This window comes from Watersipora subatra, chromosome 4, assembly GCF_963576615.1.
Source record: "Watersipora subatra chromosome 4, tzWatSuba1.1, whole genome shotgun sequence".
NCBI lineage: Eukaryota > Metazoa > Bryozoa > Gymnolaemata > Cheilostomatida > Watersiporidae > Watersipora > Watersipora subatra.
This window is the reverse complement of record NC_088711.1, coordinates 15,370,813-15,442,901: the sequence shown is the minus strand read 5'-3', so window position 1 is coordinate 15,442,901 and position 72,089 is coordinate 15,370,813. Positions and strand designations below refer to the sequence as shown.

Sequence of the window (72,089 nt, the reverse complement as noted above, 5' to 3'; positions counted from 1 at the left end):
ATTGAAGCAGTTACTAGAACTTACTACTTTCTATGTTATTTTAGCCCAAGACTTCATGATATACTGGTTTGTTTTATCGGTGTAGACAGAAAGCCTCCAGAAGGTTTGGTAGACTGAGATTCCTGTCTATGGTATGAAAAGCAGCAATAAGTTTGTTGATCGAATATCTTATGCTGACAGCTACTTGAAGCATGCCAAAGCTACCTTAGTTTGGATTATAACTCGGATTGCCAGATTTGAAACCAATTGAATGTTTACTTTCTGCACAAGGTCGGACTACATGATCGGACTACAAAGTCGAATTACAAGGTCAGATTACTAAGTTAAACTAGCAATACTTGGGTATCAAAACTGCCGTGGTCCCTCTAGTGGCCCTCTACTACTAGGCAGACATGATAATTTATTGCAAGCATAGAATTATCTGCACCATATATGAAGAAGTTATCATAGCTTGAATAATATTGTAATATTTTTCTCAAACTATTTTGCTTTTGCAATCTGTACTATAATATGAGCAGTGTCTGTCCATCCCCCTTCATCTGTAGCCGTGATGAGAGCCTTAGGAAAAGGATTGCCACACACACAAGAATAGAACTTCAATACTCCTTTTAACAGACCAACGCGCTAATCACTACACCACTCTAACGCCATAATTATGCCAAGGAGAAATTATGCAACTACTGATTACTCATGGTGATCTCTCATGGTACACAGGACTGCCACAGTATTAGTATATATAAACGTGAACATGTTGTATAACTCTATTATCTTAAGATGATGATAAACTCACAAACATAAACATAACATCAACATACTATATATATATATATATATATATATATATATATATATATATATATATATATATATATATATATATATATATATATATATATATATATATATATATAGACAAAGTAGATGCTGCACAGTTCGTTACAGAGTGCTCAATGATAAATCAGAGCTAAATTATAAAATATGTATAAGTGGAACTTCACTCTATAAGTTAAACATTTTATTACTAATAGTTTCATGTGGTACAATAAGTATCACACTCTTCAGATAAAATGTCTAAAATGAATTTTCTACACCAGTAATAAATATGCTGCTATGCAGAGTTAGATAAGCTGATAATTGGATGAGTGTACAGAAGCCAAAAGCCAAATAGTTAAGTGATACAATTACGTAGCAAGAACTTATATATATATATATATATTTGTTGCAGGTGGCCTATGTGACTATTCATTAAAACAGAATAGTATTTCTTGTAAGCAATGAAGCATAAGCCATCAGAAACCACAATGTAAAAAACAGTATTCATGCACCACCTTAAGAATTAAGCCGCAATTAATGAAGATAATCTTAGAATAAGCTGATATCTAAAGACTCGACAATAGAGAAACGACATATTGACCTTACCCTTTATACAAACCCAGTATACCCTCGTCTCTTGCCACCTGAACTGCACCTCTGATTGGTCCTTTGTAATACCTCTCCTTGAATATGTTCATCTTACCAGATAGCTCATTGTCCAGCTGCAGTCTGGTCTTCATTAGGTCCATTGGATGCATGGCTACGTCAAACAAGATATGATAGTTGGTAAGCCCAATCGCAAAATCTGTCTTGTTGACACCCAAAACTAATGGAGAGTTTGGAGTCTGATACCCTGGTGACAAAGCCACCTTTCAGAGTTTTACTTCTGGGCAGAGTCTGAGAATTTAGGACTAATTGTGGTTGGATGCCCTTCCTAGGACTACCAATGTAACTTCAGTGACTCGAATTTAGTTCATTGGTTACTTGAACCGCTAGTCTATTGATCATAAATACTCACCCAAACACTGAACCTGGGTTGCTGTCTTGTTTACAAATATAATTACTAAGTTAAATGATTTAGCTAAATATTTACAACACATTTACTATAATAAGATATGGAAAGGAAACTGCCAGTTCTCTTTATTCTCCACAAGGCAGTCAAACAACACCACCGAGCCGTTAAGTGCCAACTAAATATATATTTACTGAATAAATATAAGTATGCACGCATGAAAGGAATCTACCAAGAACATACATGCAGAGAGCGTGTGCGCAGTACGACTTTGCTTCAACAAACGATTCCTCCTCCTTTTATATTTATATTTACAGTCTAGGCTATGCTTCTATTTTTGTTCTATACATGATTTCTTTTTGGTTCCTCGGCTTTCCTCTCGATAGTCCAAGTTTTTACCGTTGGCCAGGCCTTTCTCGGTATCTCAAAGGTTCAGTCCTACGACCGTGGTGGCCGAGAGGTCTATCGCTACGGCCCTGATCACAGCACTCTGCTGTTACAGATATACTACTTATACTAAATTTAAGCATAATTATTCTGCTCATTGTTAATAACCAATCAAATATCAGCGTTTATTACATGAATCTATCACTGGTTTACGCCTTAAATTCCAAGTCATTCAAAACTGTGATTATCGAGAATGGAATGTGTGGTCTGTCTGTAAACAACCAGAAAAGAAACATTAAAGATTTTAATGATCCTTTTAATATCCATTTTTGCTACAAATATGATAATAGGTAAGGATTTAATATCACCTCGATAGAATTTATATAACGTATTAAATTATATATATAATTTAGTATAATGATATTAATGATCTAATATCAGTACGCATTTTCCAATAATAAATAGTCTTGAAATTAGAGCTTATATCTATTGCAGACAATAATTACACTAACAAGCAAAACCTTGCTGTCAATAAAAATGCTGTCATATCAAAAGAAATTTTAATTAAATTAAAAGTAATTAGAGGGTAATAGTTTGAGTTCTGAATATAGACACTGAAGTAAAGCGAGAGAGAGAGAGCAACTCTTACTATTGCTGTGACAGAATAGAACTATAGAAGATGGTCAACTAGATTGATGAAGAACTAAAAGATTGATGAAAGATGTTATTATTATACATTATTATTATATTATCATATTCTTTCAACAATTAAGACTAAACATGGTACTTATAGCTGAGACTCGAAATGAATGAACAAACTCGCAAAGGGGAGACGAATGCTAACGAAGCTAAAAGCACCTAAGATAGAAGTTGCTACTTTAGGGGCAGAAAACAGAAACAAGAATAATTTTATTTTACATAATTGATGGATTAACAGACCAATGCAGTCACTTCCTGATCAAAGCACAAATGCTCAAACTTATTATGAAAATTGTTATTTTTTGTTCATAAACCAGTAAGACTAGTAAGCCAGTATTGTCAGGTTCAGTAAGACTGGTGGCTCCAGTAATCTATTGAGTCATGTGATCAGTAGATGCGGTGAAACTGCTAAGCATGCTTGCAATAAACACAAGTCAGGATGCTGGTTAGAGCCAGTTTATGAAAGTGTGTTTTTTTACATTTGCACCTGCGTGTCGTTCTTGCCGCATACTTACGTAAGCTAGAAATGAGTGAAAGGATAGAGGCTGGCTATGATAGTATTAATAAAATGATACAAAAAAACAATACAAGAACAAAAAAGTGCAAATAAGTTACTTCAGTTTTAAGTTCTCGTAGTCTAAATTAGACAAACTTTGTATTATTATTGTGAGTTTTATATATATGCCCCATTGTCTTCTACGTCCCCAAGGCTATATTTTAATTTGCCGTTCCTTAGCAACAATAAACAACTTTTATAATGATTATTACTTTATTTTATCTACCTTCTTACGTAAAGTTTAGCTCCTCATATAGTTTTATATAATAAATTTGTTTAGTTTCTAGATGTAAGCACCGTAAGCATTTATCGTTAGGTTTTTGGGCTATGGAATTAATCCACACAACTTGTTTCTATACACTCAAATGTACGATGATTTCAATATGCAAAGCAAAAATTAAAATAGATTAATTTCATGTTAAAGATTTGAGTGGACATGAAAACAACAGAACTTGGAGCAGAGTGTTAACTAAAACAAGTGTCTCTGATGTCTAAGTTATACATACATGGCCTTAGTTTGCGTCAACAAGCTTTTTTGGTAGAAATCATAGGCTCAATATTTGACTCGCATCAGTCAGCTCAGGGTTGACAATATATTTTCTCAAATATAAAACTACACTGTCAGAATCAAACAGCCAATCATTTTTTGTAAATTTTTTTTGAAAAAAGATAGTTTTTGTAAAAAGATATTTGAAAAAAAAACATGGTATTTGAGAAATCAACATAAAGCGAGCTTTGGGCACTGGCTGCCTTGTCAGTGTTTCCTGGAAGTGTGACATACAGTCTTTTGGCAAGTAGAAAAGGTTTCACTGACCAGTTAGCTCACATGAAGTATATAATCAGTAAATATACTCGTTTCTTGTAAAAATCAAATCATTCTCATTCAGGTTAATTTGTTTGGTGCTGCTATTTGACTATTGACAAAATATTATCTTGCTAACAGCTTACAATGCAAACAGAAATTCTAATGTTCATTCATTTTTTATTTTAAACAAGTTAAAATTTTGTTGGTAATTAAACTTCATTTGGTAAATGTGCTCTGCAGCATATTTAACAATATTAGTTGAAACTTTTAAATGTGAATTTATAGGTCTGTTAATAATTGTTAGGCAAACTTAACTTGGAGATGTAAAAAAGTATCAAACAACTCAATTTTATAACCAACTGCTACCCTGGAAGTCTAGTGTGCCATGAGAGATCATCAGGCACGCCAATAACGCGAGTGAAAAGCTACCAGCGTAGTGTATGTACAATAATTGTAGTGGTAGAGTGTCAGGTCGCTAAGCTGAATGTAGAGGGTTCAAATCTCATATGAAGCAATATTTTTTCAAAATTTCAACCTTGGCTTCAGACAGATGCATAGAAACAGCTCCTATTATAGTAAAGAATTACAACTAATTTGTAAACTAAAAATCAACACAGATAGGATTTGCCTTCTCAATGACCCATGAAGCCTGCATGTAGTAAGAGTTCCCTCATTTGACTCTCAATAAAGTGAATGCTGAGACATTTTATAATTCTATAGCTATAAAAATAACCCAATGATTCTACAGAGCTATAAAACACATTGAAGCTTACGATAATCATCAGAACTTTGGACAAATCTGCAGTCTTTTATAACAAACACGTGATTTAGATGAGATAATCGCATCAACCACAACCGGGCTTTAAGCAAGTCTGTCCCAATGACTTGTAGGCATTAGTGAATTATGGTAAACATTATATCCATAAATGGAATCAATTATAAATAAAACAAATAAATCAATACTATAATGTAAAATATATAGAGTACGGAGCTGTTAGCCAATCACCATAAATTTGCTTTAAACATATATAAATCTGCTCCTATCAGTTGGTGTCTTAAAAAAAAAAAAAAAAAAAAAATATATATATATATATACATGTACTATAATATACATCATAGTATATATAACATAATAAATATAATATATACTATGTATATTATAGTATATATTTTACTTCAAAAATATTTAACTATATACAAAAACAAAAAATTAGAACCAAAAGTATTTTAAACAAAGGCACATGACACTGCGAGACAGATTTGTAGTGAAGAAAGACTTTCCAGATAAGTTTTAGACCAAATATACGTAATTAAACATTCCCAAAGCTATTTAAACAGTTTAAATACAGCTGATTAGCTAAAATAAATATAAGAAATAAAAGGTTTGCTGGCAGATTTATATCAAAAACTCTTTGCACGAATGTAATTCATGTTGCAACTATCTAATAATAGTCTCAGAAATTCTCCCATTCACCAAAAGGCCAGGAATACATTGGAAATAGTAAATATATTACCTAACGTCTACAATTCACCAGCTACTGTCATTTTTATAATTAGCTTAGTTATATTTGTTTCACCAGACTGCAGGTGGTTAAAGTAGGCTGTGATCATAGATATGCTAATCACCTGCAACCTCCAATCAGTCTATCAACTTATATCAGCTCTAGTGCTAACACAATTCTGATTTTAAGCTAAAGAAGCTCCATTCATCCAGCACCAACACTTGACTAGCTGCAAATGATAAGGTGCATTACAACGAGAAACTGTTTTTGATCAATAATGTTTTGCGAAATGATTTCTATGAACTAGATTTCTGTTCTAAACATTTTGGTAATTTCAGGACGTAAACTGTGCTGATTGGCTGATTATAAACCTGTAAGGCTGCTGCAGGCATTTTAAACTTTATGGCAGCAGTAACAAAAATGTCTTTCATACCACCATAAACCAGTTTTGTTGACCGAGAGTATGATATAATCTGTCTACAGTGTTGGTCTGAGGAAGGAACAAACAGTAATGAGGTAATACAGTGTACATTTCCTTTAGGAAAACGTATCAAGCTTTACTTATTACTAACTGACTAATCAGCCTCTACTTGTAATATAAAGTTCGAAGCAATTAAACTCATCGCTCCGGATACATAAAAAGATCTGTAATGGATTGACTGACTCTGAGAGAGAACAACTGAGGATATGGAGCTTCCTGCCATGCAACAGTTTCTAAACAAAAGACCAGATGGTTACAACTAAAGGTTTTTGACAAACATTGAGAAGGGTTGATGTCGTGAGCAGGAAATTTCACATGTTTTGAGTGACAAGCAATCCATCACATACCTCCAGCTGCGCATTATAAACAGACAGATCAATCTGCTTGGTGCAAGCAATCACATGTCAAAACAAGCATCACTTACTTGCTGATCCAACGCAGTTTGAAATACCTCCAAGAGCAAATCTGAGAAATGCTTCTTTTTTACCAGACTCTATACTGCCTTCTGATGGCATGTTACAAACCTTTGCACTGCTTATAACAAGTTGATAAAATCAAAACGTTTGCAGGTAACCGAAACTCATATGCAAGAGGGCAGTAGATGACAAGAAATCCTCTGAGTTAGTACTTATCTAGCTACGAATATCAGTGAAAGATAAGATATTGAGACTTCACATTCGCGTCCTCTTGAGATATCCCTCGCCGTCTCCCAAATCATTATGCATGCGCTTCACACTTTCTCGACCGCCATTCTTCCTCCAAATTTACATTGTTTTCTATGAGGCCAAAAAACCTGCCATCATGACAATGGTTTAATATCATTATGAACAAAACATAATTCTTAATTACAAAATATTTTTATGTTTAATCTTTTTATGGATTCATAGCTTGAGGTATGTAGTAGAAGAGAGAAACTGCAGAAAAAAGACAACAAAACATGAATATAGGGGGTATGTCAGATAGTAAAGGATGAGTATAGAGGGTATGTCAGATAGTAAAGGATGAGTATAGAGGGTATGTCAGATAGGAAAAGATGAATATAGAGGGTATGTCAGATAGTAAAGGATGAATATAGAGGGTATGTCAGATAGTAAAGGATGAATATAGAGGGTATGTCAGATAGTAAAGGATGAATATAAAGGGTATGTCAGATAGTAAAGGATGAATATAGAGGGTATGTCAGATAGTAAAGGATGAAGTAACAGCTGAATGTCTGAAAAGTTCATCAAGCAAAGTCTAATTATTTGTTGTCAAGTTTGTTTAAAACTTTTGATTAGCCTTGAGCGAGCCTGTCGTATCTGAAATACATCATTTATTAAATATAAATAGAACTAAGGAGATAAGATTGAGAAGTTTTAGTAAAAATTAAAAACAAGTAATTAAACTGATACGTGACTTTCTTTCGATATTTTATAATTTTTCTGCTTTCCGAGTTTTGCTATATATAATAATATTAGGGCTAATTAAACTGATGTTATAAGATTTTTATGAAAAGAATTTTCTAGTTTTTTTTCAATGGTTTTGATTTCTTTCATTGAAAATTTAATTTTTGCTTTTGCAAAACTCTGCCAAAGGTGTATTTGGTGATTTAAACATTATTCCATTTTATAGATCTATGACACAAATTTAAGTAACTTTCCATTCAACATCTTTTATCTTTGTTCTCTTATAGCGAAGGATTTCTGCATGCATATGAGCTGGTGAGAGCTCATATTCATGAATCATACTACAGTGCAACCCTGGGTTACTATGCCCCTTGATTCATACTACAGTGCGACCCCGGGTTACTACGTCTCTTGAATCATGCTACGGAGCAACCCTGGGTTACTACGCCTCTTGAATCATACAACAGCGCAACCTTGGGTTACTACGCCCCTTGAATCATACTACAGCGCAACCTTGGGTTACTACGCCCCTTGAATCATACGACAGTGCAACCCCGAGTTACTATGCCCAACAAGTTTTTTCCTTATTATGTATAACACGATGTTTTTTCGTCCCCTTATTATGGCATTTTTTTCGCCATATGATATCAACCAAAATGCTTCTCAAAATTGAAATTTGGCAGTCGGTGTGCTGCATACTCAGAATAACGAAGATGCCGATGTGCTATTTGCTAAAATCCCTCCCACAACTTCTAAAAGAGATACGATGCTCTCTCTATCTGCCTTTTCCTTCTCTCCTTTTCTCCCTCTCTCCTTTTCTCCCTCTCTCCTTTTCTCCCTCTCTCCTTTTCTCCCTCTCTCCTTTTCTCCCTCTCTCCCTCTCTCCCTCTCTCCCTCTCTCCCTCTCTCTCTCTCTCCCTCTCTCCCTCTCTCCCTCTCTCACTCTCTCCCTCTCTCCCTCTCTCCCTCTTTCACTCTCTCCCTCTCTCCCTCTCTCCCTCTCTCCCTCTCTCCCTCTCTCACTCTCTCACTCTCTCCCTCTCTCCCTCTCTCACTCTCTCCCTCTCTCCCTCTCTCCCTCTCTCCCTCTCTCCCTCTCCCCCTCTCCCCCTCTCTCCCTCTCTCCCTCTCTCCCTCTCTCCCTCTCTCCCTCTCTCCCTCTTTCCCCCTCTCCCCCTCTCCCCCTCTTCCCCTCTCCCCCTCTCTCCCTCTCTCCCTCTCTCCCTCTCTCCCTCTCTCCCTCTTTCCCCCTCTCCCCCTCTCCCCCTCTCCCCCTCTCCCCCTCTCCCCCTCTCTCCCTCTCTCCCTCTCTTCCTCTCTCCCTCTCTCCCTCTCTCCCTCTTTCCCTCTCTCCCTCTTTCCCCCTCTCTCCCTCTCTCCCTCTCTCCCTCTCTCCCTCTCTCCCTCTTTCCCCCTCTCTCACTCTCTCCCTCTCTCCCTCTCTCCCTCTCTCCCTCTCTCCCTCTCTCCCTCTCTCCCTCTCTCAGCTCAGTTTTCTTCGTGTTTCGTAAATGCTTGATATTAAAAATGCTTGAGTGAAATAAAAATTAGTCATAAGTGAAAGTGACAATTTATTGTGTATTTTAGCGTTTAATCATTTGGGTGCCATTTTCCCATTTTGACACAAACGCATAAATGACCAGAGTGCCAATTTCGCCTTTCTGCGAATCTGCAGTGGCTCAAAATTGATGGAACTTGACAATTGGTGAATGGACATAATATGATTACAAAGTATTTGCAAACCTGATATATTCACAGGAGAAATATATTTAGCTTGCCTATGAAGCAGTTTTAAACAGTTAGGATGAGTACTGAATTAATAGTGGTAAAAGAAATGTATGACGGCAAAATAGCATCAATTTGATTGCGATGTTGCAAACACTTTTAAAATTTTTCGACACTTTCAGAACTTCGTCACAGCTTTTTTATTCTGATTTTCAATACAGTATAAAGCTCTATACATTTATGAAATGTTTAGACAAACGCTATTTTGTTTGGTAGTTGTTTTTCTCATCAATAGGAAAAATAATGTTTTTTTAAAAGTCAATAACCCGAAACCATTCACTTCTATAAAAAACATACGTTTTTGTAAGTTGTTTTATGTTTGACGTTGTTACAATGTCTTTTAGTTTAAATTCAAAACATTTCTTTGTTTGAAGGCTCATTGTCTTAAATTTTAAGAAATTTCTGCTTCTAATAATCATATTTTGAATGATACAAATTCCTTTTTTAGACGATGTTACATTTTTTAAAAGTTTTATTTCCAGTTTGCTATATATTCATATTACATTGTGCAACTCTGCATTAATTTATTCGATTTAATTTAATTTATGTCCAAACTGTTTTCAAATTATCTTAAACACTTCTAGCAGGAAAATTAAATGGTTAGCATTTATGAAATATGAACTTGAGCTCAAACATTTGTATTATTCTAATAAAACAGGCTTTATTGTATTCGACATCATGTGGTTTGCTATAAGGTCACCCGAGACAAGTACTATTGGTCATATTTTGTTGTTGAAAGGGTTTTATTAATGTATTGTTTGTTTTGGGCTAAATAGACCAAGTAATAACAGTGTAAGAACCAATATTACATGCCAAGTTTTGAGTGAAAAAAATATGAAGCTGAAACACTTGGCACAATGAATAGAGCGCAGTTAAAGGGTTAATATATAATATAATATTTACTATAAACTTAAACTCATTATACGTATATAATTATATAACTACATATATAACTTTAATTCATTAGCCGTGTGTCCTGAGATTGGTAGCGACATTAAAGGAAGAAGTAGGAATCATAAACATAATCATAAGCAGCTCATAAATACTAAATACACCAAAGTTACTCTATTTAACTATACGTAATTACTCAGGTTAATATACTATTTTGTTACTAATTTTTAATATGTACAACACACATATAAAAATTTAATGTTTTTTTCTCAGGGTGTTTGCTTTAGATAATTACCATGGGTTTCTGTACTCCTCTATACGACATTTTCGTTTTACAATACTAACACTTGAACGAATTGGTGTCGTACAGTGGGGTCCACTCTATCTCATCTGTTTTATTGTTTGCGCGTTAGGAGCAGAGAGTTGGGCACGAGCTGAGGCTACTGATGTACTGTGCTAAAACTGCAGAGGCACTGAAAAAGTGTTTGAAAAAATTAAACAAACATCACCCTGTTGACGTGTAGTTGCGCTCTCTGCTTTTCACTGTACATGTATATGGTAATTGATGCACTTTTGGAAGGAATCAGAGGAATCTGTGTCGCAGATGACTGGGTTTGTACCTTAGCCCTAAAATATGCCAGCTAGTTGAGGACAGGTAATTTCTATGTAATACAAGGCTTAAGATGACAGCTAAAAAATCAGGATATGACAAAGCTAAGATGAGAAATCGTAAAGCTGCTGAGGTTAGCCATAGAAGGAGTTGTCTGCTCAACATGATGATGCTAGTAACTAGATTTGCCACAATTTTTATGCATTTCTGTAATAATGGGAGCTGATGCGTATCATATTTTGATTTGAGTTTGTTTTGCTTTTTTTTTAAGCCTTTTAAACTTATGCATTTTAAATATTTTAATGTCAGTAATGTATTATTCATTGAGGTTCCATAACCATCGTCTGCTATGGTTTGTTCAGCCGAATCATAACTTGCTACTATTTTTAATGATCTCATATGAGGAATCCCTTTGGATTAAAATTATCTAAAGTGAACATTTTTCCTTTATAAGGATTTTATGTATAGAGAATGCATGATGTCTTTCCTAGTTACACCCTGCAAATATGAGCAAAAACAGAATAACTAATTTGTGTTAACTACTTTAAAAGTACCTTGACAAAACAATGAATTTTACAAAGATACTGTCAAACATCAACTTGTGTTTTGCTCAACAAACCAATTGTATGTAACATTACGTTAAATTAAAAAAAAATTTGCTTCACCAACAAAAATATTTTTCAACTCACAAAAGGCAAAGTTTCTCAAAACAACGCAGTTCTATAAATCAGTGTGTACCGTATGTTAGCAGTTCTCCTTCACATAGCTTAGTTCTACCATGTTCAAATATTATGTTCAAACATGTTCAAATATGTTAACAAATAATGTTCAAACAGCGTTTCACTTGTTTTATAGCTTTAAAACTGTTGAAACCAACAGGACTAGTACGAGCGATATCATTTAAAAATAATGAGAAAAGGATGCGGATTTTAAAGAATTCAAGCAAGAAATCATATAAAACATGATCAAACATCTTCAGGTAAATTCCTTAAAAGATCTAGAAATCTGTGTAGAAGTTATCATAAGGAAGTGAAAGTAAGGTATAGTGAAAGGAAGCCTGGAGCTACTGAAAGAAAAAAGGCCAGACATGATAAGAGGAAGAGTATGAACAAGTCACGTTAATTTAAAATTCTTCTAGCCTAAAGTAGCTTCATACATGCACCTACTCCCCTCATGTCTCCTGTATCACTCAAGCTAAACGGTATAAATCTCTCTTTTATTAGTTTCTACCATATTAATCCAAGTTCTTTTGTATACCGTAAATTCTCTAATTGAACGCCACCTCTATTTGAACGCCGCCTCTATTTGACTGCCACTACGGGGGCAGGGTTGAAAAATAGAGCGCCACCATCTATTTGAATGCCACCTCCATTTGACCGCCACCTTGACTATCTTTGATCTTTATAAACCCATAATGTCAAGTGATCAGTAGACAAATGTTCACAAAATCATATTAATAATGAATCGTTTACATTAATAACAATCAATTCTCTCGTTGTCCAACTCTAAAGCTTTTCAACTTTTTTTGAAAGCAACACATTAGAAATAATCAATAACCTCTCTAGGCTAATAGTAGTTCCTTGTTTAACGCGGTCTTGATACTTCGAAGTACGTGTACCTACAGTATATAAAACGGTTTAAACTTACGTTGGTAGATGAACTTTGAAAACAGCATCATAGTGAAAATTAATATATGTCTCAGGCTAATAGTAGTTCCTTGTTTAACGCAGTCTTTTTACATTGAATTAGCCTACATACATGTATATAACAAAATGGTTTAAATTTATGATGGTAGATGAACTTTCAAAGCAATGCCATAGAAATAATTACTGTCTCAGGCTAATAGTGGTTCCTTGTTTAACGTGGTCAAACAACATGCACATAAAAACGGTTTGCAAGTTTCGGGCCAGAGAATATGTTTAGCAATCAAACTTTTACGTGTTGCATTTGGGCTAATTGCAGCGCGTAAAAGCTTTGGATTGATGCTAGTAACTCTACACTTCTACTGCACATAAAAAGCTAGTTTTGGCAGTAAACTGTAGCAAACATATCAAAGAGTGCAATAAGATTTTATGCGACACTGTTAAATATAAGTATGAAATAAAAATATGTCTTCAAATTGAGAAGAAAATAAAAATTGCAAATACCAACAAATTGCAAACAAGGACACAGGCTATAATAACAATGCAGATTAATTGCAAGCGTTAGATATCAACTGGTAGAAATATTTCTCGGTATCTCAAAGCATATTTATTGAGATATATTTGACAAGTTAGAGGTACATGTAAGTTAGCAGATTTATTGTACAATGATCTCTCGCTATATCGCACTTCACCTATCGCGGCCTCGCTGCTTTGCGGAATTTTTTACAGCGCTTTATTTTTTACAGTGAATCCTGATTGGCTCAGGGGCGTTACTGTTGTCTAGAAGTGAAAAAGGTTTATATTGGTTTTTCATTACATCATGCCAACAGTTTTTGTTTCTGTACATTCTGCTAAATTTACATTCACAATTTTTCTGTCGTTCTCAATGTTCTTCTCTCGGAGAAAGACCCCTGCGCAGCCTTCAGTAGAAAAAGACGCTACAGCGCAGCGGAGTCAAGACGAAGAGGTGCAGCTGGAGGGACTGTGAAATATGTGAGTGACAATATTTTCTACGTTGTATTCATTACTATATAAAATACAACACCGTTCTTTAAACCATTATAGTTATTTGTAAGAAAATGTTAATATTTCTATTTCTTTAACACATGTTGGGCCTGAAAAGAGGTTTTATTTTTTGGTTCATTTTGCAGTTCAGTATTGCATTGTAAAATCACAGTAAAAAATAAAGCTGACTACTTTGCGGATTTCACCTATTGCGGGTTATTTTTAGAACGTATACCACGCGATAAACAAGGGTTCACCGTATTCAAAAGGTTTAATATGGCTCCACCGGAAAAAGATAGCAAAATACAGGCGGCATTCGCTTCGCCCTTAAAATGGCTAAATTTATCTTTCCCAAATTCTGACAAGCCATTTAAAAAAAAACACCGCCAACCTCTATTTGAACGTCCCCTCCAATCGACCGCCACTATAGAAGGAGGATTGAAAAATAGAGTGCCATGACGTTCAATTAGAGGTTTTACAGTAATTTAGTTTTCACTTAGTTATTCATATAGTCTTTTTAATGAAATTTAATGCCATAGATAATCTCATGCATAATTTTCAATAAGTATTTGATCTGAGGAACAGATTAAACAAAATACGGTGAATGGGTATAAGAATATTTGTTCTAACATACACCTATTTTGATATTCAAAAACTAATTTGGAAATTACAACTTTGTAAACTGCAGGTCATACGGGAAGGTTATGTTAAGTGTAAGTAATAATCACCAACCTGGTTGCAGTATTTGACACATCGCGTCCAGGTCAACGTGGCAGCTTGCCAAGATGCTTCATCCTTTCTCCAGTGGCCTGAATAATATCACCCACTGCATGCAGACTTGAACAGGAGAATTTAGACTAAATGCTTTACCAATCACTTTAAACACTGGCCAGATATAATTAGCATTCGGTTGTTTTTAAAAAGGTGGTTTAGTTGTTTACGGAATGTCAGTGACAAAAACCTTATTATTTCATAAACAAAGGACCGTTACTAGAACATTCCGGAAAGAACAAGACATGCTGTGACACCGCTTCAACTAGTTTGGTAATATTGGTAGCACAAAGTGTCCTTTTCACCACAGCAATGAACTTGAGTAACCACAGACTGCCCATGAAATTACAAGGTAAACATGGATTTCAAACAAAGCGCTGTGTTTCTGACCAAGTCAGAATAAAACATGCTTTTCAAAATTTGGTTTTTATTTTAGTTAATTCTAAAAGGTCTCAGTTAAAAATGACGCGTAGCATCTAGAAAACAAAAAAACTACTCATTAGCTTTTTACATGCCGTGAACCCCTCTATACGACATTAATTCGTTTCGGCGTTGGCATCGAAAGACGAAAATGTTGCATAGAGAGGTATAGAAACCCATAGTAATTATCTAACGCAAACACCCATTGGTAAAAACATCACAAATTTATATACCTACTTTACATATTAAAAACTAGTAACTAAATAGCATATTAACCTGAGTAATTATAATTAAATAGAGTGACTTTAGTGTATTTAGTGGTTATGATATGCTTATGATTATGGTTATGATTCCTACTTCTTCCTTTAGCATCGTTATCAATCTTAGGACCCATGGTATGGCTAATGAATTAAAGTTATATATGTTTTTGTAATTGTATAGCTATATAAGCATAATTAACTAAAGTTTATACTAAATGTTACAATAAATGCTAAAATACAAAATAATAATTTACTTTCACTGGCTATTAATTTTTGTTTCACTCATGCAATATCAAGCATTTACAAAACATAAAGCTGAAATGAGAGAGTGTGAGCATCTCTTTCAGGCGTTGTGGGAGATATTTCGGTGAGTAGCATATCGTATGGCATCTTCATCATTCTGACATATGCAGCACAATGACCACCTAATCTGAATTTAAAGACATTTTTATTGATATCAAATGGCAAAAAAATGCTGCAGAGAGGGGATGAAAGAACATTGTGTTCCATATCGTCAGGCAATAAAACCGTAAAGTAGAGACGTTAAAACTTGAGGATGCACTGTTATACTCACATAGAGTTGCACTCGCATAGAGTTCTACTCACATAGAGTTGCACTCGCATGGAGTTATACTCACATAGAGTAGCACATCACTTGCATAGTGTTATACTCACATAGAGTTGCACTCGCATAGAGTTCTACTTACATAGAGTTGCACTTCACTTGCATAGAGTTATGTTCACATAAAGTTGCACTCGCATGGAGTTATACTCACATAGAGTAGCACTTCACTTGCATAGTGTTATACTCACATAGAGTTGCCCTCACATAGAGTGATACTCACAGAGAGTTATACTTACATAGAGTTACTTTCACATAGAGTTATACTCACACAGAGTTATACCCACATAGAGATATACTCACATAGAGTTCTACTTACATAGAGTTGCACTTCACTTGCATAGAGTTATGTTCACATAAAGTTGCACTCGCAATGGAGTTATACTCACATAGAGTAGCACTTCACTTGCATAGTGTTATACTCACATAGAGTTGCCCTCACATAGAGTGATACTCACAGAGAGTTATATTTACATAGAGTTACTTTCACATAGAGTTATACTCACACAGAGTTATACCCACATAGAGATATACTCACATAGAGTTCTACTTACATAGAGTTGCACTTCACTTGCATAGAGTTATGTTCACATAAAGTTGCACTCGCATGGAGTTATACTCACATAGAGTAGCACTTCACTTGCATAGTGTTATACTCACATAGAGTTGCCCTCACATAGAGTGATACTCACAGAGAGTTATACTTACATAGAGTTACTTTCACATAGAGTTATACTCACACAGAGTTATACCCACATAGAGATATACTCACATAGAGTTCTACTTACATAGAGTTGCACTTCACTTGCATAGAGTTATGTTCACATAAAGTTGCACTCGCAATGGAGTTATACTCACATAGAGTAGCACTTCACTTGCATAGTGTTATACTCACATAGAGTTGCCCTCACATAGAGTGATACTCACAGAGAGTTATACTTACATAGAGCTACTTTCACATAGAGTTATACTCACACAGAGTTAAACTCACATAGAGTTATACTCACATAGAGTTATACTCACATAGAATTATACTCACATAGAGTTATACTCACATAGAGTTATACTCACATAGAGTTATACTCACATAGAGTTATACTCACATAGAGTTATACTCACATAGAGTTATACTCACATAGAGTTGCACTTGCATAGAATAAACCCACATAGATTTGCACTCACATAAATTTCACTTATGTAGATATGTAATCACATAAACTCAGAGAGTTTTAAAGTTATGCCAAAACATGCTTGCCCTCAAGGGACCAATGTTGGCTAATAACGCATGTATTTGTTACACAAAAAGATAGTGACCAAACAAAGCCGAACCAAGACACGAATTAATGCAACCAATATTGCAGTGCAGGGGTCAGCAACCCGCGGCTCCAAAGCAGCATGCGGCTCTTTCATCCCTTGACTGCGGCTCCCTCTGAGTTTGGATTCATTTCCTTTTTTTTCTTTTTTTACCATATGCCAAGTAAGTCACAAAAATGTAGAAGTTTTATCACTAGATTTTGTAATATAATTTAAAAATTTGTAATTATGGTGATAAATCAAACATTGTCACTTGTTGTGCGTCATTATTTATGCGCAACTTAAACCGCCAAAGTTACACCAGCCAGCATGACACTTCTTGATTTTTTCACACCAGGTAGGTAAACTATATGTGTGTGTGCAACATATGTGTGTGAGCCAGTCTTCTCCAACATGAACTTTATTAAAAACAAGCAATGCATGCGCTTCACAGATGACAGCTTGGGATCCTGTGTAAAGGTGAAGGTGATGTCATACAGCCCCGAAGTACAGACACTGTAAGATGTAGTTCAGAAGCAGAAATCACATTAACCAATTATAATTGGCTATTTTGCGTATATTCATACTTTGTCATTGTTTGAATAAATTGTTTTTCATTATTTCGGTTGACAGCTTACTCACCGTACTCGCCAAATGACAGCCGACAGAAGAAACATAGCACAATTACTGCACTTAAAATTTAAGTTCGGCATTTTGTTAAAAGAAGGACTGAATTAAACATGAAGTTGCAATTTTTCTTGAAAGGAACCTTAAAACATCCTAATATTTTCAAGTTACGTTCAAGTTATTATCAGCTATTTTATTGTTCTTTGCAAAAGTGTAATTTTCTTTTACCAGCAGTTAAATCATAATACATGCCATACCTTTTCGTTTTGTGATGTAAACATAGTATAAAAGCACTAAAAGCTAAGCATAAACGTTACTGGTACATGTACTAATTTTTAATAAATTTCAAATATCAAAAGGGTTTTGTGGTTCCCACTGCATTTTTTTCTGGAGAAATCGGGTTCAAAATGGCTCTTTGAACAGAAAAGGTTGCAGACCCCTGGTCTAGTGCAACATGTACACAGAATGATTCATGGAACAGTATATCAGGCAAGTACCTGTCACAGTATATCAGGCAAGTACCTGTCATAGCTCTTTGTCACTATAATATTGATGTCTCTCACCATTAAAGCAATTCATAGGTACATAAATTTACTTGAACGCATTCTATTTCCGCTACTTGACTCGCGTATTTAATTGACTGTTTGGTAGTTTTGACTCGAGATGGCTTGGCAAGTTGGCTTGAGAATTGCCTACCAAGACCTCTTAGAGAATAATTCAAAGCTTTGTTTATAGATGAAATGTTATGTTTTAAAATATCAAGCAAGGTTTGTTCGTTGTGGATTATAATAACAAATTATCATCATCACAAAAATGAAAATTTAACACAAAAAAAACAGTGAATATTTTAGCTTTGGCTTACAGAATATTAAAGCCGAGCTTACGTCGTATGTATCTGGGAGGCAAGTCTTACTGGATGCAATTTCTCAACAAGCAGTAGCCTATATTTTACTCATATAGTTATCTGAGTGTTACTAACTTCTATGATAATATCACTGTATAATACCTCTATATAATTGGCTAGCATTTTCTGTCAACAAAATTAGTTACTTTGATAAAATCAAACATATTTCCTTAGTTAATTTTTTGTGTTCTTTTTATTAATTATTATTTTATTAGTTCATTTTTTTATAAATAATTTCGTTTTTTACTTATTTATATAGTATATATAATAAATTATAATGCTACATATAATCGCTTGCATAGTTATCAACAACTATTTGAGTGTGAAATAAATTAACCAATATATAGTGCATTTAACAGTTTAACTATACATGATACTAGAATTCATGTAGCCTACTACTGAAGCCCTGAACTCAAGGTATCACAAATAAACTTTAACTATTTATATGTAGACATTTTTGTAGAAATTATTGTTTCAGATTTGCTACAATCAGTGCTATTGTTCCATCATTATACTAACGACGTTAGCTTTTTAGGTTCATTACAAGCATTGCTTTTATTCATCATTATAATGACTTTAGCTTTTAAAGCTGGTCACTAGTTGGTTTGCAAGGCCACCTTCAAGGATTATTTTAAAGTGTGCAAGTCTTTCAAACTTTTATGTACACACATCATAAGGAACATCTGATTATATAGTAAGTTTATTTTTCTCTACTTGTACTACATGTGTTTTGGAGCATGTTCATCATGTACTTTTGCACTTCTATTAATATCTTTTTACACATGTATTAAGATGGACATAACTGTTTTATTCCAGGATGCAATCTTTACTGGCCAACCGATCCACACGTAAAAGCTGGTCTATATTATATCTCACCTACTTTAACTGGGGCACATAACAGTCTTACTAGTGTTACTAGTTAGACTTAGTTCTTACTAGTGTTTGGAGAATATCTCCTAACTATTGTAAGCTTTAATAACATACCGCATGTTCAATTCAATGGATGCATTTGCCTGTTTTTTACTAACCACCTTGTATATTTTGTTAATATTTGTGCACATTCTTTTTGTGTTCATATGCATGGTTGTTATGGTTTGTTGTATACAGGGTACAATTAAATGAATTAAAGAAACCAACTGACAAAAACATTTATCTGTTTGTTGCTATGCATATATCCTACCCAGACATTAACCTAACTATGAATTTTGACAGCATTTTACTGGTAGCGGCATCAATTAATAAACTGCCATCTAGTTTTTGATTAGAGAGACATGAAGTTCCTTTGCCCTGTACATCTCTGTACTGCACGCAAAAAACACTTTTAAATTCCTTGAAATTGGAAGTTTTTTTATATACAAACTGCGATGTCAGCATAACTTATATATATGCTGGAGAAGCAATCCAGTCAAAACAAAGTAAAAGCAATTTACACAGAGTAAGACAACTCCGCTGCAATACTTCCTCTTCAGATGGTACTTTACAACATGCAAACCCAGACAACAAATGCTAGTAATATATCTAACAGAGTTGCTTGAGTGACAGCTACTGCTGTAAGTGAGAGAACACTGTATACGCTATAAAAGATGGAATGTTTAGTGATCATTGCCAATCAAGCTGGTAGGACGCAAGTTCTGACATGTTAACATCCTAAAAGGCATTTATCTCATGATATTACATGTATCTAGGTGTAATTAATTTGTGAACGTAAATGCTAATGGCTAAGTAAAATATAACACACCCCAAACAGTGAATCATTAGTGAAAAGGCTAGCGATAACTTTCTACTCCTTCAGTATCCCTGACATCAGAGAGCTATGGTAAGATGTTTTTTTTTATAGAGTAAAAGGAGCTACGGAAAAGCTCAGTTTTTGTAGAAAATAATTATATTCTCAAATAGTCTATTATTTAAAAAATAATTTTTGACAACACACAGAATCAAGATTTGAAGGTCGTTCTAAGAAATAATAGGAAAAAACTAAAGTTAAATATTTATAGATTGCTTGGTTTAGTTAAAACTCTATTTTTGTTTTGTTAAAATGACACTCAAACGACCTTCGCACACACTATTCTTGCTAGTTAATGTATTAGTAGGTCCGTACTGGAACAGTGCCTCATCTCACAACTTGTTAGTTATCAAATTTGTGAGGAAATGTTGAGGCAGAGTAAAAATCTTCAGTGATCGCCATTTTATAGAACCCTCTCAAATTGCTCTGAGGGTTTATGAACTTCAGATGAAATCTTTGTACATAACTGACCAGGGGTTTCAGTCATTACTAACGCTATAGTTTATGGTGCTGCTCAGTGTCTGAATTCACCACACGCAGGAGCGTTGACTCGTTAGTGGGCGGAGCCTAAACACGCAAAACCCGTAGGTGAGCCAGTAACCAATCAATTGATGCAATGATACTGTGAGTTGTTCAGCTACTATGCTGGGGGCCAAAAGAGCACATGTCATATCTCCTATCATCTGCGAATGTTTAATCATACGTGTTGAAACATTTAGGGAGTAGATTGAGAGCAGCCTTACTCAAGTGAATGATTAAGCTAAAAGTGTTTAATATCCAAATAGAGACTGTCGTGACAGCTTGTCTGTTAGACACACTGCCTGGACTGCTGCAATACTTTCCCTATTACGCAACTATCAGGTAAGGGTACTTCAGTATTAATTGTAATAGAATTGAATGAAATGATGCATTGCATTATGATAGATAGTCGACTATTATATAATACTCATCTGCTCAATAGATCATAAGTAGCGTATCTTCGAGTTTACTTACAGATATTAATACAGACTGCATTCATCTTTTATTAGTCTGAATTCTAAAAGTCCAAGATTAGCTAGATAGGTTTCTCTTGTAACGTTGAAGCTAAGGATATGCTTCATTATTTAAAAAAATAGAAGCAGATAGGTAAGTCGATAAATTTACCTTTAATTTTAATAACTTCAATGGCATCAAAATATGAGTGAGAATGCTGACAAACTATACAATTAACTGCTGCCACTCTAAATTGGTTAATGTATGTTCAGTAGTCATTTGGAAAAAGAGCTATTTGCTATCCATATGCGTGACAGAATGTTACTCGTGAAAAGAAGAGCATTACTACATCTATATAAGCAAACTCCTCTTTGTCCTTATGTCTGTCTGTTAGTCCTCATGAAGGTTGCGCATTTACACACTTTTAACTGATTTCATCCAAACTTCAAACATATGGTCTGCGCCTTCTGCCAGGTCATTCAATATTTGGTTTCAAAACTCCATCAGGTTCCTAATAACCTGAGTTCCTGGTAACCAGCCTCTTGAACAGCCTTCTTTGGGCTGACTGATTGAAGATAAAAGAAATCCTGGCTATCGCAGAGCTTACTCCTAATTTACCAATAAAATCCCTAAATATTTTACCAAGAAACTCTCACTAGAACTTGTTTAGACACCTTTCATCTTATGCTATTATATCCGACCCACAATCACTTAAAGACGCAAAGCTATTGTCACATCGGGCTAATTAAACCATAACAATAAATACTGATAACTAATGTGGTCAATTAGCCTTACCAACCTCTCATCAAATACTGATAAAACCCTTGTTTTCTCTGCGCACTGAGTTGTCATTTGACAGAGATGTGCTAACGGCAAGTTATTTTGGTTGTGTGTCATCCTCACTGCATGACAGGCTTATCTCACATTTTCAATAGGGTTGGACAAACATGAAATACTGTTATCTTTCAGGGTGGATTGCATTGACATAAACACAGACTCATAGACCAGTCTTATCAGCCATCTACTACCAGTGGGCATTTCTCTAACTAGTCCATTCCACTGTCTGATACTGAGAGCGACGCGTCCAGTTTGATTTTTGTTTTCATAATTTCGCGACAGATCAACAGAAACACTTGGATTCTATCATCAGCATGGATCTCTTTCTTTACACAGTTATTGCCTTACTAATTGTACAAATAACTACTGGAGATATCGTTGAAGGACCGAGAGATGCTGTTTATAGAAACAATGTAGATGCTAATGCAACCCTAACATGCAGAGTAGAGACATCAGATAATAGCAATAACGTTCTCATATATTGGAGCATTAATGGCTCAGTAGTCTACAACACTCTACTCCCTGCACCAACAGCATCACCAAAATACTACTATTCCAATAATGGAGGAGAGTTTTACATGACTATCTTCAATTTGAAGCGAGAGGACAATGCTGACTACGGCTGTCAATATGGTTACAATCCTAGAGTTTTCACTGCAAGGCTGATCGTTGCTGGTGAGTACGCCTACTGTGAGCTTAATTAATATAATATAATATAACATATCTAATCAATTGTATATTATGTCGAGAAAATTTAAAGCAGCTGATATTCTCCTGTCAGCTACATTGCTTGCACGTGACAACAAAAAATTGGAATTATACTAACTTAATTGACACACAATTTTTATCTATTTTATTGGGTTTCTTGACAGTTTATATTTTGCTTAGAACCCCGAAGGAACTGCTTGATGCTTAACTGAATGATCTGGATCTGCGTTTCTTTTTGACACTTTCCTTTGGATAAATGCTGCTGCAAACATCCCTATTGCAGGAAGACAAGAGTCCCGGTGTCTATATATAACCTAACAAAAGTTATATGACAATCTCTATCAAGATTATATTAGATAAAATCATTAATAACTCTAAATTTGAGTTCAATAGAACATAGAAGTCAGATACTCTCTTTCTGTGAATTGTTCAAAAATGCAGTTGTTGGTGATACAGCTGGATAATAAATAAAATACCAAATAAATATAAAAAGTTGATTTATAGATGTGTGAGATATAGTGTGATCACAGCTTAAAAAAGCACAATAGTTTTCTCTCGGTTTCACGATTTCATTTTATTAAAAAGTGACTGTCATGTGTTAAAATTAACTAAAGCATTCTAAAGATGATTATTGTTATAAGAAGACTAATTGGAGGGATTGGATCCTGTGCCAAGTGTTTCTTTATAGACAATCCAAATAGTTACCAGACTTCTAAGAGTTACCTAAAAATAAAGGAGAGCTCTATATTGGTTGTTATACAGTCATTTAATACTGACTATCACTATGTTGCCATGACGCAGTTAATACGCAAGTTTACATCAAAACCCAAGATGGAAACGGCATAAAACTGCAAGCCAAGCAAGTTTTGTTATTCGCAAACTTTTATCAAATGTTTCAAGCTTGCGAAAGATGAAAACGACACTTGCGAATGATGTACAAGGAAATTCCTCGCAAGCTTCTCCATTTTCAAACATTTCCCCACTTCAGTCTTTCCTATGTTGATTTGTCACGTGCTGCTTGTGTTCCGCTGTGACCTCGGGCATAGAATTCCTTATTTTTTTAATTAAGCATTAGCCCTAATCAGCAGCATGCGATTAAATCTATTGAAAAATTTATCGAATGGTAACTTCCAATTTTCCAAATCAGCATCATCAGCGCAATGAAAACAAAGTTAACACATCCTTGTCTGGCGTAAACGGGAAGGTGCTGCATCAAAAACCAGGTTTCACTAGTCTGTTTGAGAGTCCTCCATCCTTACCATCAGAGGGTCAGACAATTTATATTGTACGATCACTGGTTAAGATATTTAATAGGCGCAACCGAAATTCTTGACACTTTTACATCCCTTGAATTTCTACATAAAGTTGTGGTATGTGATGTGATCATCATCTGTAACTGAGCCAAATGGTCTAAACACATGAGTAATGTTGTTTACATAGGCTTGGCATAATGTAATCTTTGAAATAGTCCAAAAGAGCGCAACATGCATGACGCCGATGATTCAGTCTACTGAATTGTTATTGGACGAGCGAATAATGAGGCAGCACTGGGGAACAGTCTGAAACCTGCAATAATTAACTATTAGCTGTCGCTTGCTTGGCGTGTGTTCAGAAACACATTAAACCATTTGTTTGCCTTAATTACTGTTTATAATTTTTATTATATAGATTTGTACCTTTTAAGTGAGGCGTCTAAAACAACAGTGAAGATAATGAGAGTAATTGATCTTTTCTTACTAGAAAGCAGGTCATTTTTCCTAAAAATTTCCTACCTACGCAGCGTAAATCGTTTTTAATTATAGAATATGCCTGCCTACTACACTAAGAAAAGCAAACATCTTTTTAATCACAGTAACTATATGAGGTAGCAGGTCACAAATCACAAGCCATATTACTGAAATTTTAGTGAAATGCCCTCAACATATTTGTCTAATCGCCCTTGCATTCTAACAATAAGATGGACATAGTTTGATTACACACCAAAGGTTTGCGAAAAGACTGAACTAAGCCAATACAATATGAAAGCTAAGTGAAAGCACATTACATAATGGAAGAAAGGGCAGGTTACTAATTCATAGCAAACCAAGACATGCTATTCATTGAGTCATAATAAAAACCTTCATTAGATATCTTCAAATACGTATCCATTTATAAAATTATTGTTATTAGCTGATTATTCAGTGCAGCAGCGCTGCCTGTAGGAGTACGCTCCCAGACAGCCATTTGATCATCTATAACTCTCTAATCAATAAGGCATCGTGTGTCATCTCCAAAGAAAGGCTTGGGGAAGATTGAAACAACATCACGTAATGCAGCATGGGGTGGTCAGCATGATACTTCCTCGTGTACCAGCTGCTGACAAGATTTACTAGATATCGCTGCCAAATATCACTACGCTGTCGTGTTCTGTCTTTCTACCATTTCATTGCCATAGGTTTCATAAGCTATTTGTATATCATTGTTTAGTAAAGATATGAGAGGTCAAAATTTGATAACTAGCTCTGTACAGTCGCAGATCAGCGCTGCATGTCATGTAGTGCATAGCATTCTGCCTGTTTGTATATAGCCTAGTTTACTACGGAGATACGAATCTGATCAGTTGAAATGTTTACTCATGATGCAGTCAATGATTTTAATAATTTTCAAAGAAGTCTTTTAACTTATTGTAAAGAAACTGCAAAGACAATGATTTTTATAAAACAAATTAACTAGTTCCGTTTGATGATTTACGTACAATCAACTTTGAACAGGAAATTGAAAACAATAAATAAAAGCAAGCGAGTTCAGACCAACCAAGTGCAATACAGGCAAATACAATGTTGTCAATGACTAACTGTTGCTCGATGTTCACTCACTTCCAGTATTTTAATTAGATGCGTAGAAATATTCCTCAGCGGTTGATATGACCAAGTGATTTCCTATATCGTATGCTAATGATAATTGCTATTGCATATCAACCTTCCGCAGACTGTATAAGGTAAAAGCCCATCGATGTACTCACACCATCTGATTGACAAAGGGTGGAGACCACCTTCCCAGGCAGCCTGTAGGTACTTGATAATTTTCAGAGGCATACAAATTGGAAGATAATGACATGGGTTGACCATTTGACTAAACCATGGAGAGCAAAAGGGTGCCTGGTTATAGGCCAGGCGCTAAAATGCACATCAGTTTTATACAATCTTTTCATTAAGCAAATAAAATATTACTAAAGTGAGATTCACTTATAAAAAAGTGGTTTGTTAATAAATGCATTTTGAAGGAGTTATATCTCGATGTATCTGTGTGTAGTACATTTGACTAAAATTTACATAAACCAGGTACATCAGAGAATTGTTACCTTGTTTGCCTTTAGTTAACAAAATAAAGACAGCTGCACTAAGCTTCACCCGATATTTTAATTACGCTGAAACACGAGGACATGTCGGAGACCTTCTCAAGTACTTGATGTGAGGACGCTTCGTACTCCAACCACTTTACACTTTATCAGCTGCATACAGTGGACAGCGCGAGCCACGGGCAGGCTAATCCCAGGGCCAACAAGAACACAGTAGGCTTAAATCAAGCCTACTGTATTTGTCTAAAGTCACAAGCATTTCTGCATACAGGGTAGCGACTATACAGCGTTCTGACAGGAGTTTGAGTAAACATAGACATGCCAGCAGTCCATCATCCCTAGCAAACAATAACAAGAAAAGTCTCTTTCAAACTCTGCTGAAGCTATTACGAGTCAGCCAAATTTGTTCGCCGTTTGACAAAGGAGTGCTTGAAAGTAATTTGCCGTCTCACATTATCTATTACAGAATATCGCATAAAAATTAATTGCTGGTCATTAACTATCGGTGTTGCGTTGAAGCCTGTTAAACTATGTTGAAGTGGTTCCATACTCATTGTAATTTGTTACTTGTAATTTGACTTATTACGGCCGCCACATGACCATTTGTCTCGCAAACCTTTGCAACTTTCATAACCAAGTTACAAATGAAAATGTCTTTTGGTTGGCTTGTCGCTGTATTGTGATATGCCAAAGACATTATTTCCGTATATAGGAAGACTTGGCATTACTTTTGTATTCTGTTTGAGATATGGTACTCTTATTATTATGATTATGATTATTCAATATTGACAAATTTATTGTTCATCCATCAATATAATAGGATACTATAGTGATGATAGATGAAAGGTTGCCAGAGATGCTGTTTATATTAGCAAAAACATTAAATTGAAACTAACAAAATTGACTTACTGGCCAACTAGGATCCAACAATTGAGTCTTACAGAAACAAGATTTATCAAAATTATCTGTGAATAAACCTTAAAAATATGATTGCTCAGGAGAGCTAAGCTGACTTGGACTGATAAGAATCCAATGGATTGCGATAAATTGCAGAACCGGTACCATTTTTCCTAGCTCTCGAGCTTACACATGTGTAGCACTTGATTGTGTGACATTTGTATGGTATATCTTGCCGCTTGTTCACAGATTTACGCTTTGATTCCATCATTGCACAATACAATTGACTGAAGGACTCTTACAAAGATCGGTGAAACCGCACTGCTTGACCATAATTTGCTTAAATTTGGTAGTCGAGCACCGGTTTGTCTAAAAACTGAAACCCATTTTTTTATAACAAACAATTGTTAGTATTTTAATCTGTTTTTACCCCTAAGAAAAGGTTATGTATCTTTTTTGGATCTAGTATTAAGGGTTGAAGCAACACAAAAAAGTGAAAAAAAGGCAAAAAAATTGCTAATGAACTGCGTACGTCGCAACTCCACTGACGGCCTGCCTCCAATAGACACCTCATCAAATGGCCGAAAAGGGCCAGGTGGGTGCATTTGGCTCGACTAGACTCTTTTTGTTCTCACTCTGCATTCTCCGACTCGGCTAGTTCAGGCACCAAAAATATGTTCTAATTCAGATGCATTTTCTACTCGAATTTGTTGATTGAGTACCGAACTGTTCGAGTACAGAGGAGGCCCAAGCAACCAGGTTTCACTGTACTTAGAAAATCAGCTTTTGCATAAAGCATCTAAAAAAGTTGATTCACTTTTTTAAAATATGGCCCTGTAGTACAACAGGATTGTCTTAGCAGAGACTTCAAGAGCCCAAAACTAATGAAGCTAAAAAAAGCATTGTACAGTTTCTCTAATAATGCGGCACATTGTAGAGGACCACAGATACAATGATAAAGATCTATCTCTTTAGATGTTAGTTCATAGCTGTAGATATCTGGATCAGGTTCAACTTATTCACATCAAAAACTCTTTTGTTAGGCATGTTTTGTATGAAAAAGCATTCAACCTGAATGCGTGTCAAGTTGTAACAACTAAATGTTAAAAGCTGGTAAAAAGGCTGCCCCTGCTAGGACAATGTCTTTTATGGAGATGCTAAATGCTCTGTCAACATAACTGCAGTAACCCGCGAGACATCTGGGAAACTGGCCTGACAAGCGTAAACAATCGGTTGTTGCTTTCCATTAATCATACAAACAAATAGACAAAAGGTTAATAGATAAACATTGCTATCCAATCAACTCGACAACAGTGAGTCGACAAAAAGCGACTCAATTGCAAATTTAGGGTGTTTACAAGTCAATTAACTGAGTTGAATTGTAAAAGTCTGTTTGCGGATAAAAATCTTGATGGTTTGACCTAAAATATCTTCCAACCAATAATTTTTCATAAACTCACCCGTATAGCTGGGTACCAGAAGTTTAGCAGACCTAGTGGTTAGTCTAGCTCTAAAAGGTTGCAACTTCTAAGGCTTTTGACCGAGCCCAGGCTTGAGACTAATCCTTGGGCGAAGGGAGCGGCAATGGCAATATTGTAAAAAAGAAATCCATCCCAATTCATCCAACAGTTGAGAAGTAGTTAAAAGGTCTTTATATTATATACATGTATACTCTTACACTCTTATACTAAATAAATAAATAGGTGGTTCACAGTCACAATTGGTAGGCTGACAGACAGACATTGTGTAGACTGTCATTGGCTGTCGCTATGCCCATTGTTCTCTTGTTTCCTCTCACAAATGCAAATTCCACGGCTTGTACTATTAAAATAACCATAAAAGTCACATTTTAATAATCAAAGGGGCGTTTAAATTACAAAAAGATAAAAAGGTAGCAAAACATGGCTGAAGGTGAAATAAATGGTTTACCCTTGTACTTATCTTTTTACAGATCCACCAGGAGATGCAACTATAACAAGTACCGGGAACCTTGTGGAAAACGAACCCGCTAAATTCACATGCAGTTCATCAGGTGGCTATCCTGCTCCAACATTTGTCTGGACAAAAGATTCTGAAATCATACCAAATCCAAAAATAACTGGAGTAGACGGAGGAGAATCTACGAGTGAGATAACTGTTCAGCTTACTAAAGCAGATAACAATAAGGAGCTCAGATGTGAGGTTAAAAATGAGCTTGAAGAAGTGAAGAACACCACTTTGCAGTTGGATGTAGAGTGTAAGTCTAAATTTTGCAGTATATGACAGTTTGATGCCTTCAATCTAATGGTAGTCTAAATATTGCAGTATATGACAGATTGATGCCTTTAATTTAATGATAGTCTAAATATTGCAGTATATGACAGGTTGATGCCTTCAATTTAATGATAGTCTAAATATTGCAGTATATGACAGGTTGATGCCTTCAATTTAATGATAGTCTAAATATTGCAGTATATGACAGGTTGATGCCTTCAATTTAATGATAGTCTAAATATTGCAGTATATGACAGGTTGATGCCTTCAATTTAATGATAGTCTAAATATTGCAGTATATGACAGGTTGATGCCTTCAATTTAATGATAGTCTAAATATTGCAGTATATGACAGATTGATGCCTTCAATTTAATGATAGTCTAAATATTGCAGTATATGACAGTTTGATGCCTTCAATTTAATGATAGTCTAAATATTGCAGTATATGACAGATTGATGCCTTCAATTTAATGATAGTCTAAATATTGCAGTATATGACAGTTTGATGCCTTCAATTTAATTTGATAGTCTTGATAGTGACAGTTTGATAGTCTAAATATGACAAGATGTGACAGGTTGATGTCTTCAATCTAACGATAGTCTAAATAGGTTCTATGGCAGCTTGTGATAGTCGAACAATTCACTCTAACAATATTCTAATACCGCAGTATATGATAGTTCAATATCTTTGATCATGACTTCAAAATAGTTTAAACATATAGTATACAAGTCTGAAAGTGGTGCTAGCCTGAGTAGAACATAGAAGAGTATAGACGATCGTGTAAACATCGTTTTATATAAAGCCTCACTTTCAGTGGCTGCGTACGTTCAGAAAATTTGCATACACTTGCATTGAGCTGAATTTTTTTTTACAGGTTTTGTAGCTTAGAACTAGTGCTAAAAATAAATATTGACTGGAGGACTTTTATATTAGTCTAAACTAACAAATAAGTTTAAATTTTAATAATAATTAAAAAATTAATTATCATTCAAAAACAGATTTTACCAATTATTTGATATACAATTTTTAAAGTTTCTTTTTTAAACATCTAGGAAAGAAAAACTTCTAATATATGGAAATCACCAACAAAGTAAAAAATGGAGAAGTAAAATTGTAATGGTTAAGTGACCCTGGCTACTTTTTGAAATGGGTTTTTGGAAGGTGAAAGTTGGTGTCTCAGTAATATGTTATCAATTGGAGGCATGGCATTTCCGCCGCCAGGTCTAACCAGCTATGACGTCATTGTCTAAACTCTTATAATCTTAAACTCAGGTACTAGCCATAGTACTTTAGTTTATATAGCATTTTTGCGAATGTCTGCAGGCTAATGTTTGTTATTAATAATAATTGAAACATTGCATTTCTGGTAGCTAAAAACAATAGTAAAAATTACGATGCTACGTTACCACCGTAGAAACCAAAACTAGGCAGTGTCGACAGGTAATGCTTACCTTTCACAATATCCTTAACATAACCATTTAGTCGATCTTGTAAAATATGAACATTTTTAAAAGTCAAAGATGACATCTTTGTCAGTTGGCCATGATACTTCTCAATACCAATCCTTTTAATCCACTCAAAGGATTTACATTCTGTTCATTGATTAATGCCAAAGTAATAACTGTAGAGGTCATGCAAATGATGTGTCAAGGTCGGTAACAAAAACAAACAATTCAGCCTTGTGTGTTTGCAAATTTTCAGTTATATTGCTTTGTGATGCAAGGTTTCCTTTTTGGCACAATTGAGTCGATCTTTTAAGTCCTACTATTTTTTATAACCGATATGCTCTCGATAGTAACCATCCTTCATATTGCATCAATCAATTTTTTGTTGGTATTTGCTGTCACGATGTTGGTCCAGGGCTATGAGTCAGGGGAATATCTCAAAATTTTATAGTGGCTCAAGCCATGAAAGAGCCTTCAAATTATTGGAACAACCAGCAGCCTACCTGTTGGTTGGCTGATCCTAGTTGTTTCTTGTAAACACCATAGTTCTCTTCCTTCGCTAGTGCGATTACCAAGAGCAGTACAGGAAAGTGTACTGAGGAATGACGGTTGAGACGCCCAGCTAATGTTTTATCAGCCACCAGCTGGACATTCTTAGCTTGAATCCCGAGTAATCATGGCAGCTATCTGTCACCAGGACAGCCTTTCTTTGTTTATCAGTTGAAGATTTAATTGATATAAAAATATGTGTATAAGATAAGATGGTCGTATCTGCAAAAGCGGTCAAAAGTAATTCTTATGGCATCAACTAGATTGTGATTAGTTTAAAATCACAATTCCAATATAGATACAGAGTTGAAAGGAGTGTCTATTTTGGCAACTAAAACAGGTGCCAGCTGCCAGGACACGAGGAACAATTTCTAACCTATCCTCAGACCAGAGAGGAGCCAATACATTGAATAGTGACACAATGCTTCTACCACACCTTATGCATATTACGGTTACGAAAGATGTCATTTCACAATCTATTTTCAAAGTAGAAAGGGTGTAACTTATTACAATATATTACCAATTCTTCTCAGAGCCGTCTGACTTCTCATGGTAATATTAGTAATAAAGTGAAGACTCAACAACAGACATGTACCCAGAGAAGCTAAGAATATGCACATAATAAATCGTCTACTGCTTTTGCTGAAGAATTCCGCTAGCTTGTCATTTTGGCAGCAAATTATACAACAAAGACCATTTAAATATGATTCATTTTTGAAAAAAACTGGAGACAATCGAGCAACCTTAAAACAACCTTGCGGTTTGAAATGATTATTGAAGACGAAACCCAAACACTGCGCACGAATATTTAAGTCAGTAAACATTCCTGCACCACTCTTGGCAATCACACTAGCTAATAGTATTTACAAGGAACAACCAGGATCAACCTGACCATCCAATCGTTGGTTGTTCAATAGTTTGAAAAATCTTACATGGCTTGAGCTACTCTAAAAATTTAAGATATTCATCTGACTGACAGATATATTCTTAGTAAGCCACTGTCCATAACACAAAAAATGAAATAAAAACATAGCCTGGTACCAACATCATATTATTATTTATATAATGAAATCATTACTGATGACATGTATACAAGCCTCTCTCCCCTCTGACACCCTTGCTGCCTCTTACTACTGCTGACACTAATAAACATGTGTACCGCAACCGAGTAGTTGACACTAGATTACATAACCTGATAAAATACAAAAGACTTATTGATATCTTTGTGTTACAGTCAAACCCAGCATATCTCTGAGGGTTACAGGAAGAGAATCAGCGGTTGTGGAACGAGGAAAAGGGTTCACCTTGACCAGCAATGTCGAATCAAATCCAAATTGGACCAACATTGAATGGAAAAAAGGCAGCCAAACTTTGGCGAATAGCAATTTGCTCACCCTAGACCAGCCTGATGGAATCAAGGAAGACACGGAGTATACATGCATCGTAACGAATAGCCTGGGGAACACGTCAAGCTCTTTGAATGTCGCAGTTAACTGTAAGCATTTATGAGACAGCTGTCTAGTCATATCACTTAGCTCTATGGTTGTGATTGCCACTACGCAGATGGTTATGTTTGTTCTGGTTTAAAATTTCAAACAAAGTTGTTTTTGGATCATTTCTGTCGACTATAGAAATAGCCTTACATACATCTTCTCATTACAGTTATATTACGCATATAATACGCTGTTAGTAAAAGCAATTGCATAAATAACCAAATATTGGCCGAGCCAGAAGTCCCACGCATCAACAGCGCTGACGCTGACAAGATGACATGCGAATTGACACCAGAGCCATTAGCTCGAGAGTACAATAGAACCTCCACAAACCTCTTTTTCCCATCTCAAAACCCAACTCCCAATATCGGAGCAACAAAGCATTACACAATGGTGTATTGTGATTGTTGACATAGAATATGAACTCACATGTTATGCTAGAGCACCTGCTAGCGTTCTGTGAATTTGCTAATTGTCATGGTGACTCGACTATATCACTCATTATAAATTGCAATAGAGCAAAACTATAAAAGAATGATGCGAAAAGGGTAAAAGAAAATGGAGTAACGCTGTCTCCTCTACTTGCAGATGCCCCGAATGTAACGATTCAGGAAGGGAATGAGGTGACCGTGAACGAGGGAGATAGCCTCACTCTCACCTGTATGGCGGAAGCGGTGCCACCTCAGATAAACTTCAGGTGGACAAAAGGTAAAAGGGACTCGGTTGGCAGAGTAGAAAAAAACTATTTGCAGTATAATTGCAACTGCGACTTGAGCTTTTATGAAATCTATTTTAATTAAAAATATGTATATGGGGCTGTAATAATTATATCTATTACAACAGGCCAAGGTTAAAGGCTGTCAGGTTCTGTAGGCAGGAACTGTTTTTTCAAGTCATGAATATAATTTATATAGTATAAGATAATTTATATAATATAATTTGAATGATTCTATGGGATTATAGTCCTTGAAACAACTTAAGTTTTATGGTTTGTAAATTTAAGTCATGCGAGCACCCTCTTGTTTAGCTGATAATCTTTATGCTGCCAAAAAAACAACCAAATATATAGTGTAAGAAACTGGATGCTGTATTTCAGAGGAAGCAGTAAGCTGTGTATGAAAAAGAAAATGTGAAGAAAGAGCTGTTCAGTTTAAAGCAAGTAAGGGCAGCATGCTCGCTGACTGCAGCTGCCTAACTGAAAAAACTGAAAATAAGTTAAAAATTTGTTTTAAAAAGTCAGCCTCTCGCACAATAATTCAAGTATAAATATTTTCATTGCTGCATGTAGCATTCCAAACTAATGGCTATCATTGGTTCTCAGCAGCTCTCAACCACATGAAATATTTATTTAAATGCTACAATAACCTCTGCTTGTCTAAATACGATTAATAGTTCTCTAAAATGACCAATCAATAATCAATGATCCATCTGGGAATTTACCATCTCCTTGTTATATTATTTTTGTTCAAAACCAAAATGTTGGTTTTTGTGTATAAAGCTTTGACATGAAAAGAGAAGAATTCCAATAATTTTATTGCAATACCATGAGTAGCCTCAAGCATGACAACCACTTTAAACAGTTTTCCCAAAAACTAACCTTGTCAAATGTTTAACATATAAGCAATAGCAATTGTTAGTTATATCTGTGGTTTGCGAAAAGTGTACAGATTAATTCCTCTGGTATTAGACAATTAGATATCAGCCATACGTGGCTATATTTAAAACTGTCCAGTGCGTTTATTTTTATCTGAATATAAAATATAAAAAAACACTATAAATAGAATTCAACTAGCGAAACATAATACATAAAATTGGGCAATTGTCAAAAACTTTTTATTGCCTTTTACTATTTTATAAGAAAGGGCCATAGCTTAAAATGAGCCATCAACGTCAAACCAATTGACTCTCAACCCATTAAAAATCTTTTGAATTTCACAATATTTTGCCATTAGTTATCTTGTGATGTGAGAAGTTTTGCTTTATGGGTCTATTTCATAATTTCATGCATGAAAGCAGTTCGGCTTCTATGGTTGCTCTTATCTCTAAGCAGAAATGGCATCAAAAATCTCAATCGACAATCTCTTTCCCTTTCAAACATCGTTGATGTATAACATACAGTAGCTAGATTAGTTGCCAAGGTTACAAAGTCACCATATTGATATTCCAACGAGGACTTGCTGACTCATGTAATGAAGTCAATATTGGATGTCTATTGATTTCTAGACAATGATGTCTCCACCATCATCACGGTCTCAAACAGAATAGACATGCGCTTTGTCACAAAAGATCAAGCCGGGACGTATACATGTACAGCCTCAAATGAGTTGCTAGGTTCTAAGATTGGCTTTGGAAATGCTTCCATTGAGGTTCACGTCTACTGTAAGTATAAAAGGAACACGGCTAGAGAATTTACTGTAAATACAAACAACTCTATCGCAGAGCATCCACGAGTTGGCGTTATTTATACACAACTACTTCTGAGGTTTCACCATTCAGCGCCATCTGATAATGATCATCATCATCTAAGGCTTCAGAGTTTACGCCTGTGATTTGAAATCATTGAAAAACTAGAAAATTCTCAGCAGAGTGCATAGAAAATTTACATGTATATGTGTCATGTGTACTGGAGAGCGAATAAATACCATTTGGCAAGCAAAATGAAATTATATCTGATAGAGATCTGAGGAAAAGATGTACGGAGAGAGACTTTGATTTATCTATGAGTGGTTATCCATATCTGACGCGATCTATACAGTAGCTGGCAATAAATATTAAATTTATGTGTCAAAAGTGAGTTAAATCCTTTATATAGGGTTTTATAGGGTCTAAAGCCCAAAGTGGATAGCATTGATTGAATTCACAGTTTAATGCTATTTGGTTACTTGTTCCAGTGCCAAGGTTGCTTGTATAGACCTTAAAGATGAACCCATACAAAGTTTCAGTAGATTGTATCAGAAAGTGTCCGTATTTTTCTATTATTTGCAATTGTTTTTAATGTTTGAAGTGATCTGACTGCCGGGATGTTTCAAGATTAAAATCAACAAAGCATGATTTGTGATTTGTGAAAGAAAAAAAACATGTGCCGAAATGATGTCATTAGTTGTGCGGCTGCCTGTTTTCCCGTTGTTGATATTGACTATTGCGTTCGAGTTGCAGTGTTATGCGTTTCGATTCTGTTGGTTTCTTCTCCGAAGCGCAACTATAAACTTTATAATCGCACTTTCGCTTGAATCTGATCGTTTTAATCACAAATTAGTTTTGTTGATTTTAATCTTGAAACATCCTGGTAATCATATCACCTCAAACATCAAAAACAATTGCAAATGATAGAAAATGTCGATACTTTCTGATAAAGTCAACTAAAATTTTGTGTAAGTTTATCTATTATAAAATATTAGGTCTATGTTACCAGTAACTTGTGACATTTCACAACTATATTGATTTCTAATAGTATAAAAACTTTCGCAAAAAACGTTTTGCACTTTTGTAAGAGAATATGAGTCGGTACAGGAAACTAAACATATAGATCTGTAGAGTTGTCTGAATTGTTGTTTGTTCAGATTAAATTAAACCAGCATATACAGAAAAAATTGTGTAAGTGTAAATGCTTTACACTTACACATTGTGTGTATATATGCTCCAATGACGTTCTTTTAAAATATTGTGGAGATGTTTTAATAACTCTGCAACAATAATATGTTAAAATAGCATGACTATAGTTAACATAGCCAACTAGTTAATATAATCAACTAGTTAATATAGCTAACTAGTTAACATAGTTAACGCGACTATAGTTAACATAGTATGCTAACATAGTATGTTAATATATGTTAACGTATGTTTTAACATATAATATGTTTCAAATGTTTTGATGACTTTCATAAATTCAAATGTTGAGGCTGACAAATGATTAACCTGCTTAGCACTAGACTTGAGTAACAAATATTATGTTAATGATGCACGATGTCATATCTACAGCAGTAATATTTCTAAAGTTTGTTTGCATAGACTTCAGTTTTTGAGCTGTAGGTGACTACAAAGGGCGAACACTGAGTAGAAGTATAAGAACACTGAATATAAAATGGTTTCCTTTAGTCACGCTGTACTTGCTGACTTCAAAACAGTACTCAACAGTGATGAGAGTTGTGCTCTCCCATACAAATGTCAGCTAAAGCCTGCAGTAGCCTATACAATATACAGCTTAGTTCTTTGCAGTAGATATTTTATAAAATAAACCATTCAATACGCGTTGTCTTCATAATAAAATACTTTTTAATAATTTCCTTAAGCAAATTGAAACATTCATTTTATCTGGTCAGTATTCTTGTCCCCTCCATCAGTATTCCTTGACTCTTAAAACAAGTGTTACTATGCATTACCGACCATTACACACTCATGGCCCTATGCAATGCTGCAGTTTGTTAAACACTAAAAGTGAATGCAGAGCTAAGAACAAAGCAACAACTTAAACGTCCCTATCGGGTGTGTTGCCTGTCACTTCTCAAATGTAGAGGAATGCATAAATTATCACAAGTCAAGTGTCTTGAAACATTGTTTGAAGTCATAGCAATCGATTGGGTGATATTAATGCTTGTCATGTCCGCATTTTGTGACTTTCCCGTGTAGAGAGGTAAACCGTAAAACTTGTATTTGACAGATGCTCCGAACAAACCACTTGTGACAATCTCCCCTGCCTCTCCTTCAGGCCTTCACAAAGCTGGAAGCACAGCGACATTCTCGTGTTCAGGAGGTAAGATGTGCATGAATTAGAAACACAAAGAGAATATGTTGACATGTAAATGACAGGGCTGATAGTCAACACTGATTTACGCTGCTTCCCAACTGATAGCATATTTAAATCAAACAAACACTGCTTTTAATTAACTTGGAGTACCCTCGGGAGGATGTCACCTAAAAGTCAATCCAGATTGTAATTTTGCAGTTTCATTTATCTAAAATTAATGGAATCCCCAACAGACTCCAGCTGTTTGCAAAGCAAATAATGAAGCGTTATGCGCACTGTTACAGGTGAAGGCAACCCAGCCGCTAGCTACCTATGGTTCAGAAATGGTATCGACATCAATCACAATGGGAGTGTACTCGTTATCGATGTAACCACATACAATGACACCGGGCTGTATGAATGCGCAGCAAGTAATGCCATAGGAACGACAAGGTCCAAACCCCTTTATGCTGCATTTGAAGGTATGTATAGGCAATTTCTGTCATCTACTTGAACTCGTTCCCCATTTATTGCTCAGTTCAATATCTTGATAAAGCTGAAATGATCCAGAACCTCAAAAAGTGAGTGCTTCATGCTGCAGTGGATGACTGCTGTACGTCGATGAGTGATTTATTAGAAGCGTTTATGGTGCTGGTCAGATGAATCCAGGGAGTGTATCCCCAGTCTCGCTGACTCAGATTTAATAGCTAGATATTTGCCAAATCACTTCAATTCCACAGACAATGAGCCATGTAATTGCTAAAAAGAAACTGTCTTCAGTACAAAGGGACTACAGGTTGATTGGGGGGGGGGGGGGCTTTATCAACCACCTCAATGCATGGAGTACTCGTGCTTAAATAGAAAAGTCCTTAGAAATTTCATAAACACTCCTTTTTAAATTTCAGATGTACCTGAATTTATTTCTTCCTCTCCATCTGAGATGAACATGACGAAAGGAAACACGAGTTCCTTCTTGAGGTGTGAATATCGTGGATTGCCAGAGCCGATCATAGAGTGGTTTTACGAGGGAACACCGATTCAACAACTTGATCGATACATTGTGGAGCATACGATTCAACCAGATGCTTCAGCTGTCTATAAAACAGTCGTATCCATTTTGAAATTCCAAGGTAATGAATGCTCTGACTTGTGATTTGGTTCGATTTGTAAATTGGGTTGTAGCACTGTATCTATAACCATATCCTATGTTTAGTGGCACATCTTGTGAGCCAACCACACAAACCAAACTATAGGTAATTAAAAACATCATTGAAAACCTAAAAAAACCAATTCAACTTTAAAGGCAAATAGCTGTTCCTAATTAAACTTAGCGAATCAAATAAATGTATTTTTAAGGTGTAGATAGAGACCACGTGAATGAAGAGGATACAGGAGTGTACAGCTGTCGAGCATATTCGACTGTTGGCGAATCTCAAAGACAGCAAAACTTCACAGTGACTGTTTTGTGTAAGTTAAGCTTGTGATCAGATTCTAGAGAACCACTTGCCACTCATGCCACGAAAACCACCTGCCACCCATGCCACTTAATATTTCAAGATCTCTGACCAAGCCTGAACTGGCTGGTTTTAACTAATAATGAAAAGTTTGCCTTAAATCCTTAGGAATCGAATATTAATTCATATATTGTAGTTGGTCCAGAGTTTCAAGGATTTGGTAAAGTTGCGGCTGATCTCGGATCAGAAGCCATAATAGATTGTGAAGTATTGGGAAACCCGGCAGCTTCTTCAATAGCGCTACTTAAAAATGGTCAAGAAATTAATACAAATAATTTCTGGACGGTCTCTGATATAGAACTGATTGACCACATAAAATACTACAAACAAAAAAGAACTATTACTTTCCATGATGTGAAACAGACTGACTACACAACATTCACATGTAAGGCGACAAGTTCCTTAGCGGAGGAGGAACAACAGCTCATTCTCCAACCCCCAGGTATACTTTCAGCTAAAAATATTCCCCAATATCTCGCTACTAACCACAACTGTGTATGATCTAAACTTCTCAAGTCAGACTACAGCAACTGCTGCTAGCATCTAAACTATTTGCATATATATTATTATGTATATTGTTATATATTATATATATGTCGTTATATATATTATTATATACGTTAGTATTTTATTATATAGAAAAATACGTTCCTTTTATTGGCTCTTGCTAATACATAATGTGACGTTGCGCTGGAACGGAGAGCTGTAGCGTATTTACACCCACATAGCGACATATATCGCCTGGTAAATCCATCAATCTTGTGTAGCTAAATTAGTAAGGCATTCGCCTGACAGACAATAATACCAAGATCAACTCGTCTGCCATATGGATTCTTCATTGCATTATTTTAATAGCTATAGCCGGACAAGCTGAACTACATACACATGGACTTTGAGATTTATTTATATAGACAAGTTCCTTTTGTTGGCTGTGATGATGATTGTGTACAAGCTGCTCATCAAGGTTTCGAACTACAGGTCAACCTGACAGTCCAACTGGTCTGCAGTTAGTGGATAAATCTTGGGACTCTTTATCAATCAAGTGGATTCCAGGATTTGATGGAGGGAGACCTCAGAGCTTCATAATCACAGCCAATGGAATTACAGCAGAGACGAGGAACACTTCCATCGTTCTAAAAGGTAGGATCACAGGCTTAACACTTTTATAACAGATCTTCACGGTAATAAAAACTGTAATTGTCTGTCCATCCGAAACCATGCTAAGAGCGTTAAGAAAAAAGACTGCACCGCACGGGAATCAAACCCAGATATTCAGATTCGCAGCCAAACGCACTTCGCTCTACAACACTCGGCCACCTTTCTATGACTAAAAATAATGCTGTGTATAGTTATTAAACATGATGATCTCTCACAGCGCACAAACTGCCAGGGTAGTAGTAACTATAAGTGTAGGTGACATTCAATTATTATTTTATTAATTTATTTCATAAATTTTATCATTATCAATTTTGCCAAAGTTTCTTAGCAATTTAGAGTTGACGCAAGAAACTAAGCATATCTGTAGAAAGTGCTTTGTTCTGCACAAATTAACTCGACCGAGTAGATACAATGGGAATGTTTAAACTTGTCTGTCACTAGGTACAAGTAAATTATTCATCAAATTGATCGTCATTAAAATGGACTGGCTAGGATAGTTAATGTCAAGTTTTGGGAGAACAAAGCTAAAATAAAACGAACTAGTAAAAGATAAAAGTTGGATACGGAGAAGTTAGTTTGACAATAAAAGCTGTGCATTCAGCAAACTTTCAATTGAAATTGGGGAGAGACACCTCTGGTGGAGTGAATTTATTTAAAGTTAATACAGAATTTGGCTACAATCATTACGGTAGTACCCATCGCCATATTTATCACCAAAATTGATTAGCATTGCTAATAGACAGAAGTGATTGCTTATAAATAGGAGCGATCGCTTATAGACAGACGCGATCGCTTAAAGATAGGAGCGATCGCTTATAGACAGGAGTGATCGCTTATAGACAGAAACGATCGCTTATAGACAGGAACGATCGCTTATAGACAGAAGCGATCGCTTATAGACAGGAGCGATCGCTTATAGACAGGAGCGATCGCTTATAGAAAGGAGCGATCGCTTATAGACAGGAGCGATCGCTTATAGACAGGAGCGATCGCTTATAGACAGTAGCGATCGCTTATAGACAGTAGCGATCGCTTATAGACAGGAGCGATCGCTTATAGACAGGAGCGATCGCTTATAGACAGGAGCGATCGCTTATAGACAGGAGCGATCGCTTATAGACAGTAGCGATCGCTTATAGACAGGAGCGATCGCTTATAGACAGGAGCGATCGCTTATAGACAGGAGCGATCGCTTATAGACAGGAGCGATCGCTTATAGACAGGAGCGATCGCTTATAGACAGTAGCGATCGCTTATAGACAGGAGCGATCGCTTGTAGACAGGAGTGATTGCTTATTTAATAAAATTTGTAAATAAGTAGTATAAAATAAGCCAATCTTTTACAAATTGAATCGAGCAATGGCTGATACGGTTGAATACTTTGTTTGGCTTTAACATCCTCATCTACTTTTAGAACTACTTCCTGAAACTGACTATTCTGTGGAAGTCACTGGAAAAAATGAATTTGGCCATAGTGAGTCAATGGCAACTATAGATGTTCACACCGACTTCCTTGCCATACCTACACCAGTGGTTACGTATAACAAGGAGGACAACAGCTTAACTGTGGCTCTGAACTCAACCGACTTCTGCGCAGTCATTTTGGTAAGATCTAGTTCTAATGAATACTATATCCTTTACACTGCCCTGACCATCTTGGCCTGCTGTTACACAGGTAAATGGAACAAATGATAAAATCTACCGTACTGTGATGAAAGAGTAGACAATTTACAAATTCATGCTAACCAAACTTGATACAATATGGTAGTAAAGTATACAATTCACGTCATCACTTTCAGGCAAAAGATGATGGTGATTCTATAGAGCTATTCAATGGAGAATGTCATGTTGTTACACGAGAGAGGAAATTTCAGCTGACAGCACCATTCCACAATTATTATATGGCCAAAGCTTGTGTGATGGGCAGGTCGAACGTGTGCAGTGAGCCAACAAGTAAGTATTCTGGTAATTCTCCATGTAATTTCACCATTAGTAAATAGTAACCACGTCTGCCAGGAAACTACTTGCAAATCTACATACATTCAGCTGTTATGGTTGCATAGTTTACAGTTGCAGACGATTTGAAATAAACTTCTATCCGCAGCTCTAAAAATGTTGTATTAGGCCCACAGGTTATGATGATCACATCATGGCAAATTTCTACACATCAAATTATGAGCTTTTCATTAATCAAGAAATGTGAAACTACTTTTTGACTGTATCCGCCAGATTTGAAAGTAACCACTTTGATTTTTTGATTAAAACGATTTATGTTGTTAATATTTCAAGTACACTAGGGGGTCCTACCACACAAAGCTGTCGTCAGAATAGTCACTTTTAAAATCACTGTCGTCACTTTTAAAATCACTGTCGTCACTTTTAAAATCACTGTCAACCTTTTTCAAATTGGTAACCAAAACAACCTCTTTCTTCACATTCGTTATTTTAATACAAATATCTATACTGGTGGCACTGGGTTGCGTTAAAAATCTGAAACTTGCTAGGTTTGAACTTCTGCTAACCAAAAGCATGGCTCAACCAGCGACCTTCACAAACATATTAGTGATGTTTGGGAGTGTTGCTGATTACTCCGCGAAGAGTGACAGCCGTCTTAGGTTTTTAGAGCTATATTTCTTGTACGGAAAATAGACCGAGATTGTCTTTAATAATCACTGTCAGTCACAGACTTGGAAACGGATTTGCTGTCAATGTCGTGGCATTTCATTGCTTTAATTATTTGGCAGTCTATAAATGCTAGGCCAGATGCTTCAAACCAAAACTAGTGAAGTTTCGGTTGACCGTGGTGATTTATGAACAAATAATAAGTTGGCCTAAGTTAGTAACGGTACGGCAACACGTAACAAAATTTCCGTTGGTTCTAACCGAAATCACGAAATGATTGAAGCACACAGAATTATTCTGCGCTGCTAGAATCGTGCTAACGAGCACGATCTCAGCAGCTTTTGCAATTAGTATAGTCAAAGAGACGTATAATGACACACAATAGTAAAGGTATAAGTGCAAATCAACATAGTACACACGATGCAATTACTTAAATTGCGTTATTGAATGTATTTATTGTTTGGACACTATAGCTACAATTTGTTTATTTTTTAATTATATTTCCTTTTTAGCAGCAAAAGTTTTGCGGTAGAGAATGTCGACATATCTAGCGCAAACAAGTCAGTTGCATCGTATTTACTACGATAACTTTCTGTAATAATTTTCTTGTGTGTCGCATTATGTTTTCGAACTACGTATATCTTAAAATTTGCTAGTCGTGTTTGCTAACTAATAATAGCGCGACTTAGACAGTTACATCGTGTGTTCTATGTTGAAATGCTTCGATATTTTTATTGTGTGTCACGGTACATGTCTTGGACTATACTAATTGCTAAAGCCGCTAGAATCGTGCTCGCTAATAATTTGTTTAATCTGTTAAAAGCGTTCGTCGACGAACTTGGTGGGCATGCACAGCTCAAATAATTCTGTGAATTTTGACCGATTAATTCTGCGTTGTTCGTCATTTCGGCCAGAACTCCGAACCAACGAAAAATTCGTTACGTGCAGCCGTACCTTTAGTAATCCTATTTACGCAATCCTCGTCACTTACATTGGTAAATGGTCGTCTCGTCTGTCACTTTTTAAATATCCCTGTCGTCGGGTCGTCAGAATCGTCACAAAACATGGGAGGACCCCCACACTACTTCTCATTTTTTTTGGTTAATCGCGAAATAGCAACTAATAGACTCATATCTATTAAAATTACTTTTTCACTAACCGTAAGCACTTTCTCCTTATGCTGTTCATTAGATAATTTTAAGGGCGAATGGCATTTAAAAGGCATGATAAGGGGTATCACAAGCCCTTTTACACTTCACAAAATTTAACAAAAAACAGTGGACCCTGGCGACTGCTATCACAATCATGCTCGTCGAAGGATCTCTCTATGCATGAATATGAAAGAGACATATATATTTTATGTAATTTATTTAATTTTTTTTCCAATTTTCAACTGTTAATGAACATATTTTAATCCACGCAGTACTGAAACCATGAAAGCTAAACTGTGAAGTACCGAGATACTACCGTATATTAATGTTTGTAAGGTTTGATATAACCTTATGCCATGGCATCTGAATTCACTGCTATCATGTGTATATGACTGTTTAGAAAGCACAAATTTATACATAATATTGCACCTAACACTTAATGTCATACAACATAGCTTGACAAAGAGATTATTCTGAGCAGGTACTGGCAAGGTGACAGTAAAGGATGAAATGATATACATTATTATTGGGGTCGTTGGAGGCATTTTACTTTTAATACTCATCGCTGCCATCGTCTCCTACATCATTGTTCGGCAGCATAGAAGTAAAAAAGCATTGAGGAAAGCAAGCTCACCAGTAGTGGACACTGGACACATCAATCAAGTCATGGAGGCGTGAGTACTAACTAATGCTTCAACAGCTGTGGCATCTTCAAAATGACACATGTCATTTATAGAGCTATGAGCAGCGTAACTATTCAGTGATTGTTTTTTCATATTTTACAAGCATACAAGTGGAATACTCCCAAACTATACAATAATAAAAATACAGTATTTAAATTCAAACGGGTAAGACAAACGTAATGTCATTGTACTAACCTACGGCAGTTTTGTGATGACGGCGATTAACTGTTCGTTTTTGAGCTTTAAAGAGCTTGTAATCACATTTCCACATATTTGGCACCTACAACACAGCAGAGTAAGACATGGTGAATCTTTTCATATCAAATAACTGTATTGTGAATTTTATTGCAAGTCAACCTTTAAACAGAAAAGCTATGATTTATATTTCTTTAAATAACAGAATAACATAGCGTCAAATGTCATCTGACCTGAGACCACTTAAGCAGAAAAGCTATGGTTTCCATTTCTTTATATTGAATCTTACCTCTTATTCTGGCAGAGATGAGACGGATATAGAACCAGCATACGCAACATACGCTCCACCAAACAACAACCTCAACGCGACGACAAGTTTTAGTCCACCACGTTCCCCTAGCAGTAATAACACAGGTAAGCCAATGCACAACAACATTTTTAAAGTTAACAACCATCGGAATGATAAAAACAGATACAGACTGTTTTTATCTCAATGGTACCCTCAAGCTATATAATTATATATAAAATTATTACTTAAGTGAGAAATAATATGAAGAGGGTATGATTTATTCATTTTTATTAACGAATTTATATGAAATATTGCACAGGAAGCAGCGAAAATGTGTAATTTTCAACTCAGGCCAAGGAAAGCAATTGAAACTAGGAGTAGCAAAAACCAAAAAAAACAAAATACTGTTTCATAATAAAAGTTAAAAAAAGTCTCACAACATTAAATTTACTCACAAAATTTCTTGTTTCGTTGCTAATGTTCGAGATGATTCAGGTATGGTGAGTGTGGATGATGCTTGATTGCTACAGTATCAAGCATCATCCACACTGATGCAAAATTATTTTACTGGTAAACTAAGATGAAACAAAATTTAGCCAGCAAATAAATTTGATAAGAGTTTTATCCCAGCGTGTCCAAATCACCAAATTGAAAAAGTTTTGTGCATACAACATCCAGCATCTTCTTCACATTAAAAAGTTATTCTAACCAAAAGTGAATTCCTCATCAAACGTTTTATGAAATCTACAGGTAGGTTATTGTTACTGTAGGTTATTTATTGTAAGGCTAAAGTTATTGAGCTATTCTAAGTATTACTACAGCGCATGTCTCGTATCACCGCTGACATGACCTAAAGAGCTGATTCATTATAGCTGCCAGTAGCACATGTCAACCAATAATGCTCTAGCAATATGTGTTATTTATAATTTGAGTGATGATTGTTATTATCAGGCTCCTCTGCATAGTAAAAAAGCAAACGAGTTTAATAACTGACCAAGGCTGGCAATAAATGTTACAGTCAGGAGCAATAGAGATTGGAGCGCACTAGAAAACAACTGAAGTGTGTTTTTAAGATGTCGACATTTGGAGTACTTAATGGGTAATATCACAGAGGATTTTAAGAACAAAGCTTTCAAAACTTTTCGAATTGTAAAAAAGTATCGAACACTGTGCTAAAGCAAAAGTTGAACTGTAAACACACTGAAACAATTAGAAAAAGTTGAGTTGCTATGAATTCTACTAGCCAATTATAATGAAGTAATAAGCAAAAATATGTTAGCAATTCCGTGTTGCCCACTTGTTATCTGCCATCACACCTTGCCCTAGCCTCAGTTCTTCATTTTGTAGCCCAACTCTTACAATTAAATGGTTAAAATAATAATTGATATGTAATTAAATGTATTCATGGTGATATTTCAGTGCAAGAGGACTTTGACAATCTTGACTGTGTTTATGCGTCTGTGCAGAAGAAACCAAAAGCAAATGTGAAATATGTGAACATGTTTAACGAACAACAGCCTTACATACCTCCACCACCGGTTGATGATGGATTCGACCTGCCCATGCAGAGAATGGATAGTCCACCTAACGATTCAAATTCTGATAACACGGGTAAGACAGGCTTTAACTGAAAAATGCTAAATGTTTTAACGTCTCTAAAATAGAACTGAAAATCATTAGCAATGAAAGAATTTTAAAACTTGTGCAATTAAACTTGGAGTTGTCTTCCCTTCACCAGTCATTTGCTCAATGGTACCCTCACTGACTATACCTTTTTAGTTCGTGCAAGCCTTTCGAAGCAAAATTAAGAAGAATTTTTAACATGTTTCATCAAGTGCCTTTTTAGCAAATCAAAAAGAAGATTGGTGAGCTAGCTGCGTATTAATCAGGAAACTGTACATATTTCGTAAAAAATTGTACTATTATGACTTGTCCTCTCATTCATTTCATCATGAAAGATAGACAACTTTTTATTTAATCCATCAGAGTCTGAATGAACGTTTGTTTAAGCCAATATGGCAATAGTTGTTCAGTTCAAGTATGCTGCAGTCGGGTCACAAAATATTTCTGATAGAATTACATGGCTTATATAGAGCTGAAGCCCCTAGCAAGGCACAACCAGCTGAAATCGTGTCAGAAGCAGAAAAGCCATGCTTTTACTCGGGTTAAAAGTTTGATGTTCTATATCTACTAATCATAGAAAAACTTTTCAAAAGATATTGGTAATGAAAAACTATACAGCTGTTAGAACACATACAACCCGACGGTTGGCAACATACATTGGAAACATACCTGTTATACAAGTGCACACCAATTTGAAATGAAATTATGAGCCCACAAAGCAACTTGAGAGAGGCTTTGTCCCATCTTCTAGCAAAGGGATGGCCAAATGATTTTCGCCATGATCAGTTAGAGCCAAATCTGACAAATTAAAGATCCACAATGAGCTGAAAACGTGCACTATTCTTTACCATGCATAAACATGCAATTATTTGTGTACATCTTAAAACAAGGTATCAAATAATATTTTTAAAAACTTTGTTTATACACATAATTTGTCTACAAATCCGTGAATAAAAGTCCTGCAATAAATATGTTTGATATCAGTGAGAAAAATGATGAGTGGGCTTTGACTTTACAATACTATCTAAATACGTTTTCGTGCTACTTACAGCAACTCCCAAAGTTATCAAGATGAGTATTTGCGAGTCATGTTTTATGATTTCTTTTCACAAAATTCATTGCTGAAAACAATGAATTTACAAAAGATCTAAAAGAAGCTTACAAAAATGTTTTTTAAGCCAAATTAAAAAGGACACTTCAAAAATCTTTTTTGACAGACAACTTGAAAGATCCACTAAAAAGCTACAACGACCCAGATATAGATCCACCATTTGGTCATACATAGCTGATCTAGGATGTTAGGGGTACAGAATAAATACAAAAATTAGGTCCAATAAAACAATAAAAGTTCTGGAAATCTTTGGAGACCAATTACCAAGTGCAAAAAAAAAAGAACTCTTGGCACACGAACCATTGCCCCTGCATCATTTATTTGCTTTATCTGCTCTATATAATTCTAAAGTTTTGTTTGCAGCCAGTGTATAAACCTCATCTGATTATTTAGCAGAAACTATACAGAGAAATATTTATGTTACAGAACAAGACACACTTGATCAGCTGCCAGTCTTCGATAAAGACAGTTATTTATCCTTAATCACAGGAGGTGAGAGTCAGCCATACTCGAGGCTGTCAAATACTAGTGAAAGTGGTTACTCTACTCCGGACAGCCGAGTGAAGAAAGTAATTTATGAAGTTATTGTCTAGTGACTAGTCAGATAAAACAGACGGACAACGATCAGTTTGGGAGGTCTTCTGGTCTTTCAAAACTTAATAATGACTAAAACAGTCTCACTTTTTGCTCAACACCTGCCAATCTCGCTACTGATGTTCCAAACATCTCATATGATAAACACTGACACGACTGTCGATCGAACCTCAAATAGCGATTTACATTGATGGGGAAAAATGATCACATGCCAAGCATGTTTACAATATAATGAAGCAATCATATAAACTAGTCTATTATCATGTACCTTCATTGACTTGCAAATGACTTTGCGTTAACACAATAAAGCCTATCTCTATGTCTAGCCAACTATCACTGGTATATACACGATATGTTTATTTGCTCTCCCACTGCTGCCGATTTGAAGGTACCAACGACTCCATCTTACTTATACGTGAGAATTACGGTGCTAATTATAGAATTATTCATTTTATGGAATCATTTTGTTGTAAATAGTTCTTCTACTTGTTGGCCTTACCATGTATCTTTCATAAATAAACATTGCTCATCATGTAATGAAACACTCTTATTTACTTAGCAAGACATTGTTTATGAGAATGAATAGAAATGAAATTTTGTTCGGTTTTTAGAGGAATATGGTTTTGATTTCTTTAGGAGCTGAAAAAGCAAAAAGAGATCCATTTTTTGTAGTGACATCTATTCAAAATTATTAGCATGCTGTAGTACTCAAACATAATCCACACTCACCATAACTGAGTCATCTCTAACATTAGCAACAAAACAAAAAGTTTTGTGAGTAAATTTAATGCTGTGCGACTGATTCTTTCAACTTTTACCATGAAACAGCATTTTTTTGTATTTCTGTTATTCCTAGTTTCAATTCTCTCCCTTGGCCTGAGCTGGTATAATCGTACATTTGAAAATTACACATTTTCATTGCTTCTTGTGCAATATTTCATATAAATTCGCATAATAAAAATGAATAAATCATACCTTTTGCGTATTATTTCTCATTTAAGTAATAATTTTATATTTCATTAAATAGATATAAAAATATTATGAATATAAAAATTGGATGGAAAGACTTTAATATTGCTGAAATGCTGGAATAGTGCCACAACAACATTTGCAGCTACTATGACAAAGTACAGAAGCTATGAATTATTTAGCTAGATACATCTAAGGGAATCGGCTTGATAGTGGAGCATTCATATTTTTAACAGTAGTAAGAGTTTGTCATATTTAGTGATAGTTGATAGAGCTCTAGAACGACATCAACCACAAAAAAAGGACAAGGTTACCTATCCAGACATGGTTTTCACAAATGGGTAAGCTTTAGCAGTATGACAATGCTTGTTGCTAGACACCTATACGAGTAGCAACTTAACTTAAAGCATTTACGGTGGCAGAATGAAATACATGGCAAATTCAGGTACATGTAAATAGCTTGGAACTCAATGTGTTGTAACTTGAACCCTTGATTCCTATACCTACAGATTACCAAACTTCTAAAGAACCTATCGTAATTAGTACCTGTTTTAGATAAAAATATGTTAGCAATTTTTTTTGCGTATACTCAGTGTTACAAAATGCTCAGTTGAAATTTATTGCAAGAAACGTAATGGACCAGTAATAATATTCTAATATTCACTCATATTAGAATATTATTTTACTAATATTCACACTAATATGATATTAATAATGATACTAATATAATGTAACAATATTACACTAATTCTGCAATATTATTTTATGTGAATAAAACCAAGCTCATCTGAAAGTTGTCAAAAGTCAAGCAGTTCCTGCTAAAACAAAGATAAGATAATTTCCATTTTTGCATTACGTTATATTCACAACTTCTGGTGATTGTGTGACAAATAATAAATATGGTAACAAACCAAATTATGATTGATATGAAATGAAGACTTGTTGTATCTACATAAAAAATATCTTGCATCATACAGATGAGCACCTCAAGCTGTCTTAGTGAGACTGTTCGCATCATTTCGCATTTTGTTGTTTTGTGGTTTCATACTGCATGTTAAAAATATGATATGAAAACAATAGTATAGCAATGCAAATAAGTTTATAGTAAACCACTAGATTACAATGAGGCTAAAGACCTAGGCTAGTTCATAATTATATTTCGAACTGGATCTACGAAGCCGGCTCTAATTGCTTTTTGTTATTAGTTTCCTGAGCCAGGTGTGACTATTAGGTAATCGGAAGTTGCAGGTTTCCATGCATTTGAGCAACGTGGTCTCTTGCTTTTGATCTACGACGCATTGCCTTCCAATGATTGATGACGTGAAATCAGGTACATTTAATTTTTATAAATGCCTTTATATCGCACCACTTGTTGTAAATAATGTACCGCTTGCAAGAATTTGCAACAACCTAGACACGTAATGCCACAAGCTTTATGATGTCAATAAATTTTATTTTGAGTGGACGAGACTGTTACCACAGGAAATCTAATAGAAGTCTTGTGTTTGTGTGAAATGAAGTTGTAAAAACATGAAATTTTATTTGGAAAATAGCTATTCAACTTTAGCAGTAAAATCTAATGCAAATACGTTTAATTTATAAACCCAGCAGTGTAGTGCCAGAATGTAGTCAACCGTAAGGAAGAAACTTACTTTCTTAGAGCACTGGCCTTGGTTAAAAGCTCAAAAACTGTAGAACTAAAACAGTGTTTCGCCAAGAGCCGTGCTCATAAATATAATATATACTGGCAGAGCAAATAATTCTGTATTTGATGTTATTATAACAATAAAATTTTGGTAGAAATAAAAGCCTGGCCAAACACTGAAAACCTGGGTAACATGATTTGGGTAATATGATTGGCAGTCGACAAAAGATCACATAAATAGACAAAACAATATATCTGCCTTCTTTGGAAAAAATACTTATAATTGGGAGTACAGATACACGTAGATGCAAGCAACTGTAGCAAATGTATGTAATTATAACAGTTTGATCATTTAACTAAAACTTTCATTTTGCTAACACTTTGTAGGTGTTAAGAATGGAAGTAATTTTTTAATCGAAAAAATGCTTCAGGGACCAATTAGCCAAGTTTCCATAGATATACATGTGCGTACAAATTGCACAGCTTTTAACAAAATCAACAACATATGAAGTATTATTGTGCATATAATCAACAATAAATGTAATGGCTACAGTTTTATCTAAATATAGTAAATGCTTCTACAATGTAACTAATCCGTTCTGAGATCATTTACTTTATTATAGGGATTTTATGTCATACGAGGTGTAAAATACATGTAAATAGCATAATCCTTGCCAGGGTCTTCTCAAACGCATTCCATCGGCCTTCAAAATGAAAACAATTAGATCTAACTCTTTGATCTATTGACAGTACAGTAACTGTGGTATTATTGGTTTGTATCGATGACTTTTCCTTTTTTTATCACTTATGGTTTGTTCCGGGTTCATGATTACGGCGATTTTACGTTTAAGTAAATTGCAGTGCATACCTTCAATGCCAATTTACATCGATGTTGTTTCCTTTTTTCTCCACAACAAGGTCTGCGCAACAAAGAAAAAATATTGTACATGACTAAAATAAAATATATCCTTTCTATAATAAGAACGGCTTCTGTTAATCTGTCCGAAACTAGAGTTAGAGATTAGGATAAAAGATTGCTTTCAACAAGACTTATAACTCATAACCTCATAGACTCATAACCATCAATTGCCTGGTTGGTCGTGAGATGAAGACTGTTTTTTTAAATTGGATACCCGCTCTATAGTTCGAGGGGGAGGTTTGCTTCAACCAATTATATTTTTAAATTTGAGAGCCAAAACAAAAACAAAGCACATCAATGAATAATCAGAATGAACTAGGAAAATTTCAACTCATTCACTACGATAAGCACTTGTGAAGGGCCTGCAGACAATTCATTTCAGATAGAAAACCTCTCGCGAGGACTTTTTACATTGAGGGTGAATGGGTTGGGTTTTCTTTATTGTAGCCTCAAGTGAATAGATTTAGATTTTCTTGGTTCGCATGCATTGTGTAGAGATTATTTTAGCCTGTGTTCATGTAAACCCGACAGTAAATGATGTTTTAAGCACTAGATAAAGGATTGTTCATGAACCTAATTAACATTGGAATACAAAATGGCGGACAGAGGAGCAGTAGTGCAGCTAGTCTTTACAGTTAACTAGAGAATGATGGCAAAAAAAGTGAACTAGATGTAAACGGATGTAGTGTTCCTGAATGGGAAGTAAGATGTTTTGATAATATTTCATGTAATTCATATAACAAATGAATGAATGAATGAATGCGGCTACCTGGATCAAGCTGTGAGTTACTATTGTCAGTGTTCACACAAGACTGTGAGGAGTGAAGTGGTAAAAGAGAGTGTTTCTGTGACTTTTGTAGGCGTTACAGGTGGAGAACACATACTGTAAGTGCTGAGCCAACCAAATAAAAAGATGCCATTTTTGAATTTCAAATGCATTCAGACAGATCAATTCTGCTCTAAAGCAATTGCTGGTGATGAACCCAAGGAGTTAAAAATGAGTAAGGCCATTTCCGAACAAAGTCGTTGACCACAGCAGCTAAAGTCAGCAGCACCTCATTGTCTACTCTGCAGACAAAAGAAACTAAAAAGTATGCAGGACTTCTGATAAGCGATATCAAACCCATTTCAAATGTAAACACTGCAGCTGCTACATGCACCAGAAGGACTGCTTCGAGTAGTACCACACTGTGTGCGAACATCTAGCTCAGGGATGTTAAACTCAATTTTACAAGGGGCCAAAATTCAAAACACAATCTAGGTCCTGGGCCGCACAGGATAAACACACTAAAACTAAATGTTTTTGGAACATAAACATGGATAAAAACAGACAAAAACATCATTCTGAAACAAACTTTAGGTTAAATTTAATTGAGAAGTATGCAGTAAGACAGCTAAAGCGCTGCATGATGGGATCTGTAAATCTGTGCAGTATTATGTAATCAGCGCTTCACATCAATGGGCCTCGAATAACAATAATGTAAAATGATCTTGCGAGCCAGATCTGATTACAAGGTGGGCCGGATGTCGCCCGGCAGGCCGTGAGTTTGACACATGTGATGTAGCTCATATCAAACTAAACCACCCTAAACAGATCTTCTATGAACAAAGGTCATGACATCTTCATATTGTGTTTGAAGACATACTCCAGGCCTTCGTGTAAAGTTTTTTGGTTTTGCAATAATCATGATTTGACTTAGTAACTTCTAGCATACTGGATTTTACTTCAAATTTGAATGAATATTTCCTAAACTAAATGCACTAGACAGATAATTTCTGAAGACTTACTTATGTTTTGATGAAAAAGCGTACTTGAATTATATGGGTTATACGATATACTTATTGTCTAGTTTTACGCAAAACTTTAAATATGCTGGCTGATTTTCGTAGTCAATATTGTAATAGTGCTAAAATTTTAAACTTCTTGCTTTTGGTTATTCCTGCAACATTCAAAATACTGATGGAAAATTTATATCACTGGAATTAGAATTTTCTGCGGGTCATTTTCCTGACTTCATTATGCAGATTGAATGAATAACGAAGAATTTGTGCACTACTTTGTGGATGACTGTTTGAATACTCTTTGTTGGTGCTAATTATTTATGTGCAGGCTAGAAATTAACTCTATCTATGTACATAGTGAATAAGTACAGTAGATGGCTCTCAGAATCCTATACATCAGATATGGCAGTTGTCTACTCCAGTTTATAGTATAACAGATGAAGATACAACAACTCCAAAAGCATTAATAATATCTGCAATTCCTGAATTTTCATTCGTTTGGATTGCCATGAGACTTCTATTACTTTTTTGAATTTCTTTGCCCTTGATTATTTTAAGGCTCTATCTCTTGCCACTTATTTAATCCTTAGTGCCACTACCGATGCAGGTTCCTGTTGAATAATCATGCATCACAATATTAACAGGTGCAGTTGGTGATTAGCAAGGTTTGTTAAATGTTCGATTAAAAATATTCAGCTGCTGGAGTTTGTTGACAAATTTCCTGTAGCTAGTTATGACGCAAAAGGTTGTGAGCTGTTTTCTCATTCATTTGAACAACGTATCACAAATGTATCATTCAACCTCTCGCTGAATGTCTTGTCAAGGAATGCTGGTCAATACCCATGATTTCAAAATTTATTCAGTGGCCAGCTCACTAGTTCACCTGTAGTGTATATGTACATGTATATATACATGTATAAACAATGATGGAAAAAAACAGTGTTGTCACATTTTAAGTTTTTTGGAAATGCTAAAAAACGTATCGCAACGCATATGCGATACGTACCAAGTAGATCGCACACATGTTGCGATCTACTTTGTACATACTGTTGTGGCGCTGTAGAATTTTATAGTGCAATAATAGATTGATAAGACCAATGTTGTCCAATGAAAACCTGTGTTTAAACTTGATGCTCTAATGAACAAACAGAAAATGCCCAAAATGTAATATGGAAAAAGTCAACAACCAACCAATCAAATGGAGTGATATTCTTTAATTCGTCGTTGTAGTATTGAAAGTGACTTAGCTAGTAGTAACAATAGTTTAGAATCACATAATTGTGCATAGTTTGACATATAGATATGTATATTTATAATATGATATGTAAACCACAGTAATATAATACAGGTGCTATGTAACAAGAATAAAAAGGTAAAAATGTAAAGATTGTTAGTGTAAGAATTACATTACAAATCATTACAAGTTGGCCATCATGTTATAAATATATTATATGTATATATATATATATGTTATATATATACATATAATCTATATATAGATATATATATATATGTTATATATATATAGATATATATATATCTTTACTGGCTATGTATACCAATTATATTTGTGTACATAGCCTGATCTGCTTTACGGGCTGCTCATAACATCAGTCAGCACATGACCCTTCATGCCAAATCATGTTTTTTTCTTCGTGATATATTATTTGAATTATAGGCGCCCTTTATAAAGTAACAGTGTTTCGTCTATCAAAACATGTTGGGATAAAGTACAAACCTTTGTAAACCTTGCCATGAGTCGATCAACCACAGGCTTGATTTTTTTGATATCGGTTTGTTGACTCCATACTATTGTCACAGAAATGTAAAGCACTTAGAATTCTCAGAAACTTGTCGCCTGACATGATTTTTGAGAAGGATGGAATAGCTGTTAGATAATCAGTCGCCCAACATGACTTAAAGGTTGACTTGCAAATAATGCCAGTTAGCATAACAATGCCAAAGACCTGGGATATCGTTTAATGTTATGTCAGCACAATTTTCATTTTTTGCAGCTCTGTACCTGTTTGTTTCTGTTCGTATAAATTCAATAATTTCATCTTGAAGCAATAGTTCATAGTAGTTCAATATAGAAGCCTCTGGAGCCATTCAAACTTTGATCCCTGGTGCAGCAGTGAAGGCAATATCTGGATTGTTTAACTCGATATTTTAGGCCCATTTCTATGTATCTAAGCAAATAAACACAGCAACCATTTTATGTGTGATAGAAATAACCTTACCAGCAATTTTCAAATTCTAATGGCAATTGCATTCATATATAATTTTCTTGTAAATAATAATAACAAATTGCATTCAACTTTCGTAGTGATAACTTAATCTAAATGCAGTAAACTAGTATTAATACGAGTTCTGGACCCAACCTACCCTCAGTCTGTCCCTGTCTGGGATTCTTGCCACCACCAGCAGCAATACCACCACCCTAATTCTGCCTTCCTCTGCCTCTTCTAACACCACCACCATGATTCTGCCTTCCTCTGTCTCTTTTAACACCACCACCATGATATGGCCTGCCTACACCTCTCTGATTATTATCCCCTGTCAAACACATAAAAAATTGTAAAACTTACAATTTGGTAATTTAAATATTTTGGTGATTTGAGCAATTTTTTGAAATTTAGTAAAACTATGTCAACAACATTTTTGACAAGACCTACCCGAAGCCTGCCTTCGCCTTGACTTCCAACCATCTCCAAAACCTCTCTGTCTGCCTCTTCTAATACCACCAGCTCCTACCATTGTACCTGCCTCTGCGATTGCTCCCACAACCTCTAGCTCGTCTTGGTTGTCTTCTAACATTATTGTCTTCACCTGAACAAACACCGACAGATATAATGGGTTAATGAGATTGCTAAGGTTATTGTAGAAAATGATTAGTTCAGGAAGGAGGTTAGAGATAGTTACTCAGAATCATAATGTTGAGTAAATAGTCAATAGTAATTGTTGAAAGAATGTGAAACGCACTTGTGTCATACTCAGAACTTTCACTGCTGTAAATTGCTTCGAAGTGTGGATTAGCATTCGAATCATCATGTACTGGCATATCGGATGAGTCATGTACTGACATATCGGATGGGTCATGTACTGACATATCGGATGAGTCCTGTACTGACATCAGATGAGTCATGTACTGACATATCGGATGAGTCATGTACTGACATATCGGATGAGTCATGTACTGACATATCGGATGAGTCATGTACTGAAATATCGGATTAGTCATGTACTGGCATATCGGATGAGTCATGTACTGACATATCGGATGAGTCATGTACTGACATATCGGATGAGTCATGTACTGACATATCGGATGAGTCATGTACTGACATATCGGATAGGTGAGCTGTGGATGTGGTTGGAGCAACAGCAAAAGATTATCTTAAAAGTAAAAACCAGTACTGGGCATGAAACCAGTAAAAAATAATAATAAAAAATGGTAAGAGTGAACTGTAACAAAATTAATTAGAACATCACATTCTTTTAACTTTTGAAAAGTTTTCCTATTTCTACTTTTTAACTTGATTATAAATTCTTTCAGCTGTTATATTATTATTCAAATGCATTTCAGTTTATGAAGTCAATGAGCAGCCATCATTGTACTGTATGCTTCAAAATCAGCCTCAGTAAGAGGCAGTTTTGAAGATCTTCCAGATTTGTACTTGGAGCAGCCAAGTAACATTACAAGAGTTACTTGACTGCTCCAAGTACAAATATCGGATGAGTAGGATTACCTTGAAGATGCATTGTATCATCATTGCTGCCTGAGCTGTGACGACCTTCAACATCAGAAAATGGCAACGAAGAAGCATTGAACAAACAAGCCATTTCATACATACAAAAAAGAGAAACTAAAAAAAATGTGAAAATAAATATGCAATTTAGCTTGGAAACTTTCTATTGAGCTATAAATCTTTATGAATTCTATTGAGCCATGAATTTTTATAAATCTGAAAAACCCTGAAAACAGCTGGTTCAATGCTGTGATTGACTCGTTGTTTAATAGTAAACTCGTTTTTTGAACACCAAAGTGATCAGGTTTAGGACTGGTCGAATGCATGCATATCCCAGTTATCACAAAGGAAGTGTGATCACATTGATTTGCCAAATCTCATGGCATTGGGCCTTCAGGTTAGTTCTAACCAACCATAAACTGTTCCTTAAACATTGCCATAGCAATAAAATGGTGTTTGCAACGTTGTCAATCGTTGGTTGCTTCAATGTAAAGGTAGTTTTTTTTGTAGCCCGGCACTATCGGGCCTAAAGCTTTTTTGACTGTACATGTAGCTCGAAAAGTTCAGGATCGGGACTAAGAGGGTAAATGAAAAGTAGGGGAGAAATGGGTAATGTGGACGGCTGGGAAAAGTGGACAGTTAAATTATTAGCTAAAATTTATAACCAATTCCACTTGTTTCATATTATAAAACCTTTCCTTTTCCTGTTAGAAGAAGCCACATGCTGATTTGGAAGTCTTTATTCATCATACATCAATCTGTAAGCATCTTAATATCTATCATATAAATAGTAATTTTTAATTGAGTTTTACTACTTGGGTTACATAATGTGAATGTTGTTGGAAATTTTGGGGCATTATGTACACAAACAAAGCATATTGTGTTGTTTATCTCTATTGATTGTCAGAAGGCAGCTTCTGACAATGACTGAGGTTTATCAAAATTTGTAGTAATATACAAGATGGGGTGATGTTGTCAAGATAAGTTGGGGTAAAGTGGACATGTCCACATTACCCTGTGCTGCAAGGCATATGATATAAACTGCTTAATTTGTTAGCTTCTATGTTAAGTCTAAATTGTTACTACTACTACCAGGCCTACTAGTAAATTTACTAATATACATGTAGATGTATCAGTCCAATAATTATCTATCAATAACTAGGAAAGCAAGAGTGGATGTTGTTTTGCACCAACCATTGATTGTGATTAGTAGATGTGAGTTTTTTAAATGTTGTAATTAGAAAATGAACATTAAATTAATTGCATTGCTGCTAGAAAATACATTTCAATACTATTATAGCAATAATAGTATTTGTACCTATCACACAGCTCTTGTTTTGTACAATCATTTGCAGACAACATGCCTAAAAATTACCAACAGGGGGGGGGGAAACAATAGCATCTACATATACAACTGAGCTAATTAACTCTGCTAGACATGAAGTCAGAAACAACAATAAATCAGTTAGTGAAGTCAGTGGAGCATTGGGAATTAAACGAACTTCACTGATTCGCTGTGATGAAAACAGTAAGACATTGAGTTGGAACACATTATTTATGACACACGAAGAAACTATATTGTGTTCCTACATACTAAACTGTTCAAACATGTTTCATGGTTTGTCCATCACTAAAACACAAGAGCTACTGTAGCATATGGGGTAAACAGTGGTATGCTCTCCCTGTACAGACATGTGTATTCAGGTGTTTCACAGGTGTCAGACACATGTATATACACCCTTAACCACGTTTACTGCAAATTCGTACATGTTGATACACAAGAATACATATGTATTCATGTTTATCGGTACATGTGGTTACACATTGTGTATACATGTGTCTCAAATCAGTATACACATGAATATGCAGCCTTCATGTGTATCAGTGTGTATTACAGATGTATGAGTGTGTACCGACTGTGTATCCAGATGTTTCAACATGGATACATGAGGTACTAATCTTTCACTGACTCAACCTTTTCTAGGACTAATATGCAGCTGATACAGTGTCAGAACACTGTACTGGTGTATGGAATATTATGCACTAGAATGATATGAAGAGAAAGCAGAGGGGTTATCGACCTGCTGTTTCGTTTGGAATTTCCTTTACACGTAGAATTTACCATTCTCATATTCATCATACATGTACGTATGTCATATACATGTATCGGAACCGCCTAGGCTACACGTATTACCCTGGCTGTATATAGTCATTTTGATAGTGGGACAATCAAGGAGGGATGTCACAAGATTACAATAAACTATACACTATGGCTATGTGATGATCGACAATGAAGCAGTATTATCCGTCTAATAAAATGTTTGACACCAACTAGGAACTTATGACCAGCTTTTATTTTATAAGAACCAATTTATATCAAAACATAATATAATACTGTATGCATAAACAGCGCAAAAGAAGTCAGAGCTGCTTTCAAACCACTTTTTTATGACTCAAATCAAATTATATCCGGCGAACTACAAATCAAATCCCCCACCCTTGTCAGCAGATTCGAAGCAAATCAAATCAGCCCAATAACGAATTCAAATCCTGAATCATTTGAGAATGATTTGAAATACTCTTTCAAATTGTTCGCTCAATTGTTGCATAGTATGATCAATCTACAGTATAGCTGTAGCGGCGTAGCCTGTACTCCTATCCATAGGATCTGAACCAGGGGAAAAGGGTAGGGGGTTTGCCCCCCCTGCCCGTTTTGGGTTCTATGGATAGGAATAGTATAACTGTATCTCTGTACCACTATATATATTATGTATGCTAAATTCATCACTAGATACGGTTTTGTTCTTTGTTCTACAAGGTATGTTAAAACATCATTGCAGAGCACATCATACCATACCATTGGCTCGATACATCAATGAATGAGTGGAGGGTTACGTAACAGTTTATGGTCATGGCTGTGACTTTGCTTTTATTGAAGCTTTTAAGCAAGAATTTACAAATGTAAAAAAAACAATTTTAGATACTTGTTTAAAGTTACAAAATATAAGATACAAATAAAAGATAAAACCTGAAAATATTGGCAAGTGAAACACAGTTACTGAGGCTTGAACTTAAAAGAAACGAAACTAAGCATTGAGCCTATAATTAACAGTTACATACTATTAACACATTTACTTAAATACACTTGTTGCATTTTAGAAAAACTAGCTTGCGCAAGTTTTCAGATGTTAAGGAGCTCCTGTGTGGCCTCATGATGAAGCCACTTTTACTAAAAACCCGTTCTATGGGAGCTGATGAAGCTGGTACTGAAAGGACCTTCAGCGCCAGCTTGCTAAGCCTCAGTAACTGTGTCTCACCTTGCCAATAGCTTAGAGTGTTACAAGATCTGCTTTTCGCCATATACTTTTCAATCTCCTGATTGACTGAATCCAGGTTGCTTGTACTCGCTAAAGGTGCTCTATTCAAAAAATCAGCGAACATATCTTCATTATCACATATTTGTATTTGCTGAGTGCATGTGATTTTCTCTTTCTGTACATCGTCCTGACCATCCAGCGAAGTCAATTCAGATGTGAGAATTCCTGAAAGAACAAAGATGAATAGCGATATGATACATTAAGACTCATATTCTAAGATGCTTAAACAGTCTTATTAGCTAGAACCAAATTGGCGGCGAGCGTCATATCACGATTTGGGCATGGTGATGCTACACGTAGGGTTCATGTATACATGTGAAACGTAGATCAGGCTACATTACCTCTCAACTTTTCTTTCACGGCAACTACTTCATCAGGTTCGCAGTAATTTTCGATAACCTCCAATCCCCAGTTCCTATCAAGAACCGCTGCTAATAAATATACAGACTTGCCGAAGAGTTCCTGTAATACACAACATTGAGAACACATTATACAAATATAGGTGATTAGGTGGTCTAGAGGTCTAAGTCATCAAATTGAGTTTTGAATTCTTGGCTATAGGCAGCTTCTCAACCCGAGTAGCTGAGTCTAAAAGGGAGTGTTTTGGGTGCACCATGTGCTTTTATACGCTTAGCCGCAAGGTTAACATCTGGAATGCTTGTACCCAGTGACCATGTGGTGAAAATAGAGCCACCGCTTAAGAGTGATCTGAATGAATATAATCAAACTATGTATTATCATAATAGCACATATGGCAAAGAGCAAATCATAAAAAAATAATATTCTCGATACATCATTTTCAATTATCCCAGATATTGAATTACTGTGTACTATGATACAGGTTCATTTACCCTTTCATCTACAGGTGATGGGCTCATTAGTGAAAACACCCCGACAAATCGCTTCTTCAAAGAGTCACTCAGTATTGTAGCTAAGGAGCGTAAAGCACCAACAGCTACCCTCTGTAAATGTCTGTGTAGCTGCATTACACATGGCTGTACATAAGAGAGAGTCACCACCTGTAAGGTTATAGATTATAGATATAGGGTTAGATGGTCAAGGATATACAGTAACAACATGTAACAAAATGACAATATACTACCCTCACATGAAAGACCAATAGTTAATGTATTTTTAAGAGTATTTCTCAATGAGAGCCAGAGACTGATTTATTCAATTCATAAAACACTGGATGCCCAATAACACACTTGTCTTAATTGGTGAAGTTGACTTATTCAGTCAGTCGGATAGACAATTAACCACACAAACCTTTTCTCCTTGGGTTACTTGGGTTGCCTGGTAAAACGGCTTCAGGATCTTCACAAAATCCAGCAACATGATATTTTCCCTAAATGTAAGAATGATGTGCTTGTTCCGAGTCTCTTCAAAACAAGCTGACAGGTCGTCTGCGGATAAATCTGCGATCCTAGAAATTTGAAGGTACAAGGAATTCCATCTTGTCGTATTCACTTGTGGGATACTCTTCTGTGGAAACCTGGCTTCAAAAGCTTCCTGCATGAAATAATTCAACCACACATGTGTTAGCCACAACCATATACTTACTAAGGGAATTAAAACAAACACAAACAATGCAATAGCTCCATTCTGTAAATCAAACATTTGAACAGAAATCAATGTTTTTTTTTATATTATTGTACAATTGATAAATCAAAGGGATTTTAATGAAAAAAATATCTGATCTGTGTTCAAATGTGTGATTTGCAGAATGTTATGTGATTAAACCCAAACCTGGCAGAATATGTTTTGGTATCTCACATATTCAATTTCATTGACTTTCTACCACGGTATGGGACCTTGAGGCATAACTTGTGGTAAAAGGAATGAGTGTGTAGTCCAGCTTCATCAATTAAACTTCCTACCTTGAATTTTGAAGATTGATGGAGCTTTGATGATATTTTGCAGCATTTACCAATGAGTGCTGTCAGTCCTTTCTGTTTAGAATGCATCAATCCATCCTTGACCGCAAGCTGGAGGCTGTGTGCAAAGCACCTCAGCTCCCTCGTGTACTTTCAGCGATCTCGAGTTCATCAAGGCTGCCATCCCCTTCCCATTCCTCATCTGAGTCCTCCTCTTCCTCCTCTTCCTCCCATTCCTCATCTGAGTCCTCCTCTTCCTCCTCTTCCTCCTCCACTGCAGTATCATCGGGTACTGGAATCCGAACTGTAAAAGCCTTGAGCATGTTGGCTGCATTGTCCGATATGTTAAAACTGATTTTATCCGGTATGTCAAATTCAGTTAAGACATCAGTGATATTCGCGTTGATGTTGGATCCAGTGTGCGATCCTGCAACAACACAATAATAAAAGTCATACACCCATAATATAGTTGAGGGCATTTACAAAACTCAAAAATAATCCTGGTAGATCAGGATTATGACACATAACATATCAATAGCTCAGAAACTTTTCAAAAACTTTTATGTATGACTCAAGACTTGCAGTAGAGCCTTGTTAATTGCCAGGGGTGTTGTTAGAACATTAGTGTAGGTAATATTTAAAACTTTAAGTCAGTTATACATCAAACATTGCTTTGCATCATATTCAGAATTAGAAGCTGTGTGTGATACATTCCTCATCAGAAGTTCTGGGATAAGCTTTGCCATTAATTTAGGGTACAAATCAGCTTGTGTGCCAATGGTGGAAATGCTATTTGGGTTACACCTTTCATTTTTACAAATGAAACCCTATCTGCACAAGAAACAGAGCCACTTGATAATATCTATCTAAATGAAATCTAACCTCTGAACCGCTGACAGCATAGCAGAGATGATTTAAGCTCACTGTCCATAATGTAATGTGCAGTAATGCCCAAGAACGATTGCAGTTTTCTATCTGTCCAGATGTCAACAGCCACTGATAGGCTACTGATCTTCTGCAGGTCTTGTGTCAGTTTTCCCAGAACTTGTCGATATTGCTTGTTAATGCCTTCCATGGTTCCATTTCTATGATAACAGCAGAAAAGTTCAATTTTATGTCATACAATCAATGCAGCATAAAGACGAGTGAATTTCTTCTAGCAATCTGGAACACATGTTTTGCCGCAAAATTAGGGGACAAGGATGAAATAGTTAAGCCGGCTTTAGCCTATAACACAAGATCTAAATACTTTGCCTAGGCATGGATATCATGCCAGGCAAGCACTGATGATCAGCGATCAAAGTGTTTGTCTTGTTTATCCTAAACAGTGACAATGGTCCTATTCGCAACCAGATTCCATATTTTTTATTAATGTGTGAATGAATTTGTTTCCAAAGAGTGTCATGACTAGAGGTCGTGAATACTGACTGTATATGCAAATGCAAGTCTTAGGCAAGTATTTAGGGGGTATGACCCTTAGAAAATGATTTATGTGAATACAATGTCCAGGACCTGGTCATAAATAGTGCTTATGAACTAACCTGCTTCCGTGTGAATATTTAGAGCCACAGCAATGTTTATTGCCTGCTGTTCTGGATCATTTGCCTTATACTTATTAACAGGGGCGAAGAAAGATGTGAGTTTAGGTGTTGGTGTGGAAGATGAAGCTGTTTTCTTATTTAAATATTCATCATACTTTGCTTTCCTGAAATAGAATTTTCAATTACCTAGCGATTGTTGAGCCAATACATTTACTAATCTGTTTGGGTACCCATACATGTATATGAAAATGAGTGACATCGCATGGTAAAGGTGCCAGTTCAATTTCCTAAGTTTCAAGTTTCCAATTTCAAAGTTCTAGGCAGCTTTTCAAGTGCTGGGCAGCTTTTTTGAGTAGCAGAATCTGGTAGGGGTTATGGGGGGACCATGTGCTTTCATGTGGTTAGCTGCAAGGCTAACACCTGGAGTGGTTTTACTCATAGACCAGGGTGTAAAAATTATAGAGACACAGTATACAAGCAAGCTATTTATTATTATTTATCATTGTAGATTTAAAGTGTCTCTAATTTATCATTTTATGTAAGCTTACGATGTACTGTGATTAGAGTGATTAATATGACGGGACCAGTTTCCTGTTCCAGTAGGTCCATCCTTCACAACACCATCACATTGCAAGCAGGTGGCCTCCCTTCCAGTTTTTGTAACTTTATAATTCTTGAAACACGCTTGTATTATCTACAACCCAACATGGCAAGGAATAAGTTTTTCTTATGCCAAGGTGTCACAATCTAACATCTCACAATGAGCGTGCGTGAAGTTTCCTTGTTTAATGTCTTGAATACAAACACTGAGTGGAGCTGACTTGATTCAAAGGGCCATGGCATGGTGACAAGCTGGATCTAAGTATAAAAAAACAAACAACATATCAGATTAACTTCAGATATTCACAGTTACATTATATGACTAGGATTGAAATAAAATAAATCATAGACATAGACACAAGAACCCGAACAGGGCATATCTTACATCTGGTATCTTCTGTTCTCTATTTGGCTTTTTGGGAATTCCTGTGACTGTCGAGAATGATTCTTGAGAATGAGATCCTGAGGCCTGGATAGGAGACCTTGATCGTGATCGAGAGAGTTGACTAGATTCTAAAAAGAATAATGAAGCTATGTAATTGTCGTGCAGTAACACACATGAGATGAGAGTATTGTATATATGATTAACATACAGAAATTTTTTATCACTATCAGATGTGGCCTGAGACAGACATACCAGGTAGATCTAGATCATATGAATCCATGTTGGCATCGTCAGTAACTATGAATGAGTCTGTCACGAGATCCTCGAACAATTCTTCAATAGAAAATATACTCATATATACTACATAATGTGCAAGTACACTTCATTCAAGTGTAAAGTGTGCTCTTGAGGGAAATCCCGTTTTAAGTATTATACTTCACTTAGTAAGTAAGTGACTGTGTATAAATTATTATTAATTATATTATTATACATATAATATAATTAATTATATAATAATGTATACATAAATGGTAATGTTAAAACTATGTATGATATATAATTATTACATGTATTATACTTACTTGGATAGAATGTTATTGTTATGCTATTCATTTATAATTTAAAATAATAAATTAAATCAAAATTTTATTTAATATTATTTTAATAAATTTGATATAACAAACAAAATTTGTATTTATTTTATTAATTAAATTCTACCCAATTATAATATAATGCATATTTATATTCATGAACATTGTCATTACTGTGAATATTGAATGTGTCTGTGGCATGGAATAGTATTGTATAGAATATTATATATTATAATACTCTATTCATTCATTCATGCCGTAGGCACAGCACAAGTAATTTTTATTTTGACTAGTGACTGTGAGGTTAGAGTGGGATAGCCACAACCAATTTCTAGCAATCAAATAATTGACATCAAAGTATTCAATGCCAGCACCACAACTACAAACATGCCTTTTCCACAACTTACCAGAGCTTTCTTTCTTCTGTAGAGGGACACGCACGCGGTTGCTTAGCCTCGGTATCGATGGTGCGCATTTCTTGCCAAAGTTTGGGCTAACTTCGCAAACGTCGTAAAAATGTTTCGACCGGTTACAGAAGACAAGGCTATCGATAGCGATGTGATTTATTTATCAAATCAAGTCTTCAAATCAGCCCGAAACTTCAAATCGAATCAAGTTACTTCCAAAACTTTTCAAATTGAATCAAATCACCATTTGTGTTAAATCAGTACAATATGATTTGTTTCAAATATTCGAATGACCATGATTTGAGAGCAGCTCTGAAAGAAGTGCAGAAAAGTACAAATGAAATGCCGCAGTCAATACACTTATCCGTGTAGAACGTTGAATAAAATAACAAAACTATTTTACTAATGCTTTACCGTTTAGTAAGTATATGTTGAAACATACTTTATGTACTCAGTGTTATGTATAAATGCAAAAAAACATCACTTTAAAAAATTTGAATGATATTTCTAGACAAAGCTATATTTCTTGACAATTACTTGACTCGTCTGTTTCCCTTATCAACCATTCACTACAGCAGCTTTCCCGCATTCTTAGCTTCTTTTCTCTTAGCTTTCTTTTTCATGTTTATATCTCTCCCCCTGCAATAGGAGAAATGCAATATTGGCCAATATTAGACGTAAAATGAACTGATATTATTAGAACCAATATTATTAATATAGTAATAATATAAAACCAATGCACTATTTTGTTTACATTTCAAAACGTCATAGCTAACAATATCAAGAAGTATCAAGAAGAATATCCAAACTTATAATTAAATATCGTAATCTCATAAGAGTCGTTAGAAAAAAAAATCATCGTCGTTTCCTTTACTTACACTGCGTTGGCCATCAGTTAGAATACCAAAGTACTCAAATGTGTCTAAAGTGTCAGATACTTTGAAATCGGCAAAAATGAAACGATTTCAGTACTCCTACGTTAATTACAGAGAAACCTTCGGCAATGCTATAGACTGGTGAAATGTGCACGTTTTTTTCGTGAAATGTGCACGACTTAATCGTTCTATTTCCCTGTCGCTCGGCGTTTCAATTTCAGGTCTTAACTTTGATAAAGGTGAGGCTTAGCAAGTTTTAATAACGATTTTCGTCCAAATAAATCTGTCTATTTGTGTATAATCCGATCAGATGGGTAAGTTTTAAGATAATGCCGACGGTTTACAAAGACTTGGTAACATATTTAAATAGGTTTGTGTTTTGTATCGTTATTATACTTTAACGACTCTACAAAACGATGGATAAATTTGTTGATGAAATTTTGATACAAGGGTTCGTTTCATTGTTGATGAATAATTTTCGGGATTTGTGTGCACATGTGCATTTATCATAAATCTCCCAACCAATCGCCTTGCTCTTGTTTGGTCGGGGGTCTAAATTGCTATTTTTATTAAAGAAATTTTAATTTCGAACTGCTTGTTTTGGCATTGTCACATAGAGTAAGACACTTTCTACGACTCTCAACTAAAAAGTGTGTTCAAAATTTTAATCTTATAGTAGAGGTTGCGAACTTTTAAATGCTCTAAAAAGTGTGCTATCCATTCTGCACTAAAATGAAAAATTGAAGTAGGTAGTTTAAAATGTAAGGTATGGGTTAGGTATTTTACTAAAACGTTTTTATATTGTATTAATTGCTGTAATATAGTGTTTGTAATAGACAACCTTGATCTGTCCTGAAAACCTGATCAAGTCCAACTGAGAGAGGTAACACCACTTGGGCGAGGCAATACCAATAGAAAGAAGGAAGAGTCCTTTTTCCACTATATAATGCCCAATTGAAATCAGTGATTAAATTTCTTGATATGCTAATCCCTTCATTAGTATGTTATGTCACGGAATACACGTCGTTGACTATCAACAATGCGAACGACGATTGTTCAATCTATACTCAAACCTCCTAGATATATGCATCTAGATATAGTGTCTTATAAAAACTCTCTTCAGAGTTGTAGTGTATGTTTTGTAACTGTAATGAATAAAAGCATAAACAATGTTATTAATTAAAAGTAAAAATTGAGTACGGGAGCTTTACAGGACGGGAGATTACATAATAGCACTTGCGATTTAAATATGAACAGATAACTCTATGAGATCACAATTCTACTTAACTTAATAAATGTATAAAGTAACAATGTTCCGAATATGACTTGTCAAGGATATTTTTGACCTGAGATGGCTCCACAGACGTCATGCCTTTGTCCTCATTTTTTATTGCTGCCAGTGGGTGGTCAAGCCAACCCCTGACCTTTTTGGCGTGGTGTGTCCAGTCCCAATTGATCCATAAATATGGCCGGATGTAACACACACCAATAAAATTTAGAGAACACACCATGTCCCAGCACCGTACAACCAGATCAGCAGTTTTTAGTTCTTTATTACTTACAGTAGTTTACTGTTTGCCTTCATGCAATCAACAACCAATATTTTGGTTTCAATCATATTTCATTAGTTTACATTCAGCTTATTTCAACAATGTGCCTGACATTGGAGGCAAATAGGTCAGTCAACCACATATGCATATTTCTATACTTTCTTGAAGATTATTGTTACTACTTGGCCTCAATCATACATTTATTCATATGTTTTACTGTTGTGCTCATTACAATATGTAATTGCATTTAATTCTATCAAGGTTACCTTGTAGTTTTATCTTAGTATTGTCTATTACCGACTTCACGGCAGATGCTGAGGCTAGATACATACAGTAATGAAGTTGCACAACTGAAGCATCACCAGTAGAAGCTCTTATTCTCTTCTAGTCAGCATAGTTGTCGCTTTTTATACGTGAAGTTTTAACAACTTCACAGTAAATGGCAGCAATGAATCACAGCAATGGCAATTTCACAGTGAATCACAGCAGTGGCAGACTAACAGATCCGTTTTCCAATTTTATGAGGCCATCAGTTAACAACTCTAAAAACTTCTACGTCGTCGATGGCATCACTAGCACTGGAGAAATCGAAGACACCATAAAGCTTGTAAAGGACACTATAGAGGTATGCAGTGGTGCTAAGCTAAGACTACACAAATTTATCAGCAACAGTCTGAAGCTGTTAAACACAATCCCTATTTTTGAGAGAACAAACGAGGTACAAGGATTAGACTTCCTGAAAGACAAGCTGCCAACAGAAAGGATGTTAGGCCTTGAGTGGTGCTCCAACAGCGACACCATGTTTAAAAATAGCAAGACAACTAAGCCTTTCACTAAAAGAGGAATACTCTTGCTCAGTTCGCAACTATATGATCCACTTGAACTACTGGCTCCATTCACACTGCTCGGCAAAAACATCATGCAAAAGGCCTGTCAAAGCTCAGTTGAGATGGACGAAGAAGTTTCCTCGGATATTAAGACCAAGTGAATGACCTGCATTGAATCGCTCTCGGATTTGAAAAAGGTAAAGACTAGCAGGTGTATAAAACCTCTTGAATTTGGTGGAATAGCTCGCACAGAACTTCATCACTTCTGCAATGGCAGTCTGTCTGGCCACGAAGCTTGTTCATATGTAAGATTCACAAACAAACAACAACAGGTACACATAGCATTGCTCATTGCAAAATCCAGAGTTGTACAGCTGAAGTCTACAATGAGTGTGTCTCGCCTCGAGCTGCAGGCCGCAGTTGAGGCAGCACACTTAAGCAATGTGATCCAATCAGAGCTACGCATAGACATTGATGCAGAGTTCTTCTGGTCAGATTCCCAAATCACACTAGGAAGAATAAAGAATAGCAATGCAGGCTACCACATGTTGGCAGCCAACCGAGTAAAAGTGATGTCTGTCTCAACCTGATTAATGGTTCTTCATGGCATGGCCAATGAACCCTGCTGACATAGTTTCTCAAGGATCCCGTGTGAAACCCGTGTGAAAGATATTTAGCAATCTAGGTGGTGGGAAAGTCCTGAGTTTCTGCAAACTCGGAACATTACACCCCTATCTGGAGATCAGATAGATTATGAACTAGCAGATGAAGACTCTGAACTGAAGCATGTCAGAACAGCTCCGCAATCTCAGTCTAAGGAAATGAAAGTTGGAGAAAACACGTTCAGCAAGTTCAGCTCCTGGGAAAAGCTCATTCGGGCCATAGCAAACTGTAAAAAAATGACATCGAATAAATGTTGGAAGAAGCCTATACTTGCTGTGAATGACTTAAAAGAAACCGAGAAAGTCATTGTCAAAATGGCACAAAGTGATGTGTATGAGCAATACATCAAACACATCAACAAAGGAACTACCTGGAAACAGAGTAGCATTGCCAAACTGAATCCATATTTAGACCCCGAACAACTACTGCTTATTGGTAGGAGGGTAAAAAACTCGACTGCATTAAGTCTTCAAGAAAGACACCCACTCATTATACAAAAAAACCCTCATAGCCAAGCTCTTAGTAAGGCAATACCATCAAAATGAATGTCATCAAGGGAGAACCACAACCCTCGGAGCTGGCTATTGGGCTGTTCGAGGAAATAAGCTAGTCTTTTTATAAGTGAAGTTTTAAGAACTTAACATGGCTGTTCCCTTGCGTGTTTAGTTATGTAATTGAGTATAAACTTTTACTAGCTACAACATTTTATTGGTTGAAATTTAAACCTTCAATAAAACTTGCCATGATGTAATACTACAAAAAATGGAGCATCCAATGTATTACTTGATATGCTAATAGTCACTGATCTGTGTTAAAGTACTCACCACACAGCTATAATCGTTATGCCTCTAAGCCATCTGATAGAGGAACAAGTTGCTTAACTTAAATCAGTTGATATGTACAAGTGTATAACTTTCTGTCCTTATGAAGGGTTTTAGGTTAGAAAGCTTAGCAGAAACTGTATTATATATCTTACAGCAGTTGTTATACTGTGTTTTTTTTTTCAATAGAATTGTTATTTGATGTAATAAATATTAGATCTTTTTCTATGACTATATTGAACCTCGTCATGCTTCAGTCTTACAGTTCATGTTGCAATACTACAAATGACGATGAAGTCAGTTGTGGCTGAAAGTTTTGGTGATTTTTTGTGTGACTAATTTGTAGACATATATAGATGATCCTTCAAGCTTAAAACTAATTGATGGACTAATTATAGGACTAAAGATTATTATTCAGGCTTGAACTGGTGTAATTTTTTATAATTGCAATGTATTTTTGTTTAATGTAGGTTTGACTGTGGAACATGTTACTGGGGCAAAGAAAGCTGCTGATGTTATAAGTGATTCTGGCGACTCCTACCCTCACCTTTTCATGAGTGCTGAAGTATTTATCGAGTTCTTCTTGCCACAAGCATCAACCATAGACCACAGACATAGGTACAGATAAGTGTTTGTTGATGAAAGTCACTGTATTGTGAAATGGTGATTTAGTGACAGACAAAAATATTTTCAGTTACTCTTCAATTCACAACATTTACTTCTGAAATTTTCTCTGGCAACCAGCAATAAGCATATTTTACCTTTTGGAGGTTATCTTAACATGTCCCCAAGTTACATTTCAGATCGAGTGAACTTTATACTTGTTCAACGTTTACCCTTATTATCATTCCTTATGACACTCTGTACTCCCTCTATAAATGTTTGGCCTAGGTTTAATAAATTCTAGACACTAACTAGGCTACTTAATGATGAAGCTCCAGGCATGTGTTGCACTAATGGAAAAGTATAAATACCAGTCATTACTGCACCCCCTGAACCATTGCAAAGTTTAATGATTGAAAATAGGCGAGAGTGCATATTCTCGCCACTTTCTATCTAATATTCGCAAATATAACAATTGTTTTCAGATGACATTTTTTGG

General features: G+C 35.5%; 3 protein-coding genes across 3 annotated transcripts in view; 2 read left to right on the top strand and 1 right to left on the bottom strand.

The window, feature by feature from the left end:
* LOC137394660 (mitochondrial substrate carrier family protein ucpB-like) overlaps positions 1–14,413 on the bottom strand; it is a 19,554-nt gene extending 5,141 nt beyond the window's left edge. The window contains exons 1-2 of the mRNA XM_068081419.1: positions 14,307–14,413; positions 1,420–1,573 (exon numbers count right to left, since the gene is read on the bottom strand). Of these exons, the coding sequence (XP_067937520.1) occupies positions 1,420–1,573; positions 14,307–14,328 (176 nt within the window). The 5' untranslated portion in view covers positions 14,329–14,413. The remainder of the gene's footprint in view (positions 1–1,419; positions 1,574–14,306) is intronic.
* A 6,511-nt stretch (positions 14,414–20,924) lies between these two features.
* Positions 20,925–48,941, top strand: LOC137393378 (B-cell receptor CD22-like). The gene is made up of 18 exons (XM_068079908.1): positions 20,925–21,115; positions 22,196–22,738; positions 28,957–29,241; positions 32,489–32,749; positions 33,336–33,455; positions 34,971–35,126; positions 37,405–37,497; positions 37,776–37,952; positions 38,376–38,600; positions 38,827–38,937; positions 39,121–39,426; positions 39,963–40,124; positions 41,557–41,747; positions 41,942–42,095; positions 44,397–44,589; positions 45,098–45,207; positions 46,502–46,693; positions 48,243–48,941. The coding sequence occupies exons 2-18, from the start codon at positions 22,378–22,380 to the stop codon at positions 48,407–48,409; spliced, it is 3,264 nt and encodes a 1,087-aa protein (XP_067936009.1). The 5' UTR covers positions 20,925–21,115; positions 22,196–22,377; the 3' UTR covers positions 48,410–48,941.
* A 20,174-nt stretch (positions 48,942–69,115) lies between these two features.
* Positions 69,116–69,664, top strand: LOC137393968 (uncharacterized). Its single transcript, XM_068080685.1, has one exon. It carries the CDS (start codon positions 69,116–69,118, stop codon positions 69,662–69,664), a length of 549 nt encoding a protein of 182 aa, XP_067936786.1.
* The last annotated feature ends 2,425 nt before the right edge of the window (positions 69,665–72,089 follow it).

Excerpts from the sequence above, each read along its gene's own strand:
- LOC137393378 (XM_068079908.1), top strand. The coding sequence starts at position 22,378 with ATGGATCTCTTTCTTTACACAGTTATTGCCTTACTAATTGTACAAATA. Across the intron at positions 35,127-37,404 it reads CATTGAGGTTCACGTCTACT|ATGCTCCGAACAAACCACTT; the intron begins GTAAGTATAAAA and ends TGTATTTGACAG. Across the intron at positions 40,125-41,556 it reads CACTTCCATCGTTCTAAAAG|AACTACTTCCTGAAACTGAC; the intron begins GTAGGATCACAG and ends ATCTACTTTTAG.
- LOC137393968 (XM_068080685.1), top strand. The coding sequence starts at position 69,116 with ATGGCAGCAATGAATCACAGCAATGGCAATTTCACAGTGAATCACAGC.